The sequence below is a fragment of the Artemia sp. Qi Xiang Cuo genome, chromosome 7 (genome assembly GCF_049724085.1).
Source record: "Artemia sp. Qi Xiang Cuo chromosome 7, ASM4972408v1, whole genome shotgun sequence".
Taxonomy (NCBI): domain Eukaryota; kingdom Metazoa; phylum Arthropoda; class Branchiopoda; order Anostraca; family Artemiidae; genus Artemia; species Artemia sp. Qi Xiang Cuo.
Genome location: NC_142800.1, coordinates 18,456,033 through 18,528,121, shown reverse-complemented (window position 1 = coordinate 18,528,121; position 72,089 = coordinate 18,456,033). Strand labels below are relative to the sequence as shown.

Sequence of the window (72,089 nt, the reverse complement as noted above, 5' to 3'; positions counted from 1 at the left end):
AGAGATGGGTATAAATTGACGTCGATCCTTGGCAAGCATTTCATTTCATTTGCAAGCAAGTAAACAAAATGAAAGTTCCAAGTCATAACTTAAAAAGAAAAAAAATAAGAACCTCCAAGGCGCAGTATTTATTTATTTTAGTTCCTTATAAAATGCAAATATAACGAATATTACAATTTTTATAATTCCAGAAAAATTACAATTCCCGTCACACCGTGGCATAAAATATTTTTTCAAACTACAGACTCGTCCCTTAATAGAAATTCTCACTCCACACCTTTTCAAATGTTGAATACAGTCGCTGGGCTGTTCTTATAAGAGTACATTTTTCTAATTCTCTCCCAGATGAAAAGGGATTGTAACAATGTAGTAACACCCTTTGATATAATAATAAGTATCTGAAATCAGAGCAAAATATAATTTTTTATTGGATTTTTTCTGAATTTTAATTTTAATTCAGACAGTTGTAATATTCCCTCCCATTTTCGTAAAGACTGTGGGATATGGCCGTGACTTTTAAACAAAAAAACATGTTGACTCATTAAAAGTTCCTTTTTTTAATTTGTTTTTGAAAGATTTATGTGCCTTCCGTGGTAAAAATTAAAAGATAAGATTCCTTGTTATTGCTCCCAAGGGAAATATATTTTTTAGGTCCTTAAAAGGTTCTTTGAAAGCACGAGAAAAACAAGTAAACGTTTTAAGTTAGATTTTGATGTAGAGAAGTGTCTGTCCTGTTTAAATGGCTTGCATAGCTTTCTTTCGTAGATAATAAACATAACGACCTTCTTCAACTGAAAGTAAAGAGCGATAAATAACAGAAATTACTCTTTGTGTGAGTTGTGCTACCTCCCCTCAACCCCTTGCTCTGTACGCAAAAAGTTACCTGGCCTTTACTTGAAAGAATTTTAGAGGGTAACAAGCGATATAAAGGTTTCATTTACCAACTGTCTTTCTAAACATTCTAAGCCCAATGTTCCATCAAATTTCAATTTTTGGAGTTTCTTATAAAAGAAGTTTTTTTTGTATCAGTGCTCTTGCGCTCGCTGCAGCTTTTGTTTTATACACAGGGCTTTAAAGTCGAATTTTAAAATTATTAAATAAAAAAACATATTTTTTAAATTGAAAGTAAAGAGCAACATCAAAATTTAAAACAGCCAGAAATTATTATGTATATGAGGGAGGTTGTCTTCTCCTCAATACCTCGCTCTTTACACCAAAATTTGACTTTTTGTTCCAATTATTCAAGAATGACTCATAAAACACCAGGGCCGTTTAATTAGAATAAAATGCTTTTTCAAAAGTTCTGAATCTAGCTCCCTCCCCATGGAAAATTCTCTTCCCTCACGAAAAATTCCTCAGTGGAAAGATTTTTCTACTTAACCAACACAATATTATATGTTAAGACTGTATGTAAGACTATATGTTAAGACTGTGTGTGTGTATTTTTTTTTCATCCTTAAAGACATAGTTATTAGAACTTTCGACTTGGCTGAAACAAATGGATATCTTAAAATTCTGATCGGAAGACTGAGAAAAAAACGGGGCGTGAGAGGAGGGCTAGCTGCCCTCCAACATTTGTGGTCACTTAAAAAGGGCACTAGATCTTCTGGTTTACAATAACATGAGCCCTCTCTTGTTCTTCTAAGACCTGATCTTCTAAGATCACTGGTTCCATACGATATCCCCCGAAGAAAAAAAAAAAAAAAAATAACACACATCCGTGATCTTGCTTCTGGCAAAAAAAAAGAGAATAAAAACTCCTCATTTTTGTATATAGGAGCTTGAAACCTTTATAATAGGTTTCCCTGATATGCTGAATCGGATGGCGTGATTTTCATTAAGATCATTTAATTATTTTTTTGGGGCGGGGTTTCCTTTCTCCTTTTCAAGAACTGGGCAAAATTTCTAAGGCTTGTAACTATTGATGGGTGACACTAAATTTGATGAATTTTCTATAGTTTTAATAAACGTTAAAATTTAATTCTTTTGTTGTATTCTTTTGATTTTGACTCAGACCATAATCTAGTCATGTTAGAACTCCATATGTGCCTCCGAAAACCCCAACTACTCAAGAAAAGCTACCCAAAATACCATGTCGATCTGCTGAAGAACATCGAAACAAGAAACAAGCATAAAACTGCTCTCTCGAATAAGTTGTCAAGCATTCAATTCACAGGAGTCCCTACCAATGAGGAAGTCGACCGTCTGGTTGATGAAAGTAACTCAATCATACGAGAAACGTCCAGTGAAATCTTAGGAGTATATTCCCGCTCTGATAAACCGTGGATGACGCCCGAAATAATCGATATCTGTGCTGAAAAACGTATTCATGTCAACAAACAAGACCGACAAAGCCAGGATGAATACAAGAGGTTAAAACGTCTAGTAGAGAAAAAAATATGACAGGATCTGCGTCAATACGTCAACGACAATTGCCATGAATACGAAGACGCTTTCAAAATAGGTGACAGCCACTAAATGTACAAAAAGTACGGGAGCTGTCGAAAAAGAAACCCGCGGCAGCCACAACCCTGTTATATAAACATGGACAACCTATCACAGATTCTGAGGAGAGGCAGGAACGCTGGAAGGAACACCTCTGCCAGAAACTGAACCCCACAATAGCCCCTGATCCATTTATCCTACTGTCTTTTCAACTACCGGAGTACCCAATAGATCCAAGTCCACCACCATTACGAGAAGAGGTAGTTGCAGCTATACAATCCCCGAAAACAAATAAAGCTCCTGGCTTAGATGGTATACAGTCAGAGCTACTTAAGACGGGCCCAGAAGAACTGGTAGACATCTATCATAAAGTCACAATAGGCATCTGGGAAACAGGCCACTTCCCTAGATCCTGCGCGAAAGCTAGGATTGTCCCACTTTACAAAAAGGGTGAAAAAGGTGACTGTAACAACTACAGACCAATTAGTATGACAAGCCAACCGGCAAAGATCCTCACGAAAATCCTTCTTGACTAAATAAAATCCCTGAAAAACGTCACCTTAGAGGAATATCAGGCCGGCTTCCGAAGAGAACACAGACAAATTAGCGTACGCAGACGACACCATGAAAATTAACATTCATGAATATTTCCTCTAAACAGACACAAACGAGATAGTGTCAGCAACCGAAGCCCTTGGGGTGTTTGTTAACGCAGCAAAAATGTAAGTCATGCGGGTATCCAGAGACTCTGCACCCTGAGCCATACAGCTAACCATAAAAGGAGAGCAAACTGAAAAATGTAAAATCTTTTGTCTATTTCGGCCGTCTTTTAACCTCTAACAACGACTTCTCAAAATTGATTAGGTGTAGACTGGGCCTTGCAACCAGCAGCTTCAAGAGCCTATCTTCAATTTGAAAAAGTTATTTAATTTCAAAATCATTGAAGGTCCGAATCTTTGACTCTCTCATAATCCCCATTGCTATGTATGCAAGTGAAACTTGGTCATTTAAACTGATGACGAACGTCGAATGGGATAGCCCGAAACACATCCAATCGAAATTTTGAGATAGCCATTTTGTTCAGCGTAGTTAATTTCCACAGAGAAATTATGTTTTTGAGGAGGACACTCCCATACAGCCCTCAGGGCAAGGGTTGTAAGTTTCGCCCTGGGGACATATAATGTCTTTATAGAAAGCGTTGCTGAAGAAAAAATTGCTGAAAAATTTTCTCCAACATACAAATAGCAGGCCAAACTGTAAGGTCTTAAAAAAACGAAAAGATTTAAACTGTTCATTACTGATTTAAGTTTTTTTTTCTTCTTAATGGACAATGATGTATAAGAAAGTGCTCATTTCAAAGTTATCAAGTTCAAGTTCATTTATTTACAATATTAATTTAAAAAAAATTCCATAAAATAAGCTTTTCAAAGCAAAGTAACAAAGTCCATTAAACCAAAAATGAGCAAAAATAAAATCAAATAATCTACCTAGCCTGAAACTACCACAAATCAGCATCGATAAATAGATGAAACCCAAAACGAACAGAAATTGTAATAAATAACCGGTCAAACTCAAAACGAGCAGAAATTAACATGAGTAGGGCTCAAAACCCCTATGCCTTCTCAAGGCCAGAACATAATTTGCACTTTACTGAAAAAATACAAATGAATGTGTATTGTAAGTTTAATATACATATGCTGATATTTAGTAATCAAAATGTTAATATTATTTGATTTATTAAAGTTATCAAAGTAGAAACTTCACATGTTAAATTTAGTCAGCTAAGATAATGGAAGACAAATAATAAGAATTTTGTAAAGGAATTCTGGCACATTCTCCCAATGTAAAATTTCCGCCGGAAAGCTCACCCTGTAAAATTTCCTCCCCACGGAAGATAGCTTGATGTTTTTGGGGTTCCCTTTTTCAAAAACTAAGCAAATTTTCTGAGCCTCGTAACTTTTGATGGGTAACGTTATACTTAATGAACTTTACATATTTTAAACCAGCATAAAAACTCAACTCTTTTGATGTATTTATTATATTCAAAACTCTGTGTTTTAGGGTTTTGGTCACTATTGAACCTCATCCTTCCTTATTACAAACTCTTTGATTGGCAGTTTAAAAAATCAGTTTAAGTATCGTGGTAACAAATATGAGCCTAATTATTAATGCTATGGTGTAGCTGTAATTGGTTTAGTATTACAAAGTTTAGACTCCAGAGGATCAACATCATATCAACATTTTATAAAAAAAGAAAAGAAAATCGAAACAAGCATAAAAAAAAAAAACTCACATGTACGACTCGACAAAGTAAACAAAAGAAAAGATTATACCCGAAAGAGAAGAAATACAATTGCAAATAGCCTAATTCAAGGCTAGGGAAACATTTTATAATCTTTATCCCAAGTTTAAAGGTACCTCCCAGCATTTATTACTCATGAACTGATTATTTTTCCCTAATTCAATAGCTCAACGCTTCTAATGGGCCTGCTCTTCGAATATTGGGTGCTTGTGTATTATTCCGTACACACTCGAAAACAAACCAGTCACATAACCGAAAAACTCATTTAGTTTGCAACGTGTAGTGATAAAAGATAGTGTCTGACCATAGATGATTAAATTAATATTTGGGGTTTGCCAAGGACTGAAGAAGAGGCAATGAGATTTTTCCAGGATAAGGGGTTGTTGCCCAAAACAAAACCCAATCAAACTTGATTTTGATTCGAATTTTGTTAATAAAGTATTATAATTTCATCATATTTTGGTATATTTCATTAGGATTAACCTGACCTCACTTCTCGAGTGTCTACTGAATAATGCACGAGTACCGAACATTCTTCCTCTTCAATATTTTATTTTTTCAATCAGAAAACGTAGGGTATACTTATTTTCTTCCTCAAACCTTTCAATCACAAAAACGTAGAACATCACAACGTAAAATCACAAAAGTTTTTGCAATCATTAAATGTAGGATATACTTAATTGTCTCCCCCTCAAACATTGGGGAAGAGTAAGGAAACGACGTAAATATTTTCTTGACGGTCCAGCTGCCTACAATTTGTCATATAATTTGCATAATTCATCTCCAACTCTTCACTTTAGCCCTTTTAGAGACAAACATGTTTCCCCATAATGAAGGTAACTTGATAATGAATTCAAAGCTAAATTTTGTACCTCTTTGGAGATTCCAAGGTTTCTTTCATATTCACCTTAGGACAGATACAGTATCAATTACGACTCGAGAAAAACAGGGCATTTTGTTTCTTCTATTTTTCTCACATTAACATGTTTAATGGGCGTTGGCAGTTTTAGGCCTCATTATATGGGGCGGGGGAAAAATATACCACAGGATTATTAAAATATAAATTAATGGTGGTTTAACGTCAGATGCCAGAAGAACTAGGGGAAGGAGGCAGCTGCCCCCTTCCTAGGCCTAGAACTTCCATTGTTATTGGGTATGGATAATTTTGAAGACACCACTGCCTTTCCATGACGGTAAATAAAAAGTTCAAAAGGGAAAAGTTCTTTTAATAGACAGTGGTACGTTTCACAAAATATACTTGATATTTTGGTCATATCTGCAGTGACCGTCATCAGTAGTAATACTACTAGTATTACTACTGATGGCAATCACTGCATATGTGACCGAAATATCTAGTATTTTTTGTGAAATTTATCACTGTCTATTAAAAGGATTTATTCCCTTTTGAAATTTTTATTTATCGTTAATGGGTATCAAAATAGATACATTTCTTCGGTATATTTACGCATGATAACCGTTATTTTCGAAGATTTATCATTTGGTTTTTACAAAACAAGGAAGTTTTTAGAGCGGTACCGTTTTTTTTTATTTTTCCACATTGATCCGTGAGAATAAATAAGCAAAAGTTATTCGTTAAATTTGACAACGCTCTTCGCTGTTTAAAATTTGTTCTGTTGATTTTAATCACATCTGTTGAATTTTAAAATATCTACAGCTATGGGATTTTCCACTTAACCAATTCAAAAATCTGATTTCAATTTCTGATTGAAATGAGGACCTAGTAAATAAAAGTTCAAATAGGGATAAAAGTAGTAACCGTATAATGCATTGAAAACCTAAATGCGAACTTACGCCTGAAGGCATAGATATGTGTTTAGGTTTTCAATGCATTGGACGGTTACCAGGGTCATTTGCCAAGAGGTACCGTTTCTATAGATGGTATAGCAATTTGAAATATCATATAGAATTTGCTTGAAGGTATATACTTTGCATACGTACCCGTACCAAACAGGTTGGTTATAATCTGTTCTGGTTCAAGTTTTTTCTGGCACAATTAACTGAATTTCTATTTCATGATAAACAAGTTTTTTTTTTTAGGTTAGGTCAGTGTCGGAAAAACAGCTGTATCTTTTTAGTTTTCTTTACATTACATATTAGTAAGAGAATTGAATTCAAAGAGAATAGTTTTTATTTGCAAGGATATTAGTAGAGGAAAAAAATGAGGAGTGCATTTACATTATTGGAGATTAATGATGGAACTAACAACAGTGATGTAATTACTTCTTTAGTTTACGAGATTTGCGAATTTTTTTTTGCGAAAAGATATTTGCGAAAAGATATTTGCGTAGACGCTTACAAGGGACATTGCTAGAAAGTATTCAATAGCTTAATTGAAAAGTAACGATAGAATGACATTGTGACTTGACCTTGATTTACCTCGCGGTTGTGTTCTTTATAATAGGTAAGTAAGTTTTTAAAATTATTTTCATTTTAAAATTATTTGGATTAATTGTTTTTTGTGGGGGGTGGTTTGCTTAGAGGGGTGAGTTGCACGAGGGTTCAGTTAAAGAGGATACAGTTGCACGGAGGGATTTCGGTTATACACGGGTTCAGTTACATGGGGGGTTCAGTTGCACGGGGGTATCCCTTTTTTTTTTCGTAAATCGGGCTCCCTGTTTTCAAAATCCCTTTTTCTTCTGAGGCTTGGAGCATTTGGTGACTAGATATTAAACGTAATGAAATTTAGCACGGAGGTTCAGTTGTACAGGGGTTTCAGTTATACAGGGGTTCAGTTACATGGGGGTTCTTTGTGTTAAATAAGTAGTTTTTGCATCTTTTAAAAGATGTTTACGGGGATTGAGAGACTCAGTTGCCTAATTCCGTGTGATTTTTCTTTACTTGATGCTCATTAAAAACGAAATTTTTGTGTTAAATAAGTAGTTTTTGTATCTTTTAAAAGATCTTTACGGGGATTGAGAGACTCAGTTGCCTATGTCCGTGTGATTTTTTTTTACTTGATGCTCATTAAAAAAGAAATTTTTGTGTTAAATAAGTAGTTTTTGTATCTTTTAAAAGAGCTTTAAGGGGCTTGAGAGACTCAGGTGCCTAATTCCGTGTGATTTTTGTTTACTTGATGGTCATTAAAAACGAAATTTTTATGTTAAATAAGTAGTTTTTGTATCTTTTAAAAGATCTTTACGGGGATTGAGAGACTCAACTGCCTAATTGCGTGTGATTTTTCTTTACTTGATTGTCATTAAAAACGAAATTTTATTGTTAAATAAGTAGTTATTGTATCTTTTAAAATATCTTTACGGGGAGTGAGAGACTCAGTTGCCTAATTCCGTTTGATTTGTCCTGTGTTGTTGTTGCATATAAACGTATTTTTTTTTTTAAATAAGTAGTTTTTGTATCTTTTAAAAGAGCTTTACGGGGATTGAGAGACTCAGTTGCATAATTCCGTGTGATTTTTCTTTACTTGGTACTCATTAAAAAAGAAATTTTAGTGATAAATTAGTAGTTAGTGTTTATTTTATTTGAAATTTAGTTGGATTGAGAGACTCAGTTGCCCAATTCCGTGTGATTTTTCTTTACTTGGTAGTCATTAAAAACGAAATTTTTGTGTTAAATAAGTATTTTTTGTATCTTTTAAAAGAGCTTTACGGGGATTGAGAGACTCAGTTGCCTAATTCCGTGTGGTTTTTCTTTACTTGTTAGTCATTAAAAACGAAATATTTGTGTTAAATAATTAGTTATTGTATCTTTTAAATGATCTTTACGGGGATTGAGAGACTCAGTAGCCTAATTCCGTGTGATTTTTCTTTACGTGGTGGTCATTAAAAACGAAATTTTTGTGTTAAATAAGTAGTTTTGTATATTTTAAAAGTGCTTTAAGGGGATTGAGCGAGTAAGTTTCATAATTACGTGTGATTTTTCTTTACTTGATGGTCATTAAAAAAGAAATTTTTGTGTTAAATAAGTAGTTTTTTTATCTTTTAAAAGAGCTTTAAGAGGGTTGAGAGACTCAGTTGCCTGATTCCGTGTGATTTTTCTTTACTTGTTAGTCATTAAAAACTAAATTTTTGTGTTAAATAAGTAGTTTTTGTATCTTTTAAAAGAGCTTTAAGGGGATTGAGAGACACAGTTGCCAAATTCCGTGTGCTTTTTATTTACTTGGTTGTCTTTAAAAAAGAAAATTTTGTGTTAAATAATTAGTTTTTGTATCTTTTAAAAGAGCTTTACGGGGATTGAGAGACTCAGTTGCCTAATTCCGTGTGTTTTTTCCTTAATTTGTAGTCATTAAAAACTAAATTTTTGTGTTAAATAAGTAGTTTTTTCTATCTTTTAAAAGAGCTTTAAGGGGATTGAGAGACTCAGTTGCCTTTTTCCGTGAGCTTTATGTTTACTTGGTGGTCGTTAAAAACGAAATTTTTGTGTTAAATCAGTAGTTTTTGCATCTTTTAAAAGAGCTTTCATGGGTTTGAGAGACTCAGTTGCCTAATTCCGTGTGGATTTTAATTACTTGGCGTTAATTAAAAACAAAATGTTCTAGTAAAATAAGGTTATTGTCCTTCCGTTAAAAGATCTTTAGGGTGTTTGAGAGAGACTCAGTTGACTGTGTCCTTGTGGTTTTTCTGTCCGGTTTGGTCATTAAAAAATAAAGTTTTATTTGTTATCAGTAGTTTTTGTATCTTTTAAAAAGAGCTTTAAGGGGTTTGAGAGACTCTGTAATGCACTAGTTTTTCAGTAAAGACACTCAATATCCTAAAAGTGTTTAATTCAAACTTTTTTAAAACTTCGAAATTTCTCAACTTTATTTATTTCTTTCTTTCTGTACATAAATTAAAATGTCAAAATATGCTTACAGTTCTAACAATTGCGCTCTGTGATTGGTCAGAGACACTATGTGACTTTCCCACTGGCATTTTATGACCGGTTATTGACAGCGCTCTGTGATTGGTCAGAGACACGATGTGACTTTCCCACTGGTATTCTATGACTGGTTATTGACACAACCTAATCTATTGCATGTATTAAATCAGTATTTTTTACGCAGTGGAACGATAAACACATAAGTCATATCTTTAAAAAAAAAGTGAAGACGGAACATTTTAATAAAGTGTGTTTACATAACAAGGTTATTGTAGCATTGAATGCCGACAAAGAGACATATTTAAACTTTGAAACAAGTACAGGTGGTAGCACTATTGGAACTGTATGCATGCATTGTCATGACAGTAAGGAATTAAATTTCTTTGGAATACCGAAAAAATTCAACTCTTATGTTGGTGGTTATGCGAGATTGAGATCTCCAGAGATGATTGCACTCAAAGAGAATGCCAACATAAAAATAATCATTGATGATAGAGGACAACTCCTTGCTACTGTTGCAGGTAACACATTACCTACTGATACAGCCAATCGTCACCTTTCAGGTATTAGCATTCAACGGAAGATCAATAAAAGAAAGGCCTACTCTTCTACTAATATCGTAAACCATATCTTGTCTACGTGCCGAAACTGTTACCTGTGTAAAAATAATGTGATAATAGACAGTGAAATTGCCAGAAAAATAAAAAGGGCATTGTCAGAAAATATCACGATGGAATATAAAGATGAATCGATGAAAAACAAAACACCAGCAAACGTTACTGACATTGGTCAAACAGTCATTGAACCAAATAATACCAAAGACGAAAAGCATATTGAGCCTTTTGATGAGACACCAGTAAAAATTGTGTATGACTCAAAATGGAATAATGATTATTCTACTGATTACGAACTAAGAGAAGACAATAGCTATAATATCAAGAGAGAACATGGTGAACTATTTTATGGAACAGATTCAAAATGTCCAAAGTTAAATTGCAATAGATTAGGTTGTGTCAATAACCAGTCATAGAATACCAGTGGGAAAGTCACATCGTGTCTCTGACCAATCACAGAGCGCTGTCAATAACCGGTCATAAAATGCCAGTGGGAAAGTCACATCGTGTCTCTGACCAATCACAGAGCGCAATTGTTAGAACTGTAAGCATATTTTGACATTTTAAGTTATGTACAGAAAGAAAAAAATAAATAAAGTTGAAAAATTTCGAAGTTTTAAAAAGTTTGAATTAAACACTTTTAGGATATTGAGTGTCTTTACTGAAAAACTAGTGCATTACAGAGTCTCTCAAACCCCTTAAAGCTATTTTAAAAGATACAAAAACTACTTATTTAACACAAAAATTTCGTTTTTAATGACCACCAAGTAAAGAAAAACCACACGGAAACAGGAAACAGTTAAAAAACCCGCAATTACCTAAAAAATAAAAGATACAAAACGCATTATTGACAATGAACTTTTTGATTATAATTTATCCCCAGTAAGGAAAAACATCACTGACAAAGGAACAAGATAAAAGCACTAACCGTCCATATATTAACTTAGATGAAATAACACAATATATGTAAAAAAAATTTATTATTTATATACCACCAAGTAAACAAAAATCTCACGGAAAAAGGCAACTGAGTCTCTCAGACCCCTTAAAGCTCTTTTAAAAGATAGAAAAACTACTTATTTAACACTAAAATTTAGTTTTTAATGACTACCAAGTAAGGAAAAAACACACGGAATAAGGCAACTGAGTCTCTCAATCCCCTTAAAGCTCTTTTAAAAGATACAAAAAATACTTATTTAAAACAAAAAATTCGTTTTTAACGACAACAAAGTAAAGAAAAATCACACGGAATTTGGCAACTGTCTCACTCAATCCCCTTAAAGCTCTTTTAAAAGATACAAAAACTACTTATTTAACACAAAAATTTCGTTTTTAATTACTACCAAGTAATGAAAAATCACACTGAATCAGGCAACTGAGTCTCTCAAACCACTTAAAGCTCTTTTAAAAGATACAAAAACTACTTATTTAAAAAAAAAATTTCGTTTTTAATGACAAACAATGAAATAAAAATCACACGGACTTATGCAACTGACTCTCTCAATCCCCGTAAAGCTCTTTTAAAATATACAAAAATACGTATTTAAAACAAAACTTTCGTTTTTAATGACCATCACGTAAAGAAAAATCACACGGAATTAGGCTACTGAGTCTCTCAATCCCCGTAAAGCTCATTTAAAACTAAAAATAACTAATTATTTAAAACAACAATTTCTGTTTTAATGACCATCAAGTAAACAAAAATCACACGGAATTAGGCTACTGAGTCTCTCAATCCCCATAAAGCTCTATTAAAAGATACAAACACTACTTATTTAAGACAAAAATATCTTTTTTAATGACCAACACGTAAAGAAAAATCACACGGAATGAGGCAACTGAGTCTCTCAATCCCCGTAAAGATCTTTTAAAAGATACAAAAACTACTTATTTAACACGAAAATTTCGTTTTTAATGACCATCAAGTAAAGAAAAATCACACGGAATTAGGCAACTGAGTCTCTCAATCCCCGTAATGATATTTAAAAAGATAAAAAAACTAATAATTTAACATAAAAATTTCGTTTTTAATGACAATCAAGTAAAGAAAAATCACACGGAATTAGGCAACTGAGTCTCTCAATCCCCGTAAAGATCTATTAAAAGATACAAAAACTACTTATTTAACACAAAAATTTCGTTTTTAATGACCGCCAAGTAAAGAAAAATCACACTGAATTAGGCAGCTGAGTCTCTCAATCCCCGTAAAGCTCTTTTAAAAGATACAAAAACTACTTATTTAACACAAAAATATCATTTTTAATGACCATCAAGTAAAGAAAAATCACACGGAATTAGGCAACTGAGTCTCTCAATCCCCGTAAAGTTCTTTTAAAAGATAAAAAAACTTCTTTTTTAAAAAAAAAATTTAGTTTTTAATGACCATCAAGTAAAAAAAAATCACACTGAATTGGGCAACGTAGTCTCTAAATCCCCGTAAATCTCTTTTAAATTATACAAAACATAATTTTTTAACAAAAACAAAACGAATTTAGTGTGCCACATGTTAAGAAAAAACAAAAGTACAAATGAGACTGAGTCTCTCAATCACCGTAAAGCTCTTTTAAAAGATGCAAAAACTACTTATTTAACACAAAGAACCCCCATGTAACTGAACCCCTGTATAACTGAAACCCCTGTACAACTGAACCTCCGTGCTAAATTTCATTACGTTTAATATCTAGCCACCAAATGCTCCAAGCCTCAGAAGAAAAAGGGATTTTGAAAACAGGGAGCCCGATTTACGAAAAAAAAAGGGATACCCCCGTGCAACTGAACCCCCTTGTAACTGCCCCCGTGTAGAACAGAACTCCCTCCGTGCAACTGTCTCCACTTTAACCTAAACCTCGTGCAAGTCAACCCTCTCTGCAACCCACCCCCCCTCCTATCCCTTATAAGCAATTTCATTTTCAATTGTCAATATTTTTCAAAAATTAATTACGTATTATACAGAACACCTCGGCGAGGTAAAGCTAGGTCAAGTCACAATGTCATTCTATCGTTACTTTTCAATTAAGCTATTGAATACTTTCTAGCAATGTCCCTTGTAAGCGTCTACGCAAATATCTTTTCGCAAATATCTTTTCGCAAAAAAAAAATTCGCAAATCTCGTAAACTAAAGAAGTAATTACATCACTGTTGTTAGCTCCATCATTAATCTCCAATAATGTAAATGCACCCCTCATTTTTTTCCTCTACTAATATCCTTGCAAATAAAAACTATTCTCATTGAATTCAATTCTCTTACTAATATGTAATGTAAAGAAAACTAAAAAGATACAGCTGTTTTTTCCGACACGGACCTAACCTAAAAAAAAAAACTTGTTTATCATGAAATAGAAATTCAGTTAATTGTGCCAGAAAAAACTTGAACCAGAACAGATTATAACCAACCTGTTTGGTACGGGCACGTATGCAAAGTATATACCTTCAAGCAAATTCCATATGATATTTCAAATTACTATACCATCTATAGAAATGATACCTCTTGGCAAATGACCCTGGTAACCTTCCAATGCATTGAAAACCTAAACACATATCTATGCCTTCAGGCGTAAGTTTGCAGTTAGGTTTTCAATGCATTGTACGGTTACTACTGATAAAATCCTTTTAATGGACAGTGTTTCACAAACAGTGATAGAAATTCACAAAAATACCAGATATTTCGGTCACTCTTCAGTGATCGTCATCAGTAGTAAGACTGATGACCGTAGTAGAGGGGGCCCAAAAGATGAACAAGATCACAGCCAATCAGAGGGCTACAATACGAGACGAACAAGACCACACCCTCTTTCTAGACCAATCAAGGAGCTAGAAATGCTAACGGGAGTGACGCAACTAATATAAGGAAGACACAATTTCACCCCGTGAACATTCCTTGATAACATATTATCAGTAATTCCCAGGCAGGATGATGTGTAATAGATACAGACACGAATTACGCTGAACTTATAGAGCTTCGATTGTGTAAGAATTCATGACAGAAAAATCAATAGGCTTCATGGAAATTTAGAATGTACCTGTGCACACTCGCCAGAATAAAGGTAACGTCAGAGATTAATTGACATTTTAGGGGATCATTTGAGGTGAAACAGATTAAGACATGTGACTTGACATAGCTTTACTTCTCGACTTTGGTCGCTATAAAAGACAAGTACACAATATGGGATTAGTGAGATGGTTATGGATTTGAACCATCGAGGACTGCAACCAACAATGACCATAGCCACCAAGGACCTCAACCTCCAAGGTCCACTCTCCCCAACCTCCAAGTGGCCCCCTCCCTTCAACTTTTTGGGTCCATCCCCCCGTTTTTATACTTTTTTTAAGTTTATTTTTTTTAACATGATAATTTTATTTCAACTTTATTCTACATGTCTTAGAATGAACAAGTACACAATGTGGGATTAGTGAGATGGTTATGGATTTGAACCGTCAAGGACCACAACCACCAATGACTCTAGCGACAAGGACCTAAACCTCCAAGGGGTCCCCTTCCTCCTACGTTTTGAGCCTATCCCCCCATTTTTTTAATACGTTTTTGAAGTTTATTTTTTTAACATGATAATTTTATGTCATTTTTTTTATATGTCTTAGAATGACATAAAACATGCTTAAAGCATAAAAAATTGACATTGTAGGGGATTATTTGGGGTGAAACAGTTTGAGACATGTGACTTGACATAGCTTTACTTCTCGGCTTTGGTCGCTATAATAGAGAAGTACACAATATGAGATTAGTGATTATGGATTTGAACCATCATGGACCATAACCAGCAATGACCCTAACCACCAAGGACCTCAACCTCCAGGGCCCCCTCTCCCCAACCTCCAAGGGGTCCCCTCCCTCCAACTGTTTGGGCCCATCCCCCCATTTTCTTTATACTTTTTGAAGTTTATTTTTTTAACATGATAATTTTATTTTAACCTTTTTTACATGTCTTAGAATGACATAAAACATATTTAAAGCATAAAAATTCACATTTAAGCTATATTTCTTAACGTTTGTAGATGTGTGATGCCTGAAAGCTATGATTTGGGATGCTTGGTTTACTGTTTCGCATTTTTCGGACCTAGGTTTCTTAGCCTGTCGTAGGTGTGTGTTGTCTGAAATCTATGATTTGGGATGTTTGGTTTACTATTTTAGACTTTTCTTAGCTAGGTTTCTTAACCTTTTGCATGTGTGTGTTGCATGGCACTTATGATTTGGGATGTCTAATATGCTATTTTGGACTTTTCTGAGCTATATTTCCTAGCCTTTCCTAGGTGTATGTTACCTGAAACTTTTGATTTGGGATGCTTGGTTTACTATTTCGCACTTTTCTGAGCTAGGTTTCATAGCCTTTATAGGTGTATGTTGTATGAAACCCATAATTAACTTTAATAGTTTTTTTGGGGGGTGGGGTGGGGGATGATCCAAGGCCTCATTAGGTACATTTTTTGCACATTTAAAAAAAATAAAGTTGGGTGTTAGTTTTCAGAAATATGAACATCCTAGTTCAAAATACATCTGATTTTATTTATAACATTTGATTTTTTAAAAACAAAGTTTGGGTTTTAGTTTCAAGAAATACGAACTTCCATGTTTAAAATACGTAAAATTCTATTAATAATATTTGATATTTTAATAAAGTTGGGTTTTAGTATTCGGAAATAAGAACACCCATGTTTAAAATACATTTGATTTTATTAATAATATTTGATTTTTTTTTTTAATAAAGTTGGGTTTTTGTTTTCAGAAATAAGAATGACCACGTGTAAAATACATCTGATTTTATTAATAAAGTTGGGTTATAGTATTCAGAAATATAAGCAGCCACGTTTAAAATAAATGTGATTTTATTAATAAAAGTTGATTTTTTTTTAATAAAGTTGGGTTTTAGGTTTCAGAAATAGGAACACCTACGTTTAAATACATGTGATTTTATTAATAATATTTGATTTTTTTAAAATAAAGTTTGGTTTTAGTTTTCGGAAATAAGAAGACCCACGTTTAAATACATGTGGTTTTATTAATATTATTTGATTTTTTAATAAAGTTGGGTTAGAGTTTTCAGAAATAAGAACACCCACGTTTGAAACACATGGGATATTGTGAATAACATCAGATTTCTTTAAATAAATTTGGGCTTTAGTTTCTAATTTTTTGAAAATAAAAGGGTTCCTCTGTTCATTTCATAATTTTCTCAAAAAAAGTTACAGATAAATTCTAATTTTTTCCGATGAAAATAAAATTTTTCCATTTCAGTTCTGATTTTTCTCAAAGAGGTGACAAAATTTAAAGTTCTGTTCTAAATATCTCGTAAAAGATAGAAAAAGTTATATTTTGATTACGAATATTCGCCATGAAGGTTAAGAGTTCTACTTTAATTCTAAGATTTCTCAAAGAAAACCGCAACCACCTATGTCCAAAGCCACCAAGGACCTCAACCTCCAAGATCCTCTCCCCAACCTCCAAAGGGCGCCCTCCCTCCAAATTTTTGAGCCCATCCCCCTGTTTTCTTATACTTTGTTGAAGTTTATTTTTTTTAACATAATAATTTTATTTTTACTTTTTCCAAATGTATTAGAATGAACAAGTATACAATATGGGATTAGTGAGATGGTTGTGGATTTGAACCATCAAGGACCGCAACCACCAATGACCCTAGCCACCAACGATCTCAAACTCCAAGGTCCCCTCTCCCCAAACCCAAAGGGCCCCCCTCCATCAAATTTTTTGGGCCCACCCCTCCATTTTTTTGTACACTTTTTTAAGTTTATTTTTTGGACATGATAATTTTATTTCTACTTTTTTTACATGTCATAGAATGAACAAGTACATAATATGGGATTAGTGAGATGGTTGTGGATTTGAACCATCAAGGACCGCAACCACCAATGCCCCTAGGCACCAAAGACCTCAACCTCGAAGGGGCCCCCTCCCTCCATCTTTTTGGGCCAATCCCCCCATTTATTATAATTTTTTGAAGTTTATTTTTTTGCCATGATGATTTTATTTCAACTTTCTTTTACATGTCTTAGAATGAAATAAAACATATTTAAAGCTTTAAAAAACTGATATTTTAAGGGATTATTTGGGGTGAAACAGTTTGAGACAGGTGACTTGACATAGCTTTTACTTCTCGGCTTTGGTCGCTATAACAGACAAGTACACAATATGGGATTAGTGAGATGATTGTCGATTTGTACCATCAAGGGCAGCAACCACCAATGACTCTAGCCACCAAGGACCTCAACCTCCAAGGCCCCCTTTCCCCAACCTAAAAGGGGCCCCCTCCCTCCAAATTTTTGAGCCCATCCCCCCATTTCTTGTACTTTTCGAAGTTTATTTTTGTAACATGATAATTTTAGTTCAACTTTTTCTACATGTCTTAGAATGACATAAAACATACTTAGAGCATCAAAAATTCACATTTAAGCTAAATTTCTGAACGTATGCAGATGTGTGTTGTCTGAAACCTATAATTTGGGATGCTTGGTTTATTATTTCACACTTTTCTGACCTAGGTTTCTTAGCCTGTCATAGGTGTGTTTTGTCTGAAATCTATAATTTGGGATGTTTGGCTTACTATTATAGGCTTTTCTTAGCTAGGTTTCTTAACCTTTCGTAGGTGTGTGTTGCATGAAACTTATGATCTGGGATGTCTAGTGTGCAACTTTGGACCTTTCTGAGCTGATTTCCTAGTCTTTCGTAGGTGTATGTTGTCTGAAACCTATGATTTGGGATGAATAGTTTACTATTTCACACTTTTCTGAGCTAGGTTTCATAGCCTTTCATAGGTGTATGTTCTATAAACCCATGATTAACTTTAATATTTTTGGGGGGTGGGGGACGATCCAAGACCTCATTGGGTACATTTTTTGCATATTTTTTAATAAATTTGCGTTTTAGTTTTCAGAAAGATGAACATCCCAGTTTAAAATACATCTGATTTTATTAATAAAATTTAATTTTTTTAATAAAATTGGGTTTTAGTTTCAAGAAATAAGAATATCCACGTTTAAAATACATATGATTTTATTAATAATATTTGATATTTTAATAAGGTTGGGTTTTGATTTTCGGAAACAAGAACACCCACGTTTAAAATACATGTGATTTTATTAACAATATTTGATTTTTTTAAATAAAGTTGGGTTTTAGTTTTCAGAAACAAGAAAGTCCATGTTTAAAATAAATGTGGTTTTATTAATACTATTTGATTTTTTAAATTAAAGTTGGGGTTTTAATATTCAGACATACGAACATCCCCGTTTAAAATACATCTGATTTTATTGATAAAGTTGGGTTTTAGTTTTCCGAAATATGAAAAACTACGTTTAAAATAAGTGTGATTTTATTGATAATACTTGCTTTTTTTAAAATAAAGTTTGGTTTTAGTTTTCGGAAATAAGAATACCCACGTTTAAAATACATGTGATTTTATTAATATTATTTGATTTTTTAATAAAGTTGGGTTTTAATTTTCAGAAATAAGAACACCAAATAAAAGTTTTTTTTTCAAAATAAAAGGATTCCTCTTTTCATTTCTGAATTTTCTCAAAAAAGGTTACAGATCAATTTTTAATTTCTTCTGATGAAAATAAAAATGTTCCACTTCAGTTCTGATTTTTCTCAAAGAGGTGAAAAAAATTTAAAGAAATTTTTTTTTTCTGTTCTAAATTTTTCGTAAAAAGTTGGAGAAAAGTTATACTTTGATTACGAATATTCGCCATGAAGATACATAGTTCCACTTTAATTCTAAGATTTCTAAAAGAAAATAAAAAAGTTTCAGTTCAATTCTAATTTTTTTCAAAGGAAATAAAAAAGGTTCGATTTCAGTTCTTAATTTTCTCAAAGACATAAAGAAATTAAAGTTCTGTTCTAAGTTTTTTTCATAGAAGATAGAAGAAAGTTGTACTTTGATTGTGAATATTTGCCATGAAGATAATAGTTCCAGTTTAATTCTAAGTTTTCTTAACGAAGGGAAGAAAAGTTCAAGTTCTATTCTGAATTTTCTCAATGAAAAGAAACAAGTTAAAGATCAAATCTATTTTTTTTCAGAGAAAATAAACAGATTCCACTTCAGTTCTGATTTTTCTCAAAGAGGTGAAATTTTTTTTTGAAGTTCTGCTCTAAATTTCTTATTAAAGATAGAAAAAGTTATACTATGATTTTGAATATTTGCCATAAAGATAAAAAGTTCCACTTTAATTCTGAGTTTTCTCAAAGAATTGAAGAAAAGTTCAATTTCTCTTCTGAAGATAAAAAGTTCCACTTTAATTCTGAAATTTCTCAATAAAGTGAAAAAAAGTTCAAGTTACTTTCTGAATTTTCTCAAAGAAAGAAAAAGAAAAAAGTTGTACTATGATGGAGAATATTCACCATGAAGATAAAGAGTTCCTCTTTAATTCTGAGTTTTCTCAAAAAAGTGAAGAAAAGTTCAAGTTCTCTTCTGAAGAATAAAAGTTCCACTTTAATTCTGAGTTTCCTCAATAAATTGAAGAAAAGTTCAAGTTCTCTTCTGAGTTTTTTCAAAGAAAAAAATAAGTTACAGATCAATTCTAATTTTTTTTAGAGAAAATAAAAAAGTTCCAGTTAAGTTCTAATTTTTCTCAAAGAGGTTAAAAAAAGTTACAGTTCTGTTCTAAATTTCTCGTAAAAGAAAGAAAAAAGTTATACTCTGACTACGAATATTCACCATGAAGATAAAAAGTTCCACTTTAATTCTAAGATTTCTCAAAGAAGTAAAGAAAAGTTCAAGTTCTCTTCTGAAAATTTCTCATTGAAAAGAAAAAAGTTACAGTTCAATTCTAATTTTCTCCAAAGACAAAAAAAGCTCCCGCTTCAGTTCTGATTTTTCTCAGAGGTGAAAAAAAATTTGAAGTTCTGTTCTAATTTCTTCTGTTGAAGATAGAAAAAGTCATGCTATGATTGTGAATATTCTCCATAAAAATAAAAAGTACCACTTTAAATCTGAGTTTTATCAATGAAGGAAAGAAAAGTTTAAGTTCTTTTCTGAAAATTTCTCAATGAAAAAAGTTACGGATCAATTCTAATTTTTTCAACAACAAAAGGGTTCCTCTTTTCATTTCTGGATTTTCTAAGAAAAAAGTTACAGATCAATTCTAATTTTTTCCAATGGAAATTAAATTGTTCCACTTTCAGATTCATAAAAAAATAGTTGAATATTTTTCTAAGTCGAAAAAATTCAGTCCAAAAAAAAGGTTAGACTGGTTATAGATGACAGCACACCCGCTCAGACACACAGTCATAGTAAGAGAGACATGCAAAATTAGGTTAATTTAGGTTTACTTAGAGTGGTGCGCTGCTCTAAGTAAACCTAAATTAACCTAACTTTTTGCATGTCTCTGTCACTATGACTGTGTGTCTGAACGGGTGTGAAAAATATTTAATTTTTTTTTACGAATCTTAAAATGACATGAAATGTGTTGCGGCTGTAGCTCACGCCCTATATACTTACTTTTACATCAGAAGCGACTTTCCCAGAGGTACACTATGGTAGTTTCTTAAGACTACCTAGTTTATTTCATATATTAAATCAGCAAATTTTCTCGATTTGACGGATGAATACCTGTATCATATTAAAAAAAAGTGATAAGGAATTATTCCAGGAAAGTGTGTACATAAGATAAAGTCATCGTTGCGTTGAATGTTAAAGAAGAAGTATGTTTAATCTATGACACAAATACCAGTGAAGATCTTATTGGGAATGTATGCCTACGTTGTTATGACAGTGAGGAGTTGAATTCCTTTGGAGTACCCAAGAATTTCCGTCATGCAAATGGTGGATATGTGACAGTATCATTTCCAGAGAAGTTAGTACTCAAAGAGAATGCCAATGTAAAAATAATAGTTGATGAAGAGGGGCAATTTCTAGCTAATGGTAACATGTTACCCGTTGATAGATCTTATCGTCATCTATCCGATGTTAGAGTTCGAATGAAAGCAAAGGGAAACAGAAGACATGCATACTGCTGAACTAATATCATAAATCATATCTTGTCTATGTGCCAGAACTGATACCTCTGTAAAAATAATGTGTAATAGACAATGAAATCGACGTCAAAATAAAAAGGGCATTTACAGACAATATCACTAATGAATATAAAGATAAATTAATGGAGAATAAATAACAAGTGAACATTATTACTACCAATGATCATATAGTCAATGAATCAAATAATACCAAGGATGAAACGTGTATTGAACCTGTAGGTGACACCCCAGTAAAAATTGTATATGACTCAAAATGGAATAATGATTATTCTAGTGGTTACGACTAAGAGAAGCGAGTAATTCTAGTATCAAGAGAGAACATGATGATTTATTTTATAGAACAGATTCAAAATGTCCAAAGTTGCTCAATAATTTTAATAATGTATAATAATGTATTTACTATATTTTCATGTTAATATTCTACATGTTATTATTTCAATAAAAATATTTATGCATTACTTTGTTATATATCTATTATTTTAGGATACGCTAGCATGTAAAACGCTTAGAATGTTTATTAAAAAGTCGGAGATTTTTTATTTTCTTTGGAAAAAATTGAATTGAACTATAGCTTTTTTCTTTTCTTTGAGAAAATTCAGAAGAGAACTTGAACTTTTCTTCACTTCGTTGTGAAAACTAAGAATTAAAGTGGAAACATTTCTCTTCTCTGGGAAAACATTCAAAAGAGAACTTGAACTCTTCTATACTTCTTTGAGAAAACTCAGAATTAAAAGTGGAACTATATATCTTCAGAAGAGAGAACTTGTACTTTTCTTCACCTCCTTGAGAAAACTCAGAACTGAAGTTAAACTATTTACTGTTCTTGGGTAAAAATCAGAATTAAATTAACTTTTTTTCTGTTCCTAACGAAATTTTCGTAGATAACTCAAAAATTTTTGTTCTTTTTTGTCGAAAATCAGAAATAACTACGAAATCTCTATCTTCATGGTGAATATTCACAATCAAAGTATACATTTTTTGTATCTTTTACAAGAAATTTAGAACAGAACTTTAACTTTTTTTACCTCTTTGAGAAAAATCAGAACTGAAGTGGAACCTTTTTATTTTCAAAAGAAAATATTGGAATTGATCTGTAATTTTTTTTTGCTTTGAGAAAATTCAGAAAAGAACTTGAACTTTTCATCACTTTTCGAAAAATCCCAGAATTAAAGTGGGGAGTTTCATCTTAGGAATAGAAGTTAAACTTTCCATTCCTGCTTTGAGGAAATTCAGAATTAAAGTGCGACTTTTTATCCTTAATTGTGAATGTTGGCAGTCATTGTATAACTTTTTTCTATCTCATACAGGAAATTTAAAACAGAAATTAAAGTTTTTTCACCTCTTTGAGAAAAATCCGAACAGAAGTGGAACCATTTTATTTTCATCGGAAAAAATTAGAATTCATCTGTAACCTTTCTTTTGAGAAAATTATGAAATGAAAAGAGGAACCCTTTTATTTTCAAAAAAAAAATAGAAACTAAAACCCAACTTTATTTAAAAAAATCAAATATTATTAATAAAATCAGAGAAAATTTTCTCTTTGAGAAAAATCAGAACTGAAGCGGAATTTTGTTTTCTTTGGAAAAAAATAGAATTAATCTGTAACTTGTTTCGTCTCATTGAGAATATTCAGAAAAGAACTTGAACTTTTCTTCACTTTTTTGAGAAAACTTAGAATTAAAGTGGAACTTCTAATTTTCATGGAGAATTTTCATAATCGAATTACAACTTTTTTCAATCTCGAACGGATAAACTTGGAAGAGAAATTTAAATTTTTTATGACTTCAAAAAATAAAGGACTGAGGTGGAACCTTTTTTATTATCTTTTGAAAAAACTAGAAGTGAACTGTAACTTTTTTCTTTTTTTTGAGATATCTTAGAATTAAAGTGGAACTCCTTATCTTCATGGCGAATATTCACATTTAAATTATAACTTTTTCTATCTTTTACGAGAAATTTAGAACAGAACTTTAAATTTTGTTTCACCTCTTTTAGAAAAATCAGAACTGAAGTGGAACATTTTTATTTTAATTGGGAAAAATTAGAATTGATCTATAACTGTTTTTTTGAGAAAATTCACAAATGAAAAGAGGAACCCTTTTATTTTTGAAAAAATTAGAATTGATCCGTAACTTTTTTCATTGAGATATTTTCAGAAGAGCACTTGAACTTTTCTTTCCTTCATTAAGAAATATCAGATTTAAAGAGGAACTTTTTATCTTGATTGAGAATATTCACAATCATAGCATGACTTTTTTTCTATATTCAGCAGAAAAATTTAGAACAGAACTTTAAATTTTTTTCACCTCTGAGAAAAATTAGAGCTGAAGTGGAAGCTTTTTTTAATTTTTTTTTTTGGAAAAAATTAGAATTGAACTGTAAATTTTTTCAACTTTATTAAAAAAATCAAATGTTATTAATGAATTCAGATGTATTTTGAACTGGGATGTTCATATTTCTGAAAAATAAAACCGAACTTTATTTAAAAAAAATATGCAAAAAATGTACACAATGAGGTCTTGGATCATCCCCCACCCCCCAAAAAATATTAAAGTTAATTATTGATTTCATACAACATATACCTATGAAAGGTTATGAAACCTAGCTCAGAAAAGTGCGAAATAGTAAACCAAACATCCTAAATCATAGGTTTCAGACAACATATACCTACGAAACGCTAGGAAATCTAGCTCAGAAAAATCCAAAATAGTACACTAGACATCCCAAATCATAAGTTTAATGCCACACGCACCTGCAAAAGGTTAAGAAACCTAGCCAAGAAAAGTCTAAAATAGTATACCAAACATCCCAAATCATAGACTTCAGACAACACACACCTACGACAAGCTAAGAAACCTAGGTCAGAAAAGTGCGAAATAGTAAACCAAGCATCCCAAATGTACCATTGAAGAATTGTTTGTGGTAATAGAAAAGATTTGCTCGTGGCGATAGAGATTTCTCCTATAGCGCCACTTGGAGATCAGATTCCTTTGGGAGCATTTACCTTGGAGACTGGCGAACTAATTACCTATTATCGGACTAGACTCAGACATACAAGAGAAACGAACACTTATAAAAAGACAATAGATTTATTAAACTTACATGCTTAGTTGTACAGCAATGGGTCACTTCAAAGACAATAAATGGTGACCGAGATTATTTGCGGTACGAACTCTTTTAGATCCAACTTAACATTGAAATTAAAAAACACATTTACCCCACTCCCAAACGCAGTTCTTTCGTCCTGCGCTCTAGGGACTGCCTGCCATTGGCTCACGTGCCCCAAGGACGCGAACCCTCGTCCAATAATACGTCTTAAATATTTTTGATGATTTAGGCGTTCACACGGTTATTATCGTTTAAACTTCCTTAAAAATATTGTGCGTAGCACTTTTCTTATTGCTCACTGTCTTAGCGAAATCCAAAGACTGCAGTTTCTTGTCTTTGCTGATTAAGGACTTTTTCATTTTTTGAAACTAGATTTAGCTTAATTATAGGAGTCCGAATTAAAGAAGGAACTTTATTTTGGTATTTCAAGTATATCGTGTTTTACTCCCGGTACATATCACCCTTCCCATGAAATAATGACTTCCCGTCATTAGTTACTGCACATAAGGCGTTTTAAAGTTTTTCAGTTCTTTCTCTTATTTTATTTTATATCAATATTTAAAATTCATCTACCGGACTAAGATTATTTTTGGTTCTATGTCATATAATTTAATAAGTATTTTTTTTTTTCTTTTTATATATATAACACTGATTACTTTTAATTTTACAATAAGGTTGGGACTATTATAATTTTACGTTATTTATATTTTTTTTTTTTTGATTTATATATTAAGTAATAAATAAAAAATAAAAAACGTTAAGTTAATAACATAGTATTATTAAAACTAATTATAATGTTTGTACACACATGAATTATTTATAAAATACGATATTTGGTTCAACATATTCACAAATGACATAAAAACACTTTCACTATTTAGATTTTTGCATTGTCAGAGTTATAAGGAAGCAACGCATGTAGCTTCACATCTATTCATCACCTTTAGTGTCCTTAGTGTACTACACCCCTCTGTTGTAAATTACTGTCCTTCACTCCTTTTGTCCTGGCAAAAATTTTGAAGCAATCACGTTATGGTTTCTTCATGGAACAGTTTGACTCTAGTTGTCTTCACACGGTAAGTTTTCCCTAATAGTCAACTGGGAAATGACCGTTAAATATAGTTTTAAAAGTCAACTGATAAATTTTTCTTCCCACTATAGGTTTCGGTGTTTTTCTTCTCAGTATATCATTTTTTTTTTTTTTTTTTTTTAGTTCTTTTTGGGCAAATATATAATTTTTTATCTCGTTAAATTTTTAATTTTTGCATTTTTAAATGGGTTTTCGTAATATTATATTGAATCTCTTAATATATTTTATTTAAATTAAAATTCGAACCTCTTCAACTATCATCTAACTTCAAATATCGTTAAATATTGTTTATCTTGTACTGCTCGATGGTGTTCTCAGAGTTAAAGTTCAAATTGTCTTTAATTTCTGCTTCAAATATCTTCAAATGTCTTTAAGTATCTTTCAACTTCGAATATCGTTAAATATCGTTTGTCTTGTACTTCTCGATGGTGTTCACAGAGTTAAAGTTCAAATTGTCTTTAATTTCTGCTTCAAATATCTTCAAATATCTTTAAGTATCATTTAACTTCAAATATCGTTTGTCGTGTTCTGATCGATGGAGTTCCCATAATTAAACTTCAAATTATCTTTGATTTCGTCTTCAAATATCTTCAAATGCCTTTAATTGTCGTTTAACTTAAAATATCGTTTATCTTGTGATGATCGATGTGGTTCTCTGAATTAAACTTCAAGTTGTCTTTGATTTAATCTTCAAATATCTTCAAGTGCCTTTAAGCGTCATTTAACTTTAAAAATCGTTTAATATCGTTTAGCTTCAAATATCATCACTATACTGTTAAATTATTATGGGGTCCATAGTGAGTATCAACAGCTATATCTACGTATTTATATCTTGTACTGACCGATGGGTTTCTCAGCGTTTATCTGATTATATAGTTCGTTAAAGCACTTTATTCTGTGTTTAAAGTTTTGTGTTAACTTAAAAAGGCGTTTGTTAACGGTCTAAGGAACGACGATCAAAGGTAACTGTTGTTTTAGTAGACGAAGCTGGTATGATGCTTGCCTGGGGTTATGGTGAGTACCCTTCGTTTGTTGAGATCTGGTGAAAATAGATGTTATTGGGACATATCTGTACTGGGCAGCTTATTGTAATACTCAATGACCAAAATGTCCATTTACTTTCCTGTAATAAAGACAACGCGGCAGAATCACATGTTATTTGAAGTAAATACGCATACAATAATTAACTCATTAATTTTTTTATAATTTTTTAGATATGGGACAGAATTAAATAAATTCATTAATATTATTACTCTAAATTAAAATATAAAACGGAAAAGTCTTCAAATTTGTTTGGATAACGACCCTATCTATATTAGATAAACATAATTTACACTACATTATTAAGATTGAGGTCTAATTTTACAATACTTTTCATGACTGAATTGTTTACGCACGTCCGTGCTACTTAAGAAAAGCATGTTGCAGCGTCATAACCACACAGATTTACGCAAACGATACTACGATGAGGGACTAACACATAACAAGGACTAGTGGAGACCTCTCTACCCACTAGTTTTCTGATGTCTTCCCTATTTCTTGGCTTAGACGTTTTCATGTGGCTCCGGGTTTATTCTCAGCATTTCAGCTGTTTCTCCGTGTTCTTCTTTTGGTTTTCTTCTTCTTATTCTTAAGACTTTTCCGTAATTAAAAATCAATAGGGTTTTTAGGCTCAGGATTTTTCCGTAATTGCAAGTCAACATTGGTGCCTCATATTCGCTTTTCCAATAAGGTCATTAGATGCAGGATTTCAAAGCTTGCCTCCGTAGATTCCAGTTAATGCTTGGCAAAGAATATAAGCATAATGAAGAACTGACATCAATATGTTTTTAGAAGGCTATTGTTTGAGCAAATCCTTCAGTACTAAATAAATAAATATTATATTAAAGTCTTATTAGAATCCGTTAAGCGAGAAACACCTTCACATTAATAGGGAATTCCTTGTGGGTTTTACTTAGTCGCCATTGGACATACACTGGGTTTCAATCCATATATCTTAACTGATTAAATGGTCTTATAATTTTACATATTATTATTGAGATATAATTTCACATCAGCCGTGAAATTCTACATATAAACGTACCATAGGTTGTTTGGTTATAGTTACCAATATTTGGCTCTTGGTACATATATTACTCGGGTAAGAAACATTATATTCCTCGAGTAAGAAACACATTAATAAGCAAACTTTCGGCAAATAATTACCCTGGTAGGCGTAAAGTAATCATAATCTGCAATAATATAAAATATTTAGTATAAATATACGCTTACGTACTTGTAATTTCTTGTTTTTTTTTTTTTGATAATATACATATTGGTTAGGAAATGGGTTGATTTTTAATAGAAAAAACGAGGGAGACCTGAGTCAGTATAGGTAAGATATAACGTGACTGAATTGCGAAAATATGTCACAATAATTAGAGTAAAAATATATGTCATGGATAAACCAATGAAATTAAAGAACATTTTTTTCACAGAACTATAGAACAGTGATCTCTCTGTTATTGTATACGTCATAGATATAAACTAATGAAATTAAAATTTTTTTCGCCAAAAAGCTAAAGACTTAAATGCCTTTGTTTATATATGAAGGTAAAGTTTAATACAGTTGTAGGACAGCATACGTCATAGATATAATATAATGAAATTAAAACGCTTTTTTTTTTCTCGGAGCTATAAGAAAGTAAACTCACTGGTTCTCTTTCAAAGCATTCTGGTTCAAAAACGAAAACTTAACTAGCTCACAGAAGTTTATATTCAACCTTTAAGTATTGATTTGACTGGCCCTGGTTGGCATCAAAATACTAATTTCTTACACTTTAAGGACTGAGAAATATCCCTTCCTACGGTCGTTTAAACGCAAAAAAATTACAAAACACTCATGGGCTTTGGATTTCTCCCCGGGCTTCCCACAAGACTTGGTCCGTCACGAGGTGTCGTTATCCGTATACTCCTAGCGTCCTACTGGTGGTTATTTTCCGTGATCATCCACGGGGTTGACTTCCTCGTATTATTTTATTTATTTTTTTTTTTTTTTTTAATATTGTATTGGTTAAATTTAATTGCACAATTTTGAATTTATTATGGTTTTAAATTCATATCTTTGAAATTTTTCTCTACATTAATTAGGGATATTTCCATCTGTCAGGTTTTTTAACAGTTCTACCTGACTGTGTCGTGATTTTCTACTCTGTTTCTTTCAGTTTTTTCTTTTTAGGTTTGTCTATCGAAATAAAGTCAAATTTTTTTTATTTTTTTTTAAAAAAATCTTGCCCGTTTAATTTCGTTTGTTTCCCGTGTGCGGCTGCTGAGGTCGGCCTAGATTTCCCTATTTCTTTAGCTACTATTCGGTCTGATTCGACTTCAGACTCTTCAGAACTGGTTGCTGACGAATCTGGATTGGAACTTTTAGAGGTGGCACTTTTTGTGGTATCCCCTGCCATTCCTTCGTAAATTTCTGCTCCTCTGGAAGTAGAAGGTTTATTCTCTAAGTCCTCGCCTTGAGTTCTCAACTCGGGGGATTTGAAAGATTCTTGAGAGCTTTGGGAGGAATCAATAGTTTTTGCGGGGTTCCTCCATTGTTTGAAGGCCATGTCTTCAGGGGGATGGGGCATTCTTTGCAATAGGGATTCCCTCCGTGAAGACCACGTCCAGTCGTGTTTAGGTTTTACCTTGGACACAGTTATGTCATGATATTGACCCTGCTGGTCATACTTGGGAGTTTTAGTCCCGGGCAATGTACTCTGACTCGTTTTTATGGGAAAATTTATTAAATTCATAGCTTCTCGCAGGCTTGTTTTAATTAACTCTTTGAGAGGAGTTTTCTTTACAGTAATACCGGGGGTTTCTACAGCTCTGTTTAATTCTTCCTGTAATGACAGGGGCCTTTCTATTGGTGTTGTAGGGGAAACCATATCGTCTGGAAATCTTTTGGGGGGACATGGGGTCGAGATTCTATCGGGGGATAATTGAGTTTTTGGAGATATTGTATAATCTAAATCTCCTGCGTTTGCTGATGAATAATTTGTTGGGCTTTTTGGCGTTCTTATTCTTACTGGTGTTACGGATTTTTTATCTGGAATAACTAGATTTTCCATGGCCAAAAATTCTTCAAAGTTTTGTTCATCACTTTAATTTTCAAAATAATCTTGTTTGAAATTGAATGGTTTTAGCTCTGCCAGTCTTGACCTAGGGGGCTCATTTTCCGAATCTGACGAATCAGGAAAAGAGGGATGGGATACCCATCTCTCTGGAAATTTGGCTGTTTTTATTCGGCTAAAATGCGCCTGGTAAGTTTTTCCGCTATCGGGGTTTTCCATTTTAAAGGTCTCTTCATTATCGTACTTTTTGACTATTCTGTACGGACCAGAATATTTGTTGGAAAGTTTTTTTCCGTCCGTTTTCGACTCGTTCCTTAGGTAAATGAAGTCTCCTACTTTGAAATCAGTAGTCCCCTTAACTCTGGGTTGGTTTCTTAGCTATTGGTTTATTTTACATTTTTCCAATTCTTGCCTAACTGTTCTATAAGTTTTCCTCATCCTATTAATGAATTCTTGTTTATAATCTTCTGAGTCTTGATAATATAGCCCAGATTAAATAATATCCACAAAAGGGATTCAAAAATATAGACCAAAAATTAAAAAAAATTGATTTTCTCTGGTTTCTTAGGAATAAGCCGTGTTGATTACGTTGGTTAAATAATGTCAGAATTTATTCCAGTCGCTCCTATTGTCTTTAGTATAAATAATTAGAAAGTTCGAAAGTATTTTATGTCTGTTTTCTATTTTTCCATTGGCTTGTGGATGGTACGGCTCTGTCACCATTTTATATATATTAAGGACACTCATTAAATCTTTTGTTACTTTTGCAACACATTTGCTCCCGTTGTCGCTCAAAATTTTATTAGGAATGCCAAATTTTAAAAATAATTTTGCTAATGCCTTACTTGTGGCATAAGCACCTTGAATTTTTAATGCTTTTGCAAAAGTAAATCCGGACAAATGATCTACAACTGAATGAATACACGAATGGCATCTGCTGGACACAGGTAAGCCTCCATTTGTCCCGTACAGGTCAAATGAGATAATATCGAAGGGGTACTTTGCTACTGGGACCCTTCCCATTGGAGGATTTGGATAAGCTGGGGGAATTTTTCTCAAATTACATGCTTCGCATGTACTTATAAATTCTTTAAGTTTTGTCAGTGCCGATTGTACGTAAAAGTATTGTTTTAACTTATGGAACGTTTTCATAACTCCTAAATGTCCACCTGTGTCCGAATGAAAATATTCAAATGCAGGCCCTATCAAGTTTTGTGGTAATACAGGTATTATCGAGGTTTGGTTTCTATTTGTCTCCGCAGTCACAATCCTACACAGTATTTCTTCATCAAGGTCGTAGTAGAAATTGTCTATCTCTTTTCTAATAGTTTTGAATTTATCAGATAACGCCTCATCGTTCACAAAATAATCAATTAGTGCTAAGCACGTTTCGTCCTTTTTTTGTTTTCTTTTTATATTTTCCAAAGATAGGGGACAATAGTTAATCTTATTTTCTTTTACTGCGTCTTTGACTTTGTTTTTCTTATATGCATGTTTGCTTTTAGTATTGATAGCATTAACTTCATTTTTTTCAGTTTCCGACGGGTCATTTTCTGGATATCTACTCAAAAAGTCGCAAGCTGCGTTTTGTTTTCCCTTTAAATGTTCAAATTCATAATCTAGGTCTTGGATTTTCATAATCCATCTAGATAGAATGCCCGTGGGGTTTTTAAATGTGCACAGGTACTGCGAGCTTTTATGGTCTGATCGTAATATAAATTTTCTACCAATTAAATAATGCCTAAATTTGTCAAGGTGGTAGATAATAGATAATAATTCTAAGTTTGTGGCGGAATAACTACCTTCGCCTTTTGATAAAGTTTTACTTGAATAGCATATAACTTGTTCTATTTGTTTAGGTGTTCCCTGTAGAGGGTTATGGTTTTCTAATGGGATTTTTTGCGAAAGGATAGCGCCTATGCACTTTGAGCTATCATCAGTGGTAACGATGAATTTTCCGTTTTCGAAATCAGGGAGTGATAAAATTGGTTCAGAAGTGAGCGCCTTTTTGAGTTGGTCTAGGGAAGTCTGAGCGCCCTGGGACCAGGTAACATTATGGGAATTTCCTTTCGTTAATTCCGTGAGGGGTTTCGCAATTTGGTAATAATTGCGTAAAAATTTTCTAAAGTAGCCAGTAAGTCCTAAAATTCCCCTTAATTCTTTCATAGTTCTGGGGAGCTTGAGGTTTTCAACACATTTTATTTTATCAGGGTCTGGGGATATCTCTCCCTGGGTTACTACTACTCCTAAAAATTCAATTTTGGATTGAAATAAATTTAGTTTCTCGGGCCGGCATTTCAAATTGCCTTGCCTGAACTTCTCGAAACCCTTAGGTAGTGTTTCTAAGTGTTGTTCGGTGTTTTCTCCCACGCATATAATATCATCAACAAAATGAATTATATTCTTTAATCATCTTAGCAGTTGCAATAGAGGTCTACATAACGTGCTTGAATTTGTTTTCAGCCCAAATGGTACTCTTAAGTATTCATAAGATCTATATTCGGATGCTGAAAATGCAGTTTTATGGACATCCTTTTCGGCTATTTTCACTTGGTGGTAGCCTTGGGTAAGGTCCAAAGAAGTAAAAATTTTGTTTTTGCTTGAAATTGAGTCAAGAATTTCGTCTATTCTTGGTAGAGGAAATTTATCGCTAACTACTTGTTTGTTGAGAGCCCTATAATCTACAACGAGTCTAAAATCTCCATTCTTTTTTGGTACTAGGATCACTGGTGCGCTATACGGGCTTATACTTGGGCGTATAATTTCGTTTCTTTCTAATTCATGGATTTTATTTTTTAACCACTCTTTGTGCTTATATGGCACACGATATGGCTGTTTTGATACGGGATTACCAGTCGTTAAAATTGAATGGTTGTAAAAAGTGTTCATCCCGATTTCATTTTCAGATGCAGAAAATACATCCATAAAATTCCATAATAATTAGCATAATTTTTTATTAAGTTCCATATCCGTAATATGATCCATTTTAAATTTGTTTAAAAATTGCGATTTGGTCAAAGGATATTCGTTATTTGAAGTTTTAATACCGTTAACTAGGTTTCTTTTTGAATTTTCCCATGTATTTAAATCATTTTCCGTTAAAACCTGGATTTGGACTAAACACGTCCCCTTTTTAATTGTAATTGTATCATTTTCATGGTTATTGGTTACCCAAATAAAACCTTCCACTTTGTCATAAGATATAATCTGTTCCTCGCATAACAGATTTTCGGGTATTTCAGACGGTGTCGCAAACCATATTTCTGATTTGCTAAGTATTGGCTCGATCATTTGTGATATTTGGATTTTTTGCATCGTTTTGGGAGGGACTTTTGTTTTCCTTATCGTACATCCGTAATATTTCTCTTCATTTTTCTTGTTTATTAGATTCATGCTGGCGCTATGCTGCGCCGTTGCGGCATCTTGTGGCGTCACGTTGGGGTTTACTATGTTTTTCCACAATTCGACTATTTTCTTAATTTAATTTGATCTGTACTGTCGCATATCTCCTAATTTTATTTTCGCAGATTCCATACTGTTATTATTTAAATTTGCTTCATTTCTGCGATATCTTTCAGGATAATTGAACAAATTTCCAATTATGCCATGTCTTTGCGAGACATGGGGTTCGAAATACTTCGACATTATACCACTAGAAATTTTGTTTACTGTTATGTTATCTTCGTAACCTCTGTTACGATTTCTTAAGGTAGAAATTTTTTCCCCCACCTTAGCTGGGTATACAAACTTCTCGTTGGCTACGTCTAATAGTATTTTATTAGACCTTAGAAAATTTGCCCCTATAATAGCTTTATATGGGAGATTATCGCATATAATAAAATTTGTCATGAAGGTTCTGTTGTCTCTTTTTACGTTTAGGCAAATTGACCCTTTTGCGTTTAATTTATGGACTGTAACACTTGTTAAATTGTGATTATTAGGGTTATTTTGTCGCCTAATGTGAAGTTGCAACGTATTAAATACGCAAGAGATTATGATATTTACAGTAGCTCCACTGTCAATTAAGGCCGTAAAGTAAACGATTTCTACAAAAAAATCATTAAATATGGGTAACTTGTTAATAATATCACTACAAGAAGGCACTAGTATTGTTTTGGACCTATTAAATATCCTTGGCACCCTCGGGGTCCAACTTATGTTTCTGAGGGGCCTGAAGCGTTTCCCTGAGAATTTATTTCATTTGTCGGTGCCTGTAATAGGTATTCAGACGTATTAGGTTCCGTAGGCATATTTAAATGATTTACGTCTGCCTGTCTTCGCCATGTATTATTATGGTAACGTGGATGTCTCGTGTCAGTGCCATTTGCTGGCGCTGTTTGCCAGTGCTGTTGGCTTGTAAAATTTTCATTTCTCATCGGCAAATTTTCATGATTTTTATATTGCATTCTCGCATTATATTGGCCTTGGCGAGTATTTGGGTTTTCAAACCGGTAATTAATTTGCCTGTTGGGGAAAGGGTTATACAAATTTTGTTGGTACGCATTATAAGGTACTGATTGGCGCAATCCCCCCTGGTTATAGCCTATTGCACGACCGGTGCTAAAATTTGTTCTTCCGAACAAATTGTTGCCGTAATTTTGCGTATTACCGACAGCAATTCTTGGTATGGGATTGTTGACGTAGTGGCACTCTCTTGCTATGTGGCCAACACGATTGCAGTTATGGCACCTTATTATTGTAGGGTTAATGGGCTGAAAACGTACTGTTTTCTGCCTAGCGGGTTCTGGCGTTTTGTTTCTTTGTGCTACTGGGGAGTTATACCTTGAAAAGAAATTGGGGGATGTCTGATCGCCCTTGAAGATTAGGTTCGCGTTTGAGTCGCCTAGGCTGTTTATTTTTGTATTACTATGATTAGCAACCATTTTATCAACTTCAATTAGTCGTTCTACCTCTTGGACTGCAAGATCCAACGTCTGAATATTATTGGATATTACTACTCTATATAGTTTTGGGGGTAGCCCTTGCAAAAAGGTATTTAGTATGACTTTTTCATACAGTTGCCCAGAACCACTTCCGTATTTTGTTTCTACAGAAATGCGTATATTATCCAGATATTCCCTTATATTTTGTGAAAAATCAAAGTTCACTACTCCATGTTTTAATTTATTTATTGAACTGGTTTCTATAAATCTCTCTTTGAATGCTTTTAACAAGTCATCAACCGTATTTATTGGCAAGTTGGCGTTACTTCCTATGGTATGCTCGACCTGTGTTAGAAAGGTTAAGGCCTGGCCTCTTAATCGTAGTAGGAGCATGTCTTTTAACGCTCCAACGTCTGTTTTTGTTAATTGTACAAACTGGGTCAATTGGATATTAATTTCGTAAATATCTGATTGACCATTGTTTTCCGGGATATATTTTGAAATCTCTATATTTTTTGCGACTAAATTTTGAAATATTATTAATTAATTTATATCGTCAATATTTTCGTTTTTTTTTTTTGCTTTTTTGAAAAATTAAATTAAAATTTAATTAAAATATTTTTTGGTATGCAATTATATATAAATATATAAAAGGGGGTTACTATCGTATCCTATATGGTATATGCCAAGTAAAATTTATTATATTTCTGTATCTCTCCGATAATAAAATTTGAATTACAGAGTTTAAACAGCCTAACAAGTTCGCAGTTTTCCTCCAATTTCCGACCGCGCCATTTGTACTATTGAATAATTGTTTGTGGTAATGGGAAGGTTCGCTCGTGGTGATAGAGATATCTTCTATAGCGCCGCTTGGAGGTCAGATTCCTTTGGGAGCATTTACCTTGTAGACTGGCGAACTAGTTACCTATTATCGGACTAGACTCAGACATACAAGAGAAACGAACACTTATAAAAAGACAATAGATTTATTAAACTTACATGCTTAGTTGTACAGCAATGGGTCACTTCAGAGACAATAAATGGTGACCGAGATTATTTGCGGTACGAACTCTTTTAGATCCAACTTAACATTCAAATTAAAAAACACATTTTCCCCACTCCCAAACGCAGTTCTTTCGTCCTGCGCTCTAGGGACTGCCTGCCATTGGCTCACGTGCCCCAAGGACGCGAACCCTCGTCCAATAATACGTCTTAAATATTTTTGATGATTTAGGCGTTCACACGGTTCGTATCGTTTAAACTTCCTTAAAAATATTGTGCGTAGCACTTTTCTTATTGCTCACTGTCTTAGCGAAATCCACAGATTGCAATTTCTTGTCTTTGCTTATTAAGGACTTTTTCATTTTTGAAACTAGATTTAGCTTAATTATAGGAGTCCGAATTAAAGAAGGAACTTTATTTTGGTATTTCAAGTATATCGTGTTTTACTCCCGGTACACAAATCATAGGTTTCACACCAAATCACGTTAAGAAATATAGCTTAAATGTGAATTTCTTATGCTTTAAATATGTTTTATGTCATTTTAAGACATGTAGAAAAGGTTGAAATAAAATTATCATGTTAAAAAAATAAACTTCGAAAAGTATAAAAATGGGATGATGGGCTGAAAAAATTGGAGGGAGGGGGCTCCTTGGAGGTTTGGGAGAGGGGGTCTTGGAGGTTGAGGTCCTTGGTGGCTAGAGTCATTGGTAGTTGCGGTCCTTGATGGTTCAAATCGATAACCATCTCACTAATCCCATATTGTATACTTGTCTGTTATAGCGACCAAAGCCGAGAAGTAAATCTATGTCAAGTTATATGTCTCAAACTGCTTCACCCGAAATAATCCCTTAAAATGTCAATTAATCTCTGATGTTTCCTTTTTTCTGGCAACTGTGCATAGATACATTTTAAAATCCTATGAAGCCTATTGATTTTTTGTCATGAATTCTTATTAGTTTTTTATTAATGGCAAAAGTTTTTTATGCTTTAAGTATGTCTTATGTCATTCTAAGACATGTAAAAAAAGTTGAAATAAAATTATCATGTTAAAAAAATAAACTTCAAAAAATTATAAAAAATGGGGGGGGGGGGAATGGGCCCAAAAAGCTGGCGGGAGGGGGCCCCTTTGAGGTTGAGGTCCTTGGTGCCTATATTTATTGGTAGTTGCGGTCCTTGATGGTTCAAATCCATAACCATCTCACTAATCCCATATTATGTACTTGTTCATTCTATGACATGCAAAAAAGTGGAAATAAAATTTTCATGTTCAAAAAAATAAACTTAAAAAAAGGATACAAAAAAGGGGGAATGGGCCAAAAAGTTGGATAGAGGGGGCCCTTGGAGGTTGGGGAGCGGAACCCAATCATATATGTAATATTTTCTGTTCGTTTAAAGTTTTGATGTTGCTGCTGTTGCAGTTGAAAAGCTTGTTTTTTATATTCAATTTCTGATCTTTTTTTAAATATTGCTTGGAAGTCCGGCGTCCCCTTCATAGCAATGACCCTTCCCCCATGAACACTTCCTTCATGGAAAGATCCTCCCACATAACCCCCGACCCCCCCTCACTACCAGGAAAAATTTTCCCTGAAAACCTCTGTATACTTCCCAATAACCAATAATATATGTTAACATTGGGTAAAGTTCATAACTTTCAGCCCTCCCCCCGGGAACTTCGGGGGATTAAGTCATCCTAAAAGACATACTTATAATATTTTCGAACATGCTGAACAAAATGGCTATCTCAAAGTTTTGATCGGGTGACTTTGGGAAAAAAATGAGCGTGGGAGGGGGCCTAGTTGCCCTTCATTTTTTTTGGTCACTTAAAAAGGGCACTAGAACTTTTAATTTTTATTCTAATGAGCCCTATCATGATATTCTAGGACCACTGGGTCGATACGATCACCCCTGGGGAAAAAAACAAATAAACACGCATCCCTGATCTTTCTTCTGGCAAAAAATGCAAAATTCCACATTTTTTTAGACAGGAGCTTGAAATCTCTATAGTAGGGTTCTCTAATACACTGAATATGATGGTGTGATTTTCATTAAGGTTATATAACTTTTAGGGGGTCTTTCCCCCTTTTTTCGAAAATCAGCCAAATTTTCTCAGGCGCATCACTTTTGATGAATAAAACTATAACTTAATGAAATTTATATATTTTAAATCAGCATTAAAATCTGATTTTTTTGGTGCATCTATTTGTATCAAAATACCGTTTTCTAGAGTTTCGGTTACCATTGAGCCGGGTCGCTCCTTACTTACAGTTCGTTACCACGAACTGTTTAAAAAGGATTTTATCCCTATTTCAGCTTTTATTTATCGTCAAAGAACGAGCCACGACCCATAGAGGCTCTCCAAAAAATGCTTTAAAAATACTGACCCTAATTATCAAATAATTGCCGTTTTCGTAAGTTTAAAATTATTCTCTTTTCAAATTCACTTAAATTGTTTTTCAAACAGTTCGTGGTAACGAACTGTAAGTAAGCAGAGACCCGGCTCAATAGTAACCGAAAATTTAAAAAAAGGAATTTTGATACCAAAAGATACATCAAAAGAATCAGATTTTTATGCCGATTTCAAATATTTAAGTTTCATCAAAATTAGTCCTAGCCATCAAAAGTTAGGCAAAATTTGAGAAAATTTGCCTGAGTTTTGAAAAAAGAGCGAAACACCCACTAAAAATTATAGAACCTTAATGAAAATCACATCATAAGATTCAGGGCATCAGAGAACCCTACTGTAGAGGTTTCAATCTCCTATCTGCAAAAATATGGAATTTTGGATTTTTTTGCCAGAAGAAAGATCACAGATGCGTGTTTATTTTTATATTTTTATTTTTTTTTTTTTTTTTAGGGGTGATCGTATTGACCCAGTGGTTCTAGAATATCGCAGGAGGGCTCATTCAAACGGAAATTAAAAGTTCTAATGCCCTTTTTAAGTGACCAAAAATAGAGGGCAACTAGGCCTCCTCCTACGCTCACTTTTTTTCCAAAGTCTCCCGATCAAAATTTTGAGATTTTGAGCCATTTTGTTCAGCATGGTCGAAAATATTGCCATTTTGTCTATGAGGATGACTTAATCCCCCACAGTCCCCAGGGGAAGGGCTGCAGGTTGTGAACTTCACCCAATGTTTACATATAATATTGGTTATTGGAAAGTATACAGACGTTTTCAGAGGGATTTTTTCTGGTAGTGGGGGGGGGGGGGGTTGGGGGTTACGTGGGAGGATCTTTCCACGGAGGAAATTTTCATGGGGGAAGGGATATTGCTATGGAGGGGGCACCGGATTTCTCAGCATTATTTTTAAAAATGATCAGAAATTAATTAAAAAAAACAAGTTTTTCAACTGAAAGTAAGGGGCAACATCGAAATTTAAAACAAACAAAAATTATTGCGTATATGATTGGGTTCGCCCCGTAGTCAATACCTTGCTCTTTACGCTAAAGATTTTTTAGTACTTTCATAAGAGCTATTTATTCTAATTAACGGCCTTTGTCATTAAGGGGTCATTTTTAAAGAATTGGAACAAAATTCGTAAAGAACGTATATTTTTAAAACTTTAGCGTAAAGAACGAGCTATTGACTAGGGGGTGAACCCCCTACAGTACGTGTTAAAAATATATGAATATAGAAGCTCGTTACGTAATTTAATTCTTAAGTTACGTATATCTATTACTAATAAAAACGTTCATAAATAAAATTAAACAACTTTCGAGAAAGCCATTTAACCAAATAAAAGTAAAATTAATATAATTATTAATTAAATATATAATTAATATAATTTATTAAATTATTTAATTAATATAATATTTAATAAATATTTAATTAATATAATATAATTAAATATTTAATTAATAATAATTAAAAATTATAATTAGAATTAAATAATTAAAATTTATAATTATTCATGTACGGTGAGCCGAAATCAAAACCTGCATTAATTCAAAAACGTTCAGAAATTAAATAAAAAAAATTAGTTTTTTAACTGAAAGTAAGGAGCGATATTAAAACTTTAAACAAACAGAAATTATTCCGTATATGAAAGGGGCAGTCCCCTCCTCAATGCCTTGCTCTTTACGCTAAAGTTAGACTTTTGCTCACAGCTCTGTTTTTTAAAACAATAAAAAACTTTAGTGTAAAGAGCGAGGCGTTGAGGAGGGGATAGCCCCTTTCATATACGGAATAGTTTCTGTTCATTTTAAGTTTTAATGTCGCCCCTTACTTTCAGTTAAAAAAAACTTGTTTCTTTTTATTTTATCTTCACAATGGCCACAGCTTTTCGTTAAGATTTAATTTCCTATATATCTTTCATATTTCCTTTCAAGTCTCTGATAATATTTACTTATGGGACGCATGGAAAGTTTAGCTGAGCGTAAAAAAAAGAAAAAAAAATTAATAAAACAGACGGGCTATGAGCCATGGCGCTGGCCAGACAAGAATTTTCGACCGTCCATAGCGGCGGGTCACGGAGAAAATAAACCCCTAATACGCTGGACAGATTAGCGCGCACGCAACCCCCGTACGTCACTATTTGGCTCGGAAGTCGGAACCTCATGTGTGGTCTATCGGACTTGTTGGTATAAAAGAAGACACATCAATGCTACCTATGCAAAAAAGTGACTATTTTGTTTTTCAAGACGGGGAACCGTGAGTTTACTGTATAGGGATTTTGGCCTCTGTAATTCCAATGGTAGGCTTTTTGTTGCAGTCCGATGCCATTTAAAAAAAAAATTCAGGCCACATTTCGAAATCCCCATTGATTTATTTTCAAAATACCTTTTTAGTATTATGACTAATTGAAATCATAGTTACCACTCCTGAATATGTCACAAATGACATTTTTTTCTCACTAGACAATTTTGATTCAAACAATTTTTTTTCATTTTTGATTACTACGGGCCTTTGTTTGTCCTATGCTATGTTACAGTAACTGTTGCAGCCACGATCCAGGCATTGAAATCTGGACCGCAAGACAGCCTAGCAACAATTCTTATGTATGATCGAGCACTTTTTCTTTTAGCGAACTTTTTCTGTCTCTTTCAAATCTGGTTCAAAGCCGGTCTTAGGCCATAACGATTCTAATGGTAGACTTTTTGTTTCAATCCGAGGCCAGTTTTGGGGGCTTCAAGATATTTTTCTGATTTCACTTAAATTTGTTTAAAAATGACATTTTACTATTGAGACTAATTTAAATAATAGTTACCAGTTCCTGATCAGCTACAAAAGACAATTTTTTACGCTATCAATAATCTATTAAAACACTTAATTTTTGGTTAATTCGTCCTTTACTAGGTTGCAGCTACATGTACCTGTACAAGGGACATAACCACAAAAGGCGTAGTTTGCTTATGAATTTATAATTAGAGAGAAAAAGACCTAGTAGCACTCTGGCCCCTCTCTTAACCTCTAATAGATGCACAAAGCGTCTTTCAATATAGTTCAATATCCACTTTCAACATATCCCAAGAGTTTCAGCTTAATGCAATCAGTGCTTCCTGAGATTTTGTAGATACACCCTTTTAACAAAAATAGATAGACTTAGTGTCTTTTGATCTAGTTAAAACTTCCTCTCAATATGGCCCAAAATTTTAAACTGAATAGACACAGCTACTTCTGAAGTATTGCAGATACGCCCTCTGGATTTCCTGGATGCTCATATTGTCGGTTGATTTTGTTCAATGTCCCCAACAACATGCCCTGAAAGTTTCAATTTAATGCACTTAGACGTTCCTGAGACACTGCAGATACCCCCTTTTGACAGCTTGGATGTGCATAGTATCTTCTAATTTAGGTCAGCATTCTCTGGTGAACCCAAGTTTATGGAATGACCCAAGTCATTCGTAGTAATAAAACCCGAATTTAACTAATCGACGAATTGCATAATTTAGAGCCCTGGCCCCAGGGGCTGCATGGGTCATTTCACCCAGGAGGCATAGTGATTAGGCTTTTTGACTTTTGTGAAAAAAATGGCTATCTAAATATTTTGATTAGATGTGTTTAGGAGGCTGGGGCTAGGGGAGACAATTAAAACGGAGTGGGAAGGGTATTGGGATGCTGTTCAGTCACTTTTGACTCCTAAAAAGGCCATTAGGACTTTCAATTTCAAAATATACAGCCTTCTCCGAGGTTTCTACGACTACTCTTTCCATAAAAAGTGGCCCGGTCAAAAGAAAAAGAAATAATAACACGTTAATGTTCTGGGTATTTTGTTACGGTTTCGTATTTTTAATTTGATTTTCAATCTCTTTTATTCTTCGGAGGACTAGCTCTTCTTGCCAAGGTAGTCCAACTCCTTGAACACACAACGGGAGTCCAAGGGCACCCTCTGTTGTGTTTGCGATGTCTTTTAGAAGCTTATCATCTCTGGGGCATTTTTTCAACTCCTGATCTTCTAAAGATTCGTTGGAAATTGGTAAAATGCCGTTTGGGAAATTTAAAATGTTGTAGATAACATTGTAGCTAACGCATGGATTAAAGCGACCTTCCAGTCCAATCTCTGGGGCTGGACAAGCAAAAGATGGACAAATGAGAAGATCTATTTTTTCCTTTTCCCAAGCATCTATGACTTTACTAACATAATCGTCTTTAAGTTGGACTGCAGCCCAGCGTTCTCTCAAAGTTCCTCCGGAAGCTTTGAACGTTTTAGCAATACAAGGGGAAATAAATGAAATCATAAAACTCAAGATTATTTTTAAACAACTTGAAATACTGCAAGTACTTGCAGTACTTGGGTACTGCAAGCTTAGTCAGCATCAAAATACCTGCAACTCTTTCACCAAACATAATTTCCTTGAAACATAGTTCACCATCCCCATGAAGCAGTTTAACGGCTAGGGCTTTCATTCTTTCAATATCGAATGGCCTTAAAAGAAATCAGTTCATGACCAGCTTTTCGAAGAGCATCCATCGCTTCTTTGACGGCTCGCTTCATTCCGGGAGTTGCTGGAACAAAGTTCTGATTGAAGCAGGTCTCCAAGCAGATGTCGGGACATACCGACTACTGCATTAACATTTTTTGCCACAATACCTGGAACTGAATCCACTCCTAAGATATCAATTTTTTGGTTTCTTAGGAAACTTTTTGAAACCAAGAAAGCTTAATCTTTTGGCAGTAGGCTTAATTGATGTGATATCACAGAAGGCTGCAGGAGTTCTTGAATTACCCACATAATCACTGCCAATACCAATAATCGATCCCCCAGCTCCAATTAGCGGTCCTTCACCACCTGATGAGCCACCTGGTGAGCGAAAAGTGTTATGAGGATTTCATGTTTGACCCCATACAGGGCTATTACACCCAATGCTTAGCAAAGTTTGAGGTATATTTGTCTCGCAAAATGGCACAGCGCTCAGAGACTTCAGAACTGAAACAATTACAGCATCAGCAAGGGAAGGACTGTCAAAAAATTTGGCAATCCCGACAGTTACGTCATAGCCTTTGACGCCAACGTTGTCCTTAGGACTAACAGGCAACCCATGTAGTGGTTTATGGTCCTCTTTTGGAACTGAATCGAGTTGATATGCTAATCCATCTTCTTCTTCTATAAATTCAGTTACACGATTCATTTAGGTAGTTACTTCTAAATCCTTGATGCTATAAGCATTCAGTACTTGTATAGCTTTTAGTTTACCCATTTTCAGTTTGTACAGTAGATCCTCAAAATATAGTAATAGAATAACGGTATTATTTTCAGACTAGTCTGACAATTCAGATTTCAGATTTTTCTGAAAATTTTCTAATAATCTATGTTTCTGTTCACTGCCTCTGAAACACTTTTTCTCAATCTTTTCATCATTGCTGGATTTTCAGTCCAATTGTTGATTATCAAATATCTGAAATAAATGAATAGCAATGAGAATGAGAGAACTAGATAAAATTGCAACATTTAATAAATGATATTAGAGGTGTTTTTTTCACTCATTAATGTGCAAAGATCTTACATCTTTTATCAGAAAACGCTTAAAAGTGAAATGTTTGAATTAACATCTTGCATCTTTTGTCATTTTTATGCAAACGTCTTTCATCATTCTGCTCTGACCAGTGGTCTGAGAAGAATGATGACTATATCATCAAAGTTCTCTCATCTTTGTTCTATATGGCAGAACAGTGGCGGTCTTCACACTTTTTGCTAACATGAGTGAGCTGTAAGATCTTAGAACAAAGATGAGTTAAAAAACGGTAATCTTTGCAGAAAGATGTAAGATTTAGATGTAAGACCTTAGTGCTAAAAAACGGGCCTATTGTAGAACAGACATAAAGCGAAAACAGAGTTGTGTGCCAATTTAGAATCAGAACAAGAATTTAATGTTGGTTAGTATAGGTCTCAAGAACCCGGTAATATAAAAATAACATAACTCGATTATCTTTTTGCACTTTTCAACTTCCATTATAAAGTTAAGTGTTTTGTTAGAACTGGATTGTTTTTGGGGAGTCAGTTATAGAAATCACATGCCTGTGACGCTTCTTTGTTTAAGTTTAAGGGGAGGATAATTTCCAGACATGTGGAAATTTTTTTTAGGCAACTAAGCAACAAAAATACTACATTAAGGTTAGGATACTGCAGCACTGTGGCTAATAGTCTTCAGCGTAGGCTCCAAGGAAAGCAGTATTTTTATTCGTAATTTGGGTTCATGTTGTTTATATGTAGTAGATCAACATTAAATATGATCCATAACAATCCGGTTGAAATATCTCCCCTTTTCCGGTATGTATGCAAGCGCAAAGGTTTGTAGTCTTCCGAGCACCGGAGACTAGTTTTGGAAAACACAACGTGGAATAAGCTTTCAAAAAATTTATAACTGCTATTGTTTACATCAAAGCAGTTTCTAATATATCGTATGTTTTTAGTCAAGTGAGACAAACCTTTGGTTCACAAGCTGCATTGAATATTTTTCCGTCCCACGAGACTCATCATGCCTTTTACGAAGTAGCACCAAACTAAGATTTTGCCACAAAGAGGACCAACTTGTTATGGATCGAAAATTTTGATTAGCCAATCAATCCAAATTATTAAAAAAATTTGTTTTGAGGTTTCCAGTTGCAGTGGAATCAATGCCACACGGTGGCGCATTCGTTGCTGGAAAGTCACATGAACCATACAAGATAAATGTTTAGTATTTATATTTATTGTAATACTTCAACTAAGTTGATGCACTTGTTTTTTTTCTCATGATATTATATTAAGTGATATACAATTATGCGTCAGCTAATATGAAGGAGGGGTGGTGAATAATGTTTTAGATGGGGAGAGGGGTGGCAAATACCAAAGAGAGAGCACATTTCAACACCCAAATTGTCTAGTTTTGCGCGAGCTTTCAGATAAACATAAATATGGGTAGAGGAAGGAATTATGGGTAGAGGACGGGTAGAAGAGAGAGTGTAGGAATTCACACTTTGCCCTTCATTTAGACAAAGCCTTGATAAGGGTACTGCGGGATGATATCCTATTCTTATTGCAGAAAAATGATTCTTGATATTTGTTTTAAAACTTTATTTAACTGAACTGATTTGCTCCATATTTAACAAATTTATATACAGTGATGCGTAAGTGGGCACAAGCTATCATGATGGAAGGGGGTGATTTCGTAGGCCGGTGGGAGATGCTTCAAAGATTCTATATTAATGCCAAAATATCCTATCTCTTATTGAGCCTACAAATAAGTGCACAGTGAGTTTTTGGGGGAGGAGTGGGAGGTAGAAATTGATATTTAATCTCATTTGCTCCCAGGAAACATTTTGGGCTACGCCTTTTTTATTGGTACTGTGGAAGGATAGGGTAATAGCGCCCCTCTCCATTGTGTGAATCTTTTTCTTTGTATTATAAGGTATTAAATTCACATGCTTACCGGCAGAAAGATTGAGCACACAGGGCGAGGCATCATGAGCCTCACCAGAAAATTTCAGGGGGACGGGGGGAGACAAACGCTACCAGCAGCTTCGTTTTCGGCAATTTTAAATGGTAATATTTCTCTTTTCCTATTTGTATACAATGTTTTACTGTACTTAAACATATAAGTAAAAATTTTGTTTAAACACAGAAAAACCTAATCGTAAAGGTTGTAATGCTTCAGCCGTGTTGAATATCACAGATAATGCAGGATTCCGATCAATATGAACAATGATACAGCTGTCCACCAACCCATAATTAAGTAGTGAAACTATTATTAAGAACAATTCAACAAAATCACCGGTACCATTCATCGAAATTTTTTATTAAATATTCAAATTTTGTCAAAAATTTCAGTTTTCTATTGTTTGTAGAGGTGCTTAGTTACGGAATTCATTAAAGTAGTGACTTAAGTGAATTTAAAAGGCTGTTGAAGAATGAATTATTTTGTAAAGGTGATTTTAATAATTGATTTAATAGAATGCATATTTGATAGATTATCAACTCCTTAAAATTTAAATCCTTAAAATTTAGTGTTTTATTTTTATTGAGGCGTCTTAAGAAAGGATTTGAGTGTTGAGTGTTATGTCAGTGGTAGCAGGGCACACGATGTTGATGTTCTGCTTTTTTAAGCCCCTTCTGGGGTTAATGTTAATTATTATCATTTTTATGGGTTTGTTTGGTTATTTCTTCTCCATATCATGTTACAAAATTTGGAGGGGATGTGTTTACGTTAGTTTTTTTTGTTAATAATTGATGTTAAAATAAACAGTGTCTTAATAATCAATATACAACTTTTGATACGAAGAATTTAGCAAAAAAAAAAAAAAAAAAAAAAAGAAAAAAAAAAAAATCTGGCGTTATGGCGACGGTAGGCAACATCATGTCTTGGTTAGTTAAAACATTTTAAAACATTTAAAAAAGTTAAAACATTTAAAAAGTATTTTGTTTATTTAAATCATACAATAAATAACCGAGTCAAACTCAAAACGAGCAAAAATTAACATGAGTATCAATGAATTCAATCAATCAATTTTAGTGCTATTATTTAATGCTATGTTTAGTCTCCCACTCTCACTGGCCAAAGAGCCTTTGTGGGGGTATAAAGATGTGTAATTTTTCTGTTTTTTCTAATAAATTGATTGAATTGATTAGACCATGACATGATTTGAAAACGATCAGAAATTAAATAAAACAAACATATTTTCAGCAGAAATAAGGACCAACATTAAAGCTAACATTAAGCCATCACCCCCCCCCCCCTACTCCAAAAAATACATTCCTAGGTGTCGGTGCGCAGTGCCGATATTTTGGGATTTGGATTGTATTGTTAGTTTAATTGAGCTTATGTGTCCACATTTGTCGCCATACTGGCTGCTTGTGTCGGCACATTCGTTATATCCCCCTGCAAATTGAAAACCCAATCTGCGTCCCTGGAACTGCCCCAGTTCTCAGCCCCTTGGTCTTTATACTAAAGTTTGGCTCTTTGTCCCAATTCTTTAAAAATTATTGTTAAAATACAAGGACCGTTGAAACGGAATTATATGCTTTTTAAAACACTAAAATTCCTTAGCGTAAAAAGTGAAAGATGGAGGAGGGGACAGCGCCCATCATACACATAATGATTCTGTTCATTTCAAGTTTTAATTTTGTTCCTTACTCTTGGTTGAAAAACTTTATTGAATTGCATTTTACTTAAAGGAAGAATCTATTGCAATTTTGGGCTGTGGGAGTCTGTTTTCCAAATTTTCTTCGCTTCTCTCTGCATAATAAATTCTATTAGAACAAGATATTCTATATATACCACTTTGTACGAGTTATATCTTTGCCGGAATTTCTTTAAGATCTTACAGTTGATTGAGGTTTGAAAGCAGCTTCGATATCTTTTTGTAATTACTTTATTAATTTTGTAATAAAATTGGAATAACATTTAAAAATACATAATTTATTTTCTTATCAATTTCCTTTTTTCTCTAGAAAACGGCTCACTGAATGTTTTGTTTCTTTTAAAGATTTACGCTTATCCATCGTATTTTATTGTAACTTCATAGTCAATTCAAAAATTGAAATCAATTCAACGAGGAGTTTTTTGTTTTTTTTAAAAGGTTGTGCATAGCCGAAAAGAATTGATTAATAAGATTATATTAGGATTCAAATAATCTAGATTCTTTCTAGATTGTTATTAGGATCCTTTCATCTAGGATTCAAATCTTGGTTCTCAGACTTTTCTTTCTATTCTTCCAAACTTTTTTTAACTGTGGAAAAACAACCTGGGCCTCGGCTATTCTAGTTTTAATATATTCAGTGCACCCCCCTGTCTTCACTAATAATACTACCTCGGTAATTAAAGCTGTTACATCATGGATCTTTTCGTTACCTAACGTCACCTTTTCATCTTCACTTATTCATAGCCTTAGTGACCTAGTCTCCTTAACATTAATTTTCAAACCTATTCTAGTACCCTAAACTCGCAAAACCCTCTGAAAGTTTATTCATTTTGCTAACACTTTCAACTAGGATGTTTAAATCATCAGCATAATCTAAGTCCAGGAAAGTTTTACATCCCCCTTTGATTTCCGTGTTCTCCCATTGCCTTTGCCACGCTCCTTAAGATAAAGTCCATCAAAATGATCAATATGAAAGAGGATAGAACACAATCCTGCTTAATTCCTGATTTAATACGAAATCAGCTACTAACTTCATTTCCTACTTTAACCACAGCTGTATTATTTTCGTACATAGCACTAATCACTGTAATGTATTTTTCTGGTATACCACGCCAGCATAATACCTTTGCTAAAGTTTTTCTAACAGCTGAACCAAACGCTTGCTAATCAAGAAAACTGTGGACTAAAGGTGTTTGATAACTCATGCACTTCTCAATTATTAATCGAAGAGTGAAAACTTGGTCAAAACTTTGTCTACCCTTCCTAAAACCACAATGTTCTTCTCTTAAAACATTGTTTAAATAATATTTAATTCTAAAAAGCATTATACTATACTAAAGGTGTTTGATGACTCATGCACTTCTCAATTATTAATCGAAGAGTGAAAACTTGGTCAAAACTTGGTCTACCCTTCCTAAAACCACAATATTCTTCTCTTAAAACATTGTCTAAATAATATTTAATTCCAAAAGCATCATACTATGTAATTTGCTACCTAAAGAAAACAGGCTAATGACTCTAAATTACCGCACTCACTCGTATCACCTTTCTTATGTAGGGGTTTAATTAGGGTTTTCCTAAAATCTCTAGGTATTTTCCAAAAAAAATTTCGTAGTCTTCAGTAACTTACATCTAATATCATAACTACCATATTTAAGAAATTGATTTACCCCAATATCTGCACTTGGAGCCTAATTATTTTTTAATGCTTATGGTAGTGTCACTAATTCTTCTTCGAAAGATAAATCTTCCTTCACATCCAAGGTTTCACAAACTTTTTTTCTATAATTATATCCCGGTTTTTGCATACTTTCAAAATGTTCCGTCCATCTCTTTTTAACTCGTTTCTTATTGCTAATTGTAGCCCCTTTCCTACATTTAACTGGGAAACGTCCAGATTGATAACTCGCTCTCAATTCAACTTGCTAGTACAATATTTTGCTATTACGCCGTCGTGCTGCTTCATCAAGATCTTCCGCAAAATTATCCACGGTCTCTTTTTCACACCTTCTTACTTCATATTTTAATGGTTTATCTATTCCTATGTGATCTATCACTCAGATAGTTCTTGTACAAGCCCCACCTCAACTTTATTAAACACTATTAATACGAATGTTGTATCATCACACATATAATAATTTATTTTAATATTTCTGTTACTCAGGGCTAGAATTCGTTCTTTGCAATAACCATTGTAATTTTGATCAAGAGTATATGAATAGATTACTAGAAAAATTAGATTATTATTTACCTAGTGACAGCGTTGTGGATGAAAGCGTGCCTCTTAATCAAAGGTTTGCTGGTTCAATTCCACCTGTCGTGAAGGCTATACGGCTCCAATGTTTTATTATTTTTTTTGTCCCAGAGGCACTTTATATGGGAAGAACGTCATTTAAACTTCAAAGGGGGCTCATTCGATTATAAATGGAGAGTTCTAGTGTCGTTTTTAAGGGTCCAAAGTGATCGGAGGGCAAATAGTCTCCACGCCCTTTTTTCTCCAAATGCACCCGATAAAAATTTTGAGATAGCCCTTCTGTTAAAAATAGTTCAATGGTCACATAACAAAAACTCCGGTGTCGACACAGCCCCCAAGAGCCCGGGAGCAGGCGTTGTAAGTTATGCTCTGGGGACACATATGGTTCTTATGGAGGGAAAAACTGGTATAAACTTCAGAGAGGGCTCATTTGATTGGAAATTGAAAGTTCTAGTTCACTTTTTAAGAGTAAATAGATATCGGAGGGTAACCAGCCCACCTCTCCACGCCTTTTCTTTCCCAAGTGCATCCGATAAAAATTTCGAGATAGCCATTTTGTTAAAAATAGTTCAAAGATCATATAACAAAAACTCTGGTGTCGACAAAACCCGCCAGGGCTCGGGGCAGGCGTTGTAAGTTATGCCCTGGGGGCAATTATGGTTCTTATGGAAGGGATGCTCGTATAAACATCAAAGAGGGCTCATTTGATAGGAAATTGAAAGTTCTGGTTCCATTTTTAAGAGTCAAAAGAAATCGAATGGTACCTAGAACCCCTCCCCCCGCTTCGCGCCCTTTTTTCCTCAAACCCATCCGGTAGGAGCTTCAAGAAAGCCATTCTTAAAAAATAGTTCAAAGACCATTCAACGGAAACTCCGGGGTCGACACAGCCTCTCCCTGGCGCCCGAGGGCTTGCGTTGTAAGTTATGCCGTCGGGGAATATATGGTTATTATGGAAGGTATGCTCTTAAAACTTCAGAGAGGGCTTATTTGATTGGAAATTGAAAGTTGTAGTTCAGCTTTTAAGAGTCAAAAGAGATTGGAGGGCAACTAAACACCCCCGCCCCTTTTTTCCAGATGCATTCGATGAAAACTTTGAGATAGCCATTTTGTTAAAAATTGTTCAAAAGTCAGATAACGAAAACTCAGGTGTCGACACCCCCCCCCAGGGCCCGGGGGACGGCGTTGTAAGTTATGCCCTGGGGTATATATGGTTCTTATGAAAGTAATGTTCGTATAAACTTCAAAGGGGATCATTTGATTGGAAATTGAAAGTTCGAGTTTACTTTTTAAGAGTCAAAAGAGATGCGAGGACAACTAGTACCCCCACGCCTTCTTTTTCCAAACCCATCTGATGAAAGTTTTGAGATAGACATTTCGTTAGAAATAGTTCAAAGGTCGGATAAGAAAAACTCCGGTGTCAATACATCCCACAGGGCCTGGGAGCAGGCGTTCTAAGTTATGCTCTGAAGGCATGTATGGCTCTTATGTAAGGGATGGTCGGATAAAATTCATAGAGGGCTCATTTGATCGGAAATTGAAAGTTCTAGTTATTTTTTTAAGAGTCAAGAGATTGAAGGAAAACTAGCCAACCCCCACGCCCTTTTTCCAACAAACCCATCTGCTAAAATTTTTTTTTTTAAATTGTTAAAAATTAGATAATAAAAGCTCCGGTGTCGACACAACTCCCTAGGCCAAAGAGGCAGGCGTTGTGAGTTATCATCTGGGGCCGTATATGGTTCTTATGAAAAGGATGCTCGTATAAACTTCAGAGAGGGCTCATTTGATTTTTTGAAAGAAGAGGTTCGATTTCCGATGAAACAATGTATAATTTACTGCAAAGGCATTTTAAATCAAACATGGACTATCCTTTCCAAAGTTCATGTCAAAGGCTCAAAAGCAAGGAAGTTTCAAGTTAGCCGGATGGATAAGTACGCTTGGATAGTATTTTCTTCAGTAAAAAAAAAGGGTGTTTCTGCAATTCCGGCTGTTATTCAGCCGGAAGGATGTCTCACCAAAAATTAAGGCAGCTTGTCATGGAATCTCACGTGAATTGGAACAACGCCCTTGGAAGACTTTAGCTTGACAATTAGGCTTTGACAACACACTGCTGGACCGACAAAGGGACCTTAGTTGTCAATAGCAATGCATAACAAGAGACAAACACACCCAAAACCACTACTCTTTTCTCAGTTAGTAGTTTAATGGCGGAAGTATATCTGCAGATATTATAGCAACCCCTCAAAGTTCCGCATAGATAAAAGCATATATTAATTATTGTTGACTGACCTTGACTGAATGGATGTAAGGTGGAATTTTAGATGTATGAGGGAATTACTAGCAGGTGTTTATTAGCACGGTGTACTAGCATGATGTACTGGTAATGAGGATAACGTAGGCAATTGGAAATGGTTAGTTTTGGAATTTGAGAGAGAATATAAGCAAGTGTATTTTGTTATTCGAAATCTATTGTTAATTGAGGTTAAAGGGATAAGGAGATTTAAATCCATTGTTATAATTTAGTTGCTATAGCAACAACTTACTTACTTACAACTTACTTACAACAACAACTTACTTACGACCCTGATAATGACAAGGAAACTTTTTTTATTGTACTTTAATTTCTTGAAAAATCTGTCATCGAGTATTTTAAAAAAAGATGACGTAGCATGACCATTTAATTATTTTATTAAATAATTTATTTTATTACGAAAGTAAAGACATGATGAGAATTTTGTATGGGATTAACCTTTTGAAGCAAATGATGAAACTTAAGAGGAAATGGCGGGAAATGACTTTTTCCGTGGCAATTCATGGCTCGTGGCACTTTCTGGCCCGTGGTATTCCGTAGCCCTTGGATTATCATGGTCTAGGGCACTCCCAGATCCTCCATCCCTTGTGTTCCGTCATGGTCCGTGGCACCCCATGGCCCAGAGTCCCTCCCCAAAAACTTGTTATGGATATTTTACTTCAAAGCTTATACGAACTGACCCGGGCCCGTGCCCATGCCCCCTCACCTGATCCCCTAGCTGTCAATACCCCAATCCCCTCCCTCTTTAACCCATCCCCCTGACCTTCTGGCCGTCCATTCCCCCCTCGTGAGCTCCTGTGCCTCCATGCCTCCATTGAACCCCCAGCCCTCTATGACCCATGGCCCCCTCCCCATGAGCCCCGTGATCACCATGACCCCCTACTCTACCGAAACCCCTGGCTCACCATGGCCAGTACCGCTCTTTTTTGAATTTTGCTTGACTTTTTTCAACTTTTTTTTCAAATCTATAAAAGACACTGTGTATTCTTGTAACTAAAAATTTTTTATGAACTTTCTTTTGGAGTGAGAAATAAAAATGGTTCGCACATGCTAGTCATGTTTTTTCCTTGAGAAAAATAACTTGTGTAGTGTCTTTTTTTTTATTAGATTTTTTTCGGGACATGTTTTTTCTCCCGACTTAGATTTTTGAAACTTTGAATTTTTCAAGCATGAATTAAATGAGTGGTTTTACACCTGCTTTTTTGTTAAAGATGAACGAAGTGGACAGACAAAAAATAATCGTATACGATGAAAAAAATTCTATAAAAGAAAAATTCTATACGATGTAGCTTGGTAAAACAAATAAAAATAAAGAAAAAGAACACTGAAGTCATTTCACTCTTTACGTAGGGAGTGTAATAGCACCATCCATTATAATAAACACTGTTATAATGAATAAACATACTAATAAAAAAAGGAACAAACAGACTTATATCTTGAGTTAAGGCTCCAGCTGGTGGTCCAGCGTAGAGAGAGATGTGACTCTTTGCCTCCATTCCAAACGGTCCTGCGCAAGCGTGACTGCTTCTTGGAGATCAGTACCGATCATGGAGAAGTACTGGGTAAGGCTGTTCCTCCATCTGAACCGGGGTCTTTCACGGGGGCGCTTCCAGCCATGTTGAGGGGGATCAAAATTGAAAAGTATGCTGGCAGGTGCTTTTTATGGCATGCGAATTAAGTGGCCAAACCACCGTAGAGTTCTTGTGGCGAGCTGACGAGAGTTGGGGGTCTGATCCGTTAGTGTCAGCAATCGGGTGTTTGAGACGCAGTCGTACCACTTGATCCCTTCGATTCGTTTTAGGAAGTTTGTTTGGGCCACATCTATGGTATCACGAACAGAAGCAGCTGCCAGCCACGTTTCAGCACCGTAGAGAAGGACTTGCGTTACGGTCGTGTTGTGGATCCACATTTTTGTTTTTCGGCTAACATTGGGCTTTGACCACAAGGAACGGCATAATCGAGCCATTATAGACGCAGCTTTCCCGATGCGCGACTGGACTTCCATTTCAATTAAGCCGTTATCCGAGACGACAGATCCAAGGTAAGCAAAAGACTTGACAATTTCGATAGTGTGCCCTACAACGTCGAAAAATGGCGAGTTGGCGGAATTTCCTGCCGGGTGGATGATTATTATTTTCGTTTTCTGCCAGCTAATATGTAGTCCCACTTTCAGGGTTTCTTCCGACAGTGTATTGAGAGCTGCCTCGAGTTCAACTGCAGAAGTGCATATCAGGGCAATATCATCTGCAAAGTCGCAATCGGCTAGGACTCTATCGACATATTTCAGGCCAAATTGGAGCCGATTCGTGATTTGATCCATGACATAATCAATCACCGCGTTGAAAAGTTCAGGAGCAACAACACAGCCTTACGTTACACCAGTATATATCTCAAATAGTGGGCTTCGGCGACCGTTAACCTGGACGGAGCTTATTGTACCAGTGTAGAACGCCTTGAACAGGCGGCAATATTTATAAGGGAGTCCCGTTCGTTTTAGTATCAGCCAAAGGGACTCACGGGCGATCGAGTCGAAAGCTGCTTTAAAGTCAACAAATGCAATATATGCTGTGCGCTGGAACTCGCGGGCTTTTTCGATGACCTGTCGAACAGTGTATATCTGCTCGGTCGTGGATCTGTTGGGCATGAAACCTGCTTGCTCAATCCGGTGGCACTTACGAATGAACTGGATGCTCTTATCGAGCAACGTTATGGTGAATAGTTTGCCAGGGACTGAAAGGAGGGTGATTCCTCTGTAATTTGAGCAATCGCTACGGCTACCATTCCGCTTCCATAGAGGGAGGATTATCCCTTCTTTCCATTCTCCAGGTATCAATTCGGTTGACCAGGCGAGGGAGAACAGCATGTGCAGCCAAAATAGCATTGCCAGTCCTCCAAATTTTAGCAGCTTGACGGTGATCCCGCGGGTTCCTGGTGCCTTGATGTTCTTTATTGTCCGCAGGGCATTTTGTATCTCTTTTACCGAGGGAGGATCAGGCTCTGGTAGATTTTTATATGTTATTTGCTAAGTGGATGTAGTTAGGTCGGGGTCAACGACGATTATTTCGGCGTTTAATAGCTTTGCAAAGTGCTCCCTCCATCGATCATATTGCGCGTTTTCATCTTCGAGCATTTCGCCAGAGACGGTGTTAACTGCGCCTCTCTTTGGTGATTTCCCATCGCTAAGATCTCTGACAAGCTTGAAAAGCGCTATGACATCCCCTTTTCGTGCCACATCTTCTAGCTCTTCAGCTTTTTTATCAACAAATTGTTGTTTATCACGGTGAATAATATTGTTTCTAATCCCGTTTAGCCGTCTGTAGGAAGGCATATCTCCGGCCAACCGCGCTTTCCGGCGCTGTTCAATGATTTGCAGTGCTTCTTGGGATAGCCAGGGCTTTTGAATACATCTTGCGACCGACGGTATTAGTGGCAACCTCTAGTACACCCTTTTTATAAGTCTGCCAGGACGTGTCCAGGTCAACAATTGTATCCAGGCATTCAAAGCTGTTCTGAATTTCAACTGAGTACTTTTGGTGGAATGCCTCAGTTTTTAGTTTCTGGGTGTCTAATTTTGGCTGGCACCGTTCTGAAGGCTGGGCTTTAAGATGCAGGCGGACGTTCGCAGAAACTAATCGATGGTCTGTATTCTCTATCTCAGCTCCACGGTGTGTTCTACAATTCGTAAGTGATGAGCACCATCTTTGGTTGACCATGATATAATCAATCATCTTCAGCGTTCGCCCATCGTTGCTGTACCATGTGTGCTTATAGATGGTTGACACCCTGTGAAACCGGGTGTTGACAATGACCAATTCGTGCATAGCGCACAGCTGGAGGAGTCTGGTCCCATTTTCATTCAACGAGTCAGGGGTAACCGGTCCAACTACAGATTTAAAAGCTCCGCTGGGGTTTGATACAGTTGCATTGAAATCGCCCACCACAGCCAAAACATCGTGAGGGGAAATTCGGGATAGAGCAGATGTCAGAGCTGAGTAGAAATTGTCTTTTTCGACCTCTGGGGAGACATTCGTTGGTGCGTAGCATACAATAACCGACATCGTCCAATGGTTGTGGTTGAAGCGAGCAGTGTGTAGTCTATCTGATATTAGGTTGTGGGATATGAGGCATTTCTTTGCCTTCTTGTTTAGTAGGAGGACTGCCACGCCGCTTCTACTGGATGTTTGCCCTGACCAAATCATTCTGTGACCTGTACTGGCGATGTCTTCATCAACTGTTCCCGTCAAATGTGTTTTTGTCATTCCAAGTATATCAATCACACATCTTAGAATCTCCAGCCCTAGAAGGTCTTTTAATCCCGGCTTATTCATGGTTAAAACATTCCAGGTGGCTTTTCTCAACCCACCTTGGTCAGCAAGGTTGGTCGCAAGCCCAACCGTCCCTAGGCCTGGGTTCTGCTTAAGAAACCCTGGGGTGGGCTCCAACCACACCTATGAGGTTGGGGCGGCCCTATTCAGAGCGATTTGTTAGGGGGTTTAAGTACCATATACAGTGGCACGTGGTCAGCAAACAAAGCTTGCATCCTCCCGGACGAGCTCCATTCGCCACCAAAAAAGCAACAAAGCAACAAACGTTAATTATGTATTTTTAATTTTATTATGTATTTCAATTAATTTTTATATTAATTCTGACTTACTTGACTGAAGTTCCGCCCTCACCCGAAGGTGGTTTTAGAGTCTTTTTATTTACTATGCTATTGATGTGTATTTTGCATGAGCATCTTTCTTTAAGTAGGCAGAGAAGATGTGGCAGATGAAATGCTGGGAATTTATATCCAAATATTGGAAGGTAGCTTCTGGTATAGTATTCTGGAAAATTCTGGAAGGTAGCTCTCATATAGTAGCTTCTCATAGTATGATGGACTGGACCATCGACGAATATTTTTGGAAGATGGGAATTTTACGTATGTTGGATGCGCCGCAGCCACTTAAATAGTCGTAGTTTTACTTTATTAAATACTAGCATACTCGTAGCCCGTTGCTACGATCTCAAAAGAAATAAAATTCAAGGACAATCCTTCCCCTTCCAGAAATTTCTCCTTCACGGGAAACTCTCTCATCGCGGAAAATTGCCACGCTAAAAATTGCCCCCAGAAAAATTTCCCCCGTGGAAAATCCACCCCTAGGAGAATTCCTCCCTGTATATCAATAACGATCGTACTTTAAAATTTAGAAGCATTTGAAAAAGAATTCTACCTACAGACAATTCTCACCTACAGAAAACTTCCTCTGCAGAATACTCCTCCTCTAAGGAAACCTCTCCCCCCCCCCAGAAAAATCCCTCTAAAATCTCCTCTGAATGCTCCCTTAGCTTTAATCTATTTATATATATTTAAATAAATAGCCTTTATGTCTTTTATGTAAGGTAATGCTCCCCTGTTTAGAGTAAATACTACGGAAATCTGTTTTTTAGATTCTTATAGTTTTTTCCCCAAGGCTCTGAGTCAACTAATTCAAGTGCAGAAAAGGGATAATTTTGAAAGTTTCCCTCTGCTTAAACAGCACTGTCCAGACTGTGAAATGTATGAATTACTGACCTATAAATGCATATATGCATATGACTATTACAGCTCTCTTGCGCAAGGTCAAGTGAGGAAAAACTCCCTTCCATCGAAGCATTCTGTAATTCACTTACCGGTAGTAAATGCACTGTCGAGGACTGTGAATTTTCTAAGAGAGTATGGGATAAGGGTGACTGTAAAAATGGTTGGAATTATTGTAGAATGTACTTGGCTAGCGATGCGTTAAATCTTTTAGGCATTGTCTGCAAAAACATAGATCAAATTTATTCGGAGTTCAGGCTAGACATTGGCTATTATTTTTCAACACCGCACCTCGTCATGGACTTAATTCTAAAAATTAGTTGGGAGGAGTTTCTACAACATTGCTTTCTATAGAAACCTTATATTCCCCCAGGGCAGAACTTACAACCCTTGCCCTGAAGGCTGCGGGGGGGGATTGTCATCCTTAAAGACCTAATTTCCAAAACGTTCAACTACGTTGAATAAAACGGCTATCTAAAAATTTGGATTGGATGTGTTTGGGGAAAAAGTGGGCGTGAGAAGAAAGTAAGTTACCCTCAAATCACTTTCGACTATTAAAAAGGGCGCTAGCCCTTTGAATTTCCAATCGAATGACCCTTTTTTGAAGTTTCTACGACAAAGCTTTCAATATAAACCTTATATACCCCCAGGGTATAGCTTAGAACCCTTGCCGTGAGGGCTCTGGGGAGTGTCCTCCTCAAGAACATAATTTCTATCTGAAAATCAACTACGCTGAACAAAATGGCTGTCTAAAAATTTTGATTGGATGTATTTTGGGAAATAGTGGGCGTGGAAGGGGTTTTAGTTGCCTTCCAATCACTTTTGACTATTAAAAAGGGCACAAGCCACTCCAATATCCAATTGAATGAGCCCTTTTTGAAGTTTCTACGACAACTTCTTCGATACGAAGTACCCTTGCCTTCCAATCAGTTTCTACTATTAAAAAGAGCACTAGCCATTTCAATCTCCAATCGAATGAGCCCTTTTTGATGTTTCTACGATAAAGCTTTCGATAAAAACCAAATATGTCCCCAGGGCATAACTTGCAACCCTTGCCCTGGGCTGTGGGGGAGTGTCCTCCTCAAAAACATAATTTCTCTCTGTAAATCAACTACGCTGGACAAAATGGTTCTCTAAAAATTTTTATTGGATGGGCTTGGGCAAAAGGTGGGCGTGAGAGGGGGTTTACATGCCTTCAAATCACTTTCGACTATTGAAAAGGGAACTAGACCTTTGAATTTCCAATCGAATGAGCCCTTTTTCAAGTTTCTACAACAAAGATTTCAATAGAAACTTATGTACCCCCAGGGTATAACTTATAACCCTTGCCCTGTAGACTGTGGAGGGAGTGTCCTGCTCAAAGGTATAATTTCCTGAACTTTAATTTGCGTGGAACAAAATGGCTATATCAAAATTTTGATTGGATGTGTTTGGGGAAATGGTGGGCGTGGAAGGGGTGTCAGTTGCCTTCCAATCACTTTCAACTATTGAAAAGGACACTAGCCATTTCAATTTCCAATCGAATGAGCCCTTTTTGAAGTTTTTACGACAACACATTCAATAAAAACCTTTTAGGCCCCCAGTGCATAACTTACAACCCTTGCCCTGAAAGGGTTGGAGGTGGGGGGGGGGGTTTCATCATCAAAGACCTAATTTACAGAACTTTCAACTACGTTGAATAAAATGGCTATCTTAAAATTTTGATTGGATGTGTCTGTCGAAAAAGTTGGCGTGAGAGGGGAGTTACTTGCCCTCCAATCACTTTCGACTATTAAAAAGGGCATTAGCCCTTCGAATTTCCAATCGAATGAGCCTTTTTTGAAGCTTCTAAGACAACGCTTTCTATAAAAACAGTATATGCCCCCAGGGTATAACTTAAAACCCTTGCCGTGAGGGCTCTGGGGGAGTGTCCTCCTTAAAAACATAATTTCTATCTGAAAATCAACTACGCTGAACAAAATGGCTGTCTCAAAATTTTGATTGGATGTGTTTCGGGAAATGATGGGCGTGGAAGGGATGTTAGCTGCCTTCCATTCACTTTATTCAATTATTCAATTTATTCAATTCAATTTATTAAATACTACAATAAATACATGAATACACTTAAGCGCTAGAGGTCCCAAGAAGCATAGCTTGTAGAGGACCTAGTATTAGTCACAAAATCCACACAAAACAAATCAGGTAAGGAAAAAAATGCAACAATATCTAAAAAATATAAACACAATGCGAGAAAAATCAACAAAAAAAAACAAAAAACAAAGAACTGCTACACAATAACCTTTGACTTAATTTTATCCAAACTGAAAATGTCCTGTAATTTATGAAAATTCCAAACCATTAATAATATTAATAAACAACGGGGTTTGAATCTCATTCAAAATAATAAGAGAGGAGAAAAGAAAAAAAACTGTATAAAGTAAAGCGGAAAAAAATAGATAGAGCAAAATGAATAAAGAAATAAAGAAAAAAAACGAAATTACTTCAAGCCTTAGAGAATATTTTTCCGCAAAGGGAAGAAGAGTTTTTGATAAGAGAAAGTTCACTGGGAATAGAGTTCCAAAGAGCAACTGCTCTATAAATTGGTGACCTCTGAGCTGCTGAGGATACCCTTTTAGGCAACCGAAATTGGTGAACAGAGCTCCGAAGCAAAGTCGGGCACTTACGTGTTGATGCTAGATCAAAGTAGGATAAGATGTTTGGAGGAAGCGAGAAATTGAAGGCTCGATGAGCTAGTTTTAGGTTCTGCTTCTTGATAACCACATCTAAGGCATCTAGACCTGTATCACTGTAAAGATCAGCTGTAGGATAGAGTCGGGGAAGGCGAAAAGTTGCCTTCACCGCTTTATTCTGTGCTGTTCGGAGTTGCCGAAGGGAAGAATATTTAGTATTGCCCCATACAGTGCAACAATCAGAAAGATAAGGAAGGACAAATGAACAATAAAGAGAAAGCATTACATCGGGAGGAAGACATTGATTGGCAGGATGAAGCGTAGACACTTGACGAGAAATTATAGAATGTGTATAGGAAATATGAGTTTTGAAAGAAAGAAAACAATCAACGTGCACACCAAGAAGTTTAACACAAGAGCACGGGGGAATTCCATCAGTACCATAAAAAAAAAGATTGTTGGGGAAGGGTCAGACATGTGGTATGGGGTTCGAAAATGAATAATGCTACTCTTAGAGCTATTCAACAGCATCCCGTTCTGCTCACACCAATCACAGACATGGTTGAGCAGAAGCTGAGCCTTAGCAACAGCAGGGGAAGATCATTAGAAACCACAAAAAAATTACTATCGTCTGCAAACAAAACAGTGTGGGTATCAAGGTTGGGAGATGGAGGATGGTCATTAATATAAATAAGAAAGAGGAGTGGTCCCAAAACTGAGCCTTGAGGTACCCCTTTGGAAACCGAGGCTAGATCAGAATATTTCCCATCGTAACGCACAAACTGTGATCTATTAGACAGGTAAGAAGTGAACCATTCAACGGCAATTCCCGGAACTCCGAGTAGAAATATTTTTCTCAGTGAGACAAAATGATCTACCATTTCGAAAGCTTTATAAAAGTCAAGAAATAGTCCTAGAACGCAGCGATCCTTGTCAATGTTAACACGCTTGAATTCTATAGCGTCATCGAGAGCACATGCAGTAGAGAGTTTAGGTTGGAAGCCATACTAGTGATCAGACAGAACAGAACCACTTCCAATTGAAGGACCAGTAGAGAGGAATGAAAAAAGCCTCTTATGCACAACTTTTTCAAGTAATTTCGTGAAAATTGGGAGAATTGATATAGGTCTATAATTTGACACTAAGCAGGGGTCACCCTTCTTAAAAAGAGGGAGTACTTTTGCAATTTTAGACGAATCAGGGTATACACCTTTTGAAATAGATAGATTAAAAATATGGGTAAGAGGTTCAACAACATAAGAAGAAACAGACTTAAGCAAATGGTTTGTTAGTCCAAGTGCATCAGCTGTGTTACTGCTACTTAAAGATGAAATAAAAGCACGGATCTCTATGATTGTACAAGGAGTTAGAACAATACTTCTCTCAGCTGGTGAAGATTTACCTAGTTTAGGAAAGGAGGGGGTCTTAACAGTTGGTAGGGTGGTAAAGCAAGAGTTGAAGGCACTAGGTACAGCTGCTTTTTCAATAGTTGAACTATCTGCATTCTTGAAGGCAGTAGGCTGTTTCTTTGATTGTTTCCTACGAGATAAAGCTTCATTAACTACACTCCAGACTTTCTGTAAATTACCATTGCATTCCTGAATTTTCAAAAAAAAATTCTTATTAGCTAGTCTAATTGTTGATGTTAATACATTCTTATAATGCTTATAGTCTGATACATCATCAGGTTCAAGGCTTTGCAAGCCAGCTTAAATAGTTCTGACTTCTGCAGTGTTGATCTCACAAGACTAGGAGACATCCAAGGCATCTTGGGTTTATATTTACTAGAAGATTTTACTATGGGAATTTTTTTTTCAATTAGTGTTGTCAGCCGGCTCACTAATGAGGCTGAAACCCTATTAACATCCTCAGAATTCATTACTGAACACCAATCACTAGCACTAAGATCAGACATAAGGTTATGAACATTGCTCTGACTATAAATTCTTGAATAAGACTCACCTCTGGCATCCTTTTGGCTCAGCATTTTTAATTTGGGAACCGAACAATAAATTGGAAAATGGTCAGAAATATCAGAGAAAATAATACCAGAGGAAAATTTAATATCATTTTTAGAATACAGAAAAATGTTGTCAATCAGAGTTGCAAAAGATCTGACACGAGGATCAACCCAATTTTCAATAAATTGCAGTTAAAGTTTCTAAGCATAAACTGAGTACATTTCATCAATTAATTCCGAAAATTTCGCAATTGGGAAAGGTGGAGTCTTATAAAATAAACTAATAGCATCACAACTTACTGTATCACATGACAGGTCAGCAACCAAAGCATACACAGTTCTATTATTTACAACTGGATCAAAAATCTTCTCAAGATCTGAACGTCTCACAACATTAAGATTACTTGTGACAAAAAGGGATATACCACCAGAGCACTTAGTTAGAGATCTAGTTGAGTGATATGCAGTAAAACATGGTATGTCATACACAGAAATATCATCTCTTGAAGACAGCCAGGTCTCTGTGAGACCTACTACATCATAAAGGCAGTTGATACCACCAATATATTGCAGAACGTTATCCCATTTGTACCTAAAACCTTGCACATTCAAAGTAAACACATTAAAGTTTTTAACAGAAGACATTGAGGGTAGCACTTTTTCAAAGTAATGTTGATAAGAATGGTAACAACAATCAGACTGATGAAGAGATTTTAACAGAGGACCATTTTCACTATCATCACTAGAAACAAAAGGTGAATCAAAACACACTGAATCTAAAAGAAAAAGTTTACTTAGGAAACAAAAAAAATCCTGTGTACCATCTATTTTCATTATCAAATATTAGGAAAAGAGGTGAAATAGATAAAGATAAATTAGCGTGGACAGGAAGAATGCAGCATTGAAAATAAGTTAAAAAAACAAACTTCATGTAATAATTTTGACAACAAGGGAAAAAGAACAAGCCAAAGAAAAAAAAGAAAAATTGGTAAAAAAATAACTAAGCAGATGAAATTTTGCTGTAAAGAGAAGAGTTATGTTAAGCAGCACTAGTCATTCTGAAACAATACTGGCAAAAGATTCTTGCAAAACAGGAAGGGCATTAATGTCACCAATGGATGATATTTTGAGTACCTTACTTCTACTTTTAACAAAAATATCACCATTCACAGTCCATGCATTATTCCCGCCACAATAAGCTTTAGCTTGTGAAAGTAAGGTAAGCCTAGGTTTAGTCAAAGGCTCATTAATGAACACACCAGATCATTTCAGGTCCTTTTTATTTTTGAGAAGCAAGAAACGTGCTCTTAGGTTGCAGAACTCAATAATAGCTGGTCGATTTTTATTACCAACTCGTTTTCCAATACGTTTCACAAACACAATGTCACTGTTCAAAACACTAATGCCAGGAAACTTATCTTGGCAAAGTGACAAAAACTTAGGTTCAGGGTTGTCAAATGTAGTATGCTCAGGTAATCCAAATACAATGAGTTGATTTTTTAAATCTTGCTGCTTAAGTTGATCAGTTGATCTCCTCAATATATTTCACTATTGTATTTAAAGCAGCTAGAAGTTCATTTATATGCACTATATAAAGTTTCGCTGCAAAGCATAACTGCTCCTTCAGTTTGAATTTGCTCAATGCTATCACATATCTTAAATACACATCGTCCCATTCAAGGCTTAGTCGAGATCCTCTTGTAATTTCTACGTTTGATACTGTCGTCTTTGTATCATTGCTGCTCCTGCCAGCTCCACTATCAAATTCTAATAGTGTAAACAAAGAACTCATTTTTGCTAATATATATCTTGTCAAAAAAATGAGTATAATCAAACTGTTCTGTCTCCGAATTCTATCCTCATACTAATATGAATTACATTGAAAATCCGTCCTTATATTGAATCTGGTTGATATGGATAGGTTCTACGGCCTCATAGCTTTGGTATCATTCACGTACTAATGATGAATAAATCATGTGTAATCAGTATCTTTTAACATGGTTTTCTCCCTCAGGCTGTAAGCTCTGTATAGTATATTATTTAGTCAAAATATATCTTGTTCTGGTCGGTTTACCAGAACAAGATATATATATATATATATATATATATATATATATATATATATATATATATATATATATATATATATATATATATATATATATATATATATATATATATATATATATATATATATATATATATATATATATATGAAAATCCGTCCTTATATTGAATCTGGTTGATATGGATAGGTTCTAGGGCCTCATAGCTTTGGTATCATGCACGTACTAATGATGAATAAATCATGTGTAATCAGTATCTTTTAACATGGTTTTTTCCCTCAGGCTGTAAACTCTGTATAGTATATTATTTAGTCAGAATATATCTTGTTCTGGTCAGTTTATATGATGTATCTTTGGATGTGTCTTTCGCATATATAGATGCAGTACTACTTAGAACTATAGAGATGGAATTGTCCTATATATCTTTGGCAGTTAGTGAAGTTCGTGACAAAAATCTTAGACTAGCTGACTTGTCTTTGGATTTTATTAAGTTATTTGACACTTAAGAACAAAAAATACTATTACAGAAAATGTTAATTTCATGGATTAAGATGGGCTTCTGTGGCTTTGCTTTGTAATTAGCTCCAAAATAGAGAGCAGTACGTTCACCTTAATGGTTTCTCTTCAAGTAAAAATCTTGTAAATTGAAGTTCGTTACGTAAGTTAATTCGTAAGTTACGTATATTTATTGCTAATAAAAACGTTCGTAAATAAAATGAAACAAGTTTGGAGAAAGCCATTTAACCAAATAAAAGTAAATTAATATGATTTTTTTTTTTATTATTCATGTACTGTGAGCCAAGATCAAAACCTGCATTTATTCAAGAACGTTCAAAAATTAAATTAAAAAAACAAGTTTTTTTAACTGAAAGTAAGGAGCGACATTGAAACTTAAAACGAACTGAAATTATTCCATATATGAAAGGGGCTGTCCCCTCCTCAACGCCTCGCTCTTTACGCTAAAGTGTGACTGTCTCACAACTATATTTTTTTTTTAAATAAAAAACTTTAGCGTAAAGAGCTCGGCGTTGAGGAGGAGACAGCCGCTTTCATATACGGAATAATTTCTGCTCGTGTTAAGTTTTAATGTCGCTCCTTACTTTCAGTTAAAAAAACTTGTTTTTTTTATTTAATTAAAGAAAAGAATGGGGATACAATTATTGTTAAGGAAATATTTAAAAAGAGATGGGCAAAACATTTTGAGAATGTCCTAAATCAGAATAGAGCAACAGGAAAAGATATAAAGGACAATGAAAAAGTTTTTTACGCCTTGGATGTGAAGCAAGACTTATTATGTGAGGAGGAATTAGTGACACCTCTAAAAGAATTAAAAAATAATCAGAACCTAGGCGCTGATAGTGTGTTAAATGAGTTTCTTACATGTGGTGGTTATAAGATCAGAAATAAGCTACTGAAGATTACAAATATGGCTTTTGAAAAGGGGGGAGCACCTAGCGATTTTAGAAAAACCCTAATTAAACCCCTGTACAAGAAAGGTGATGAAAATGAGCATGGTAATTATAGAGGCATTAACCTGGTTTCTGTGGGTAGCAAATTACTTTGTGTTATGATACTTTTTAGACTTAGAGATGCTGTGTGCAAAATTTTAAGAGAAGAACAATACGATATTAAGAAGGGTAGAGGATGTGTCGACCTAATTTCCACTCTTAGATTAATAATTGCTGCCTGAATCATCCAACATTTTTAATGTGTGCTAATTCATCCCAAGGAATTTCTCAATTCTCCTTAAAAATGGGATGGCCTTGGACAGTGAGCAAAAGAAGAGAAAGATTTCCAGATGTATTTGAAGAAAAAAAATTAACTTTGGATCGAACAAAATTTAATGGCAAAACAAGTTTTTTTAGCCCTTTATGTCACCAAGCGGTCAAAAAGGCTCCTGACCATACCTTTCCAGAAACAGCCTCTCCGGGATAACTCCGATCTCTCCTGCAGTAATGTCACTTTTAATATATGGGCTTGTAAAATTGAACCCCTTATCTTCATTTACAATAGGTCTGTTTATTTCTATCGTTTATAAGAGCCATTGCAAGACTACTTATCTGCAAAACTTAAGTAAATTCGTAGTAAAACTGAACGATTTATCACAAAAAAAAACAGGTCCAAATAGTTCTCTGTTGCTTTGAAATAGTTTCAAATATGTTAAAAGACGTGAGTAAAATATCTTAGCCTGTGCAGATGAGTGGTCTGCGCATCTTGTTGTGTCTTGGTCATGCACAATGACACTTTGTCTTAAGAACGCACAGGCATACTCATATCTTGAGATCTCAGGTGCCTACTTCAAAGTGTTACAATATATACTTATCCAGTTTAAAATCTCCCACTCCTCCCTGATTGGAGCCTTGGCTACAGAAACATGTAAATTGGAAACTGAAAGAAGATTTGTCATGAATTTCCTTTTTTTCACACAGTTCGTGGTAACGAACTGTAAGTAAGGAGCGACCCAGCTCAAAAGTAAACGAAACTCTAAAAAACAAAATTTCGATACCAATATATCAAAGAATCCAATTTTTATGTTGATTTCAAATATATAGGTTTCATTAAGTTTAGTCCGACCTATCAAAGGTTACAAGCCTTAGAAAATGTCACATGAAAAGATAAATATAAGATATATTAAAGGAATCCAATTTTTATGTTGATTTCAAATATATAAGTTTCATTAAGTTTAGTCCAACATATCAAAGGTTACGAGCCTGAGAAAATGTGCCTTATTTTCAAAATAAGGTGGAAACACCCCTTAAAAGTCCTAGAATCTTAATGAAAATTGCACTATCAGATTTAGCGTGTCAGAGAACCCTACTATAAAGGTTTCAAGCCCCTATTGGCAAAAATTTGGAATTTTGTCTTTTTTGCCAGATGAAAAATCGCGGATAGGCTACGTGTTTATTTTTTTTTTCTTTCTCAGCAGTGATCGAATCGAGCCGTTGGTCCTAGAATATCAAGAAAGGGCTCATTAGAACGGAAATTAAAAGTTTGTGTGCCCTTTTTAAATTACCAAAATAGTTGAAAGGCAACTGGGCCCCCTCCGACGCCCATTTTTCCCCCAGAAGTATCTGATCAGAATTTTGATATATCCAATTTGTTCAGTATAGTTGAAAGATCAAATAATTATGTCTTTAGCTGTTAAATGACCCCCCACAGTCCGTGGGGAGATGTATGTAAATTAAGAAATTTGCCCATTATTTACGTATAGTATTTGTATTGGAAGTATACAGAATTCTTTTTTTTTTTGGGGGGGGGCGTCTTGCTCAGGGTGATTACTATGGGGAGAATCTTTCTTGGGGAGGTAAATTTCTCGGGGGGGGGGGGTGAATATTCCACGAGATATGTAACACTGGGGACTTTTACAGAAATTATTATACGAAATTCTTTTTAATTGTCTTACATTCTCTTTGGCATTTTTTTCACGTGCAAACGTTCTGGGGGAATTATCCAGGAGCTTTTTCCGCGTGTTTAGTTTTCCTGGAAATAATTTCCAAGGAAGGGGGCATTTCTGGAGAGATTGAGAAGCCGATTAGAGATTAAGTTCTTATTCAAATAAAAGAATTCTAAGGAGAATTTTTCAGACTGAACCGTCCGCAAGCAATTTTACAGGGAGGGGGATTCTCAGCGAGGATGAAACTGTCTGGATGTAATTCCACGGGAAAGGGGGGGACTTTACGTTGGATGAAATTTCGACAGTTTTCCATGAGGTGGAGGGGTAAATCTCATAGAAAATAATCAAGATTTACCGACATTATTTAAAAAAATAAACAGAAATTATTCCGTAGATGAAAGGTTGCCCCCTCCTCAGTACCTTACTCTTTATTCTAAAGTTTGACTGTTTACTAAAACTGAAACACGGGGGCCATTTAATTAGAATAGGAAGCTTTTTTAAAGTGCTAACAGTTTTAGCGTAAAGGGAAAGGTATTCAGGAAGGGGCAAGCCTTCAAATACGGAATAAATCTGCCTAAATTAATATGGAATTTTTTTTAATTTTTCAAGTACGGTGAGCAAAACTTAAACCTGCAATAGCTGGAAAACGTTCAGAAATTAAATAAAAAAACAAGTTTTTTTAACCGTAAATAAAGAGTGACATTGAAAATGATAACGAACAGAAATTAATCCGTATTTGAAAGGGGCTGTCCCCTCCTCGACGCCTTGCTCTTTACGATAAAATTTTTATTGTTTTAAAGAGTAGAGTTTTGACAAAGAGTCAAACTTTAGCGTAAAGAGCGAGGCGTTGAGGAGGGGACATCCCCTTTCGTATACGGAATAATTTCTGTTCGATTTAAACTTTAATGTTACTCCTTACTTTTAATTAAAAAAACTCGTTTTTCTTATTATTTAATAATAAAAGAGAATCGATTTATGAGTATAGGCATTTACGCTGCGATAAAAGTGACAGGAGAGAAGTAGGCAGAAGAGGGGTGAGAGAGTTGTCTGCAAGAGCCGTGGTACCCGCTGGGCTTGCCCCTTAAATCGCGGGGACAAGGTAGGCAGCCTCCAACGCTTCCCTTACTTCTCTCGTAAGTGAATTCCTGCTATTCATTTGGATTGAATTATTTCATTTGGATAATTAGAGGGTGTTTATTCGAAAGTGGGGGGACTTAAAAAAGCCCCCTTGCGGGCACTTCATTGTTTTGTGCCTTTACTTTAAGATTTAATTACGCTTAGAACTACGATGGCTGAAAGTGAAAAAATTATTTTGAATCCGTTACTGAATTGTGTAACGAGGGCACTAACAGATGGAATAAAATTGGAGTGTATCGTAAAAGCGTGTGTTGCTTTCTATACACATGAAGATTTTATAAAGGCAAAGCGAATCCTTCATACTGAATTGAATATTACGAATCGTCTTGTTATCTACTCTAAAGATGCAGACAATATCATTGAAATATGCAAAATTCTAGTTTCAGCTGCGAAAAATAATGTGAGCATGCCAAAATTTGTCATCTTTAACCCCTGCTATGTTCCGGTCATCGGAGATGCGGTGAATGCAACAGTTATTGCGAAAGTAAATGAACTCTCTCGGAAGCTTGATAATTTTTTGGCCACCCAGTCCGCTCCAGACACCAGTATTTTCACAAGCAGTCGTAATGCACCTGAGAAGTCCAATCCCAGAAACTCTACCTATTCTGTCGTCTTGAAAAATCCCCCCATGGAGCTCAATGGCCCAAATGACCGGACAGCTTTCATAGACAGTTTCTGTGAAAATACAAATGACATTAGTGAACTTTGCAAATCTGCAAACGAATGGGAGCTTGTGGTCAGGTCGAAAGCTGCAGCAGCGAAAATCCTTGAGAAAGCGAAATCTTCCAAGCCCGATCTCAAAATTACTGTTCGAGAACCCCTGCACATAGCTGTGCTTCGAAATGTCCCTGAGGATATAAACTGTGAAAGACTAAAAAATCTAATCCCGAATAGTACGAAGACTGAACACTGCGGAAAATCCCGTTCTTTCAAAGTGTATTTTAACACTCTCAGTGAGCTCCAACAATTTCTGAGTGTTTCGGTGATTATCGGCTACGAGCGTCTACCTGCTGATCCGTTTAAGTTCTTGCCAAGACGATGCTATAACTGTCACAAAATCGGTCATCTCGCTTCCCAGTGTACGGCTGAACCTTTATTCTATAGGTTTGCCTCAAATAATCATTTTTCTACGCTAGATGATCAAAGCTGAAAGCAGTCAGTCTGCACTGAATACAAAACTGGCAGCCATACGTGTTACGTCGTAAATTGACCCACAAACAGTAATGCACAAAATATATGACTTTTGAATCTTCTGCAGTTAAATGTTTATCGTGGACCATTAATGGCTCGTACGCGAATAAAATTATAATCTTAGATGTTTTCTTTTATCAAAATTAAGTTGTCGGTTTACAAGAATACTTCATCACAAGCCGCAGTAAAAGTATTCTTAGTTTTAAAATTTCAGTATCGGTCTAGTCTGTTTCAATGAATCATCTCAGTTGAAAAAGATAACCCTCCGGTGGTATTGCCATTTTCCTTCGTTCGAATCTAATATCTAGCGTATTTGAAGTCAATGATGATTTTCTACCGGTTCGTGTTGAGGGCTGTGTATTTATTAATGTATATTTGCCAACAAATTACCATGATGAGCGTTCGGAGCGTGCTTTTACTTATTCTAGTGATAAACTCAGCCAGTGTATTAACCGTATTAGATCCTTAAGCCTTCAATGCATATTAGTTGGTGACTTCAATTGCGACTTGAATGAACCGCTCTTATCTAGGTCTTTACGTTCTATGTTGTTGCTTAGTATTTTTGGAGACCAGTTTGACCTCAAGTGCAAAGATTTAAATTTTAGACATGTACACACCTCAATGTCCACATCAGATCTCGGTCACGTCGTTGCGTCCGCAAATCTCAGGATTTTGCCTGTCAAGGTTGTGCTTGATTTTCAGCTGTCTGATCACTTACCAATACAGTTCTCAGCCGAGATTCCTTGCCACAGCTCAGATACAAAAACGCAAACAACTTCAAAAACACTTCCTAGGTCTCGCCGTGATTGGCGTAAAATTAACCCTTTTTTATTTCAAGAAGAAGCCGCCAGAGTCCTTAGTAAGATCCGTGTCTCTTTCCATCTTCTCTCTGGATTGACTGCTCTTTCAAGGGAGGAAACACAACTATCAGTTGACTTTTATTGCGCAGAAATTGGCCATACCCTTCGCTGTGCTGAAAAAGCTGCCGTCACTCTAAGTAGACCCCGTCGTCATACCCTTCCTGGCTGGTCTGAAAATCCAGAGTCAGTGGATACCCATTCTAAGTCTAAATTTTGGCTTCAACTTTGCGTTTCTTGTGGACAACCCTGTTGGGGGGTAATCAAATCAATCCACCTGGTCACAAAAAAAAAATTTGCAAGAGAGCTAAAAGCTCACACAAAAAAGATGATTGATATTAAATCTACACGGGCCAAAATTGATCCTTCTCTCCTTTGGCGTTTTCTGTCTTCTAAAACAAATGAGTCTTTATCCGCATCTGCAATCCCTGACTCTGAATGGTACGCATATTATGGCTCAGAATTTTCGCCTCCTGACCCAGCCCTCAACGAAAGATACGAAGCTGAGTTGGACGACTTCTTAGATAGTTGTCCTCGGAGTGATTATCTTGTAACAGAGGGAGCTGTATGTAGGACCATCTCTCACCCAAAACCTAAACAATCTTTTGGGATTGACGGGATCAGTGCACTCCATCTAAAAAGTGGTGGGCCCACTCTCATTAGCTATGTAACCCTCCTAATGCAGATTATCCTCATTCAGGGTATTGTCCCAACCACTTTCTCAATTGGAGATCTTACGCCAGTTCCTAAAAAAGGAAAAGTTACCATGCAATGCTCCTCTTTCCGTCCAATCACGGTTGCTACCACTTTCCGCAAGTTATTTGAACTTTTATTCGTAGATGAGTTTGAAAAACTGTGTTGTAGTCCACCAAGACAATTCGGTTTTCAACGCGGCATTGGTTGTGCGGAAGCGCTCCATGTCGTTGCATATGCACTCCTGGATGCACACAAATCAGGAGAAAGTCTAGCGATCGAGGACTTGGACCTGCAGAGAGCGTTTGATTCATTGATTCATGCACGTATGTTGCTAAACTCAGCTAAAAGAGGAGTGAACTCAAATATCATCCGGGCTTTCCTTGATATTTATTCTCACCTTCGCGTGTGACTCAAGCTCCCTCCCGATAAAGTCCTTCCACCAGCCCCACGGTCAGATTTGATACCAGTCCGTACAGTTGCCCGTCAGGGAGCAGTTCTATCCCACAATTTTTTCAATAGCTACATTATTGAACCTCAAGACAGCTGTCCTTCATCATAGATTCTCAGTTCCATTGACATCTCCCTAGTATGCTATTATTTGAAAAAAACTACGTTTTCTAAAGAGTTAAAGAGGCTGAGTTACAAGGTCGAACCTTAAAACGTACAGGGATTAGGAGGCACAGTTGGGGGGCTACCACCCCCAAACCCCCCGCTTTCGCAGCCTTTAAATATAAAAAAAAATTTCTTTAAACTGAAAGTAAGGAGCGACATTAAAACTTAAAAAGAACAGAAATTATTCCGTATATGAAAGAGGCTGTGCCCTCCTCAACGCCTCGCTCTTTACGCTAAAGTTTGACTTTCTCACAACTCTTTTTTTAAACAATAAAAACTTTAGCGTAAAGAGCGAGGCGTTGAGGAGGGCACAGCCTCTTTCATATACGGAATAATTTCTGTTCTTTTTAAGTTTTAATGTCGCTCCTTACTTTCAGTTTAAAGAAATTTTTTTTATATTTAAAGGCTGCGAAAGCGGGGGTTTGGGGGTGGTAGCCCCCCAACTGTGCC

The 72,089-nt window shown here is 35.2% G+C and overlaps 2 protein-coding genes and 1 pseudogene across 2 annotated transcripts; all 3 read right to left on the bottom strand.

Moving 5' to 3' along the window:
- Positions 1–41,590: 41,590 nt before the first annotated feature.
- Positions 41,591–43,267, bottom strand: LOC148950024 (fatty-acid amide hydrolase 1-like; annotated as a pseudogene).
- Positions 43,268–53,157: 9,890 nt separating this feature from the next.
- Positions 53,158–53,817, bottom strand: LOC148950023 (uncharacterized). The gene has a single exon (XM_089091764.1). It carries the CDS (start codon positions 53,815–53,817, stop codon positions 53,158–53,160), a length of 660 nt encoding a protein of 219 aa, XP_088947890.1.
- Positions 53,818–54,856: 1,039 nt separating this feature from the next.
- LOC148950022 (protein CFDP2-like) lies at positions 54,857–55,825 on the bottom strand. The gene has a single exon (XM_089091763.1). It carries the CDS (start codon positions 55,823–55,825, stop codon positions 54,857–54,859), a length of 969 nt encoding a protein of 322 aa, XP_088947889.1.
- Between the last annotated feature and the right edge of the window lie 16,264 nt (positions 55,826–72,089).

Bases quoted from the DNA above. Each gene is read 5' to 3' on its own strand.
- LOC148950023 (XM_089091764.1), bottom strand. From the start codon at position 53,817: ATGGATCAAATCACGAATCGGCTCCAATTTGGCCTGAAATATGTCGAT.
- LOC148950022 (XM_089091763.1), bottom strand. From the start codon at position 55,825: ATGAATAAGCCGGGATTAAAAGACCTTCTAGGGCTGGAGATTCTAAGA.